The sequence below is a fragment of the Homo sapiens genome, chromosome 16 (genome assembly GCF_000001405.40).
Source record: "Homo sapiens chromosome 16, GRCh38.p14 Primary Assembly".
NCBI classification, from domain to species: domain Eukaryota; kingdom Metazoa; phylum Chordata; class Mammalia; order Primates; family Hominidae; genus Homo; species Homo sapiens.
The window spans coordinates 64,717,318-64,789,406 of NC_000016.10; the positions used below are offsets into that span (position 1 = coordinate 64,717,318).

At 37.4% G+C, this 72,089-nt stretch overlaps 2 long non-coding RNA genes and 1 pseudogene across 2 annotated transcripts; 1 reads left to right on the top strand and 2 right to left on the bottom strand.

Moving 5' to 3' along the window:
- Window positions 1-18,660: 18,660 nt before the first annotated feature.
- On the bottom strand, window positions 18,661-26,395 carry LOC107984894 (uncharacterized). The gene is made up of 3 exons (XR_001752238.2): window positions 26,215-26,395; window positions 23,959-24,092; window positions 18,661-19,909 (listed from the first exon to the last, which is right to left on the bottom strand). It is a non-coding gene; the product is annotated as an uncharacterized LOC107984894 (long non-coding RNA).
- On the top strand, window positions 19,471-19,963 carry PPIAP48 (peptidylprolyl isomerase A pseudogene 48; annotated as a pseudogene).
- A 6,078-nt stretch (window positions 26,396-32,473) lies between the features above and the next one.
- On the bottom strand, window positions 32,474-37,276 carry LOC107984822 (uncharacterized). Its single transcript, XR_001752333.1, has 3 exons — window positions 37,175-37,276; window positions 35,931-36,060; window positions 32,474-32,661 (listed from the first exon to the last, which is right to left on the bottom strand). It is a non-coding gene; the product is annotated as an uncharacterized LOC107984822 (long non-coding RNA).
- Between the last annotated feature and the right edge of the window lie 34,813 nt (window positions 37,277-72,089).

Consider the following 72,089-nt stretch of genomic DNA (forward strand, 5'->3'; position numbering starts at 1 on the left):
TCAGTGTAAGATAATAAAGTTTTTCATGGGATATGGTAGAAAGAAAAAACTGTTTAGTCTAGTTCATTTAATTTCCATGTGCTTTATTAATAAATGATTATACCCCAAAGATGATGTTCTTACTCACTTTCTTTCTTATTCAACTCTAGTTCCCCATAAAGTTTATTCTCCAGTGAGTCAAGCAATCTTTATTTTCGTTTTCCTTACTGATTTTTCTTCATTTAGCAGAAATTTCACTGGAGCAATAAGACACATATCCTTGGGAATTTGAGGACCAGAGGCTAATAAGGAGTCCATGGTTGATAGGATCTAGGAATACACAGACACTGCTGTCATCTAGCCCAAATTCCTTCCCATTGTTCCAAGAGTTATAGGCACAACTAAGGTAAAGACAGGCAAAATATCAATTTGCAAATTCATGACTCCAGCCTTAAACTTAGTATGCTGAGCTGGGTTAAATGGATAATTATTTTTGCTATGGTTTGAAATTTTTAATGATACCTCTCTTTAAACCCTAAGTTGCATCTTGGAATTTATCACTTTAGTAAGTCTAAAATAACAACGTGTTACTACAAGAGCAAAAAGTATATACAAAATAAAACAAAACAAAAAACATACGACCGAATAATCAAATCAAACAGAAATGTTTAACCCTGAAGGGAATAATACATATGTCTATAATTCTATCCACAAGTTTACCTAATATCCACACTGCCACCTGGTAAATGTCTGGGAATTGAAACAACAAGATCAGCATATATTTTCCTCCAAACTGAAACAGAAGAAAGCTTAGCAGAATATATCTATGACTTCAGGAGCAGAAAAAAGTTTTCTTACACAGGACACTAAAAGGTCTAATCATATTGAAAAAACAAAAAAGATAAACTAGGCAACAATAAAACTTAAACACTCTATCATAAAAAAACTCTATCTGTCTAAATGAAGCAGGGAGGAAGAAATATATATATATATATATACACACACACACACACATATATAGCATTATGTTAATATTGGGGGAATCTTGTAACCACCTGATGGGTTCTTCCTACCTGCTGCACAAACAAAATCAACTTACTAAGACCAAGCATTGCAGTAAAGAAAGAGTTTAATTGATGTGAGGCCAGCCACACCATGTGGGAGATGGGGTTATTACTCACATTAATCTCCCCAAGAACTTGGGGATCAGAGTTTTTAAGGATAATTTGGTTTATAGGGAGTAGGAAAATGGGGAGTGCTGATTGGTCTGGTCAGAGATGAAATTATAGGGAGTCGAAGCTGTCCTCTTGTGTTGAGTCAGTTCCTAGGCGGGGGCCGTGAGACCGGATGAGCCGGTTTATCAATCTGGGTGGTGATCCATCGAGTACAGGGTCTGGAAAATATCTCTACCACTGCTCTTAGGTTTTACGATAGTGATACTATCCCCAGGAGCAATTTGAGGAGGTTCAGAATCTTGGAGTCTCCAGCTGCAGGATTTCTAAACCATAATTGCTAATCTGGTGGCTAATTTGTTAGTTCTGCAAGGCAGCCTAGCCCTCCAGCAGGAGGGGAGTTTGTTACCATTTTTGCTTCAAAGTTAGACTGTGAACTCCAAGTTTCTTCCAAAGTTAGTTCAGCCTACACCAGGGAATGAGAAAGGACAGTGTGGAGATGAGAAGCAAGATGGAGGCAATTAGGTCAGATCTCTTTCACTGTTACAATTTTCTCAGTTATAATTTTTGCAAAGGTGATTTCAATCTGAGTAAGGGGTTGATGATATTTTCTTTAGTTCTTTGCAATGTATATATCTAACAAAGAACACTTATTCATAATATATAAAGAACTCTTTCAAATCAATAAGAAAAAGGCAAGGAATATTTTTTAGATGGGGAAAATACATAAATAAATGCTCAAATTCACTAGTAATCAGAGAAATTAACACAAAGGTATATATATCACAACCTACCCAAAACAATAGGAAAGGGAAAAGGAAGAAGAAAGGGCCTAAGGAAAGAAGGAAGAAAGAGATGAAAGGAGAATATGAAGGAATAGACAATAGCAAGTGTTGATGAGGATTTACAGTAACTGGAAATCTTCCACACTTCTGGTAGAAATATTATATAGTATAACCACTTTGAAAAACTGCTTATCAATAGCCTCTTCAGCTGAACTTCTATATCCCGTTACCCAGTAATTCTACTCCAAGCTCAAATGTACATACGCATAAGAATGTTCATATGTTCACTAAAAGACATGTACAAAATGTACATTTTCTAAAATGTTCAGAGCAACACGTTTTTATTTATATGTTACTTATTTTATTATATTATACTTATTTATTTATTATTAGAAATGTTCTTGCTCTGTTACTTAGGCTGGAGTACGGTGACAAGATCACAGCTCACTGAACCCTCAAATACCTGTACTCCAGCGATACTCTTACTTCAGCCTCTTGAGTAGCTAGAACTACAGGCGCACTTCACCAGGCCTGGCTATTTTTTTTTTTTTTTAATTTTTTTGTAGAGATGATGTCTCAGTATGTTGCCCAGACTCTCCTGGAACTTCTGGCCTCAAACCATCCTCCCACCTCAGACTCCCAAAGTGCTAGGATTACAGGCATGAACCACTACACCCAGCCAGCAACATGATTTTTTAGTAGTAAAAAGCTGTAAACAGTCTAAATGCCCATCAGTAGTGGAATAAATAAATTATGGCACTCTCACACAATGGACTACAATACAATATTGAGAATGAAGGAACACTAGCTACACAATGCAAGATGAATGAATCTTACAAAGATAAAATTAAGCAAAATCAATTCAACACAAAAGAGTAGATACACTGTGATGCTATTTATATAAAGCTTAAAAATCAGCAGAACTAATCTATGGTGCTAGAAGTCTGGGTAGAAGTGAGCAGGAAGGGTATTGATTGGAAGAGGTGGCAAAAGGGAAGTTTTAAGGAGAGGGAATGCTGGTAGTTTTGTATGATTATTATTGATGGTAATAACTAGGCTGGGCTCATTTTATAAACATTTATTGGCTTTTATGAGTTATGACATTTTCTGCATGTACTTTATATTCCATTAAAATTTATCTCAAAAATAAAATTAAATGTTGGTATAAAAGACCTTTGCACCAATAAGAGTATTTCTCAAATTTAAGTACATAGACGAATGATTTTATAAAAAGGAAAATGTTTCTATTTACATAAAGGTCAAAGGATTCAATTTATCAATAGACACCATTGTGAATGATAGTTAATTTAAGAAACTGCAATCTTAGTATTTAAACCTGTTTTCAATTAATGTAACCACAGCAAATGAGAAGTTTAATCATTCTAAATTATAAAATGTATTTCTTGAATTATGACTGTTTTAATCTTACTAGTTTTTTTTTCTTTTTTTTTTTGTCTACAGTTTAAAGAAGCACTTACTGTAGCAGTCTGGATAGGCTAGGATACACAATGGAAAACTAAATCTCAAGACCTCAAAATAACAAGGTTTGTTTCTTACTCAGAGCTTCATGTCCATCCTGGGTCATTGGGGGACTCAACTCTATATCATCCTATTGTAGGATCTAGGTTTTTGGAGAGGCTGGAGAGGCCACCAGTTTTGCTGGTCACTATGGGCAGATAGAGAGTGCAGTAAATGATTCACTGCTTTTTAATGTTTTGCCCTAAAAGTGACACCCATCAGCACCACTCACATTTTAGTACCCAAAACAAGTCCAATGGCCATACCCAACACCAGTGAGGAAGAGAACTACAGTTCTGTCCTCCATTTGAAAGTAAACTTCAGTTACCGAGAGACTCAGTGACTTAGAATCCATCAATTTGTTCTCACATCTACAAGCCTAATCAGAGTGCTTTAACAGTGGTGTGATCAAATAATACTGGGAACACATCCCAGATACATGCGGGGCAATTGCACTTGTTTCACCTACCACTGAAGTCTCAATGTTTGGCAGAATGCCTGACGCACGCCCCGTGCTCCCTGAATGCTTGCTGAATTTATGAAGACAGTTGACAAAATGAATTCAATGCAAAGGGTATAAATATCCCTTATACAAAGATACAAAAAAAAATAAGATTATGTTTCAAAAAGACTGAAAAAGCATCTATTAGAGAGGGGATAAAAGCAGAAAACAAAATGGAAGACCAAAGGGGTGTCATACATAAAGACAGAAAAGTAGAAAAGTACATAGTGGCCAAATGCAAATGACTACAATGGCCCAAATATGTATTGTAAATGAGCAAAATGGCCCAAAGATAAGATAATAGGGAGATGTAGGGACTGTGGAAAACAGAAGACCTTACTCTTCTCAGTTCAGTTATTTCTCATTTCCAGCGAATTATTGTCATCCAGGAACCCACTGTTCCAGATCTTTCAGGTTGTTGTTGTTGTTGTTGTTGTTGTTGTTGTTGTTTGGACGGAATCGCCCAGGCTGGAGTGCAGCGGGGTGACCTCGGCTCACTGCATGCTCCGCCTCCTGGGTTCACGCCATTCTCCTGCTTCAGGCCTCAGACTCCCGAGTAGCTGGGACTACAGGCGCCCGCCACCATGCCCGGCTAATTTTTTGTATTTTTAGTGGAGATGGGGTTTCACTGTATTAGCCAGGATGGTCTCAATCTCCTGACCTTGTAATTCACCCGCCTCGGCCTCCCAAAGTGCTGGTATTACAGGCGTGAGCCACCGCGCCCAGCCAGCCAGATCTTTCAGTTCTTTAGAGTGTTTACAAAGATTTTTAAGTAAAATATCTCAATTTTCAAACACGAAATAAGCCAAACGAAACAATTTTTCTCACCAGATTTACACTCTGGGCTGTTGATGGGTAATGACCTCACTCTCATTACAAGTGAAATAATAGGGAACAGTGATTGAAGAAAGTAGTGATCCCACTGACATTAAAGGCTGAAATCTGGTTGCAGAGGACTTTATTTTTTGAAAAATCTTCAACATTTTCATCTGAATTTTACAGAAAGGTCAATAAAATTCAATGCAACTTGAAAACTTACATAAAGTTATATTTTAATGGTTCTAAAATAAATCCTGGATTCAAAACCTCCCAAACAGTCATTGTTTCCTGCCTATAAGACAAAGACAAAGATTGTTTTCTCAGTTCACATTGCTGATTTTGCGGGATAATAGTTCACGGGCATTGACAATAAAAAATGGAACATGCACCATGAGTGTTTTGCTGTTCCTGCTGTTGTTGAAATACTCAAGACTATTTGGCTTTCATCATCATCAAACACTTATTGTGCAAATATAATGCAAAAGTTTCAGTCCAAATGAAGGAGATAGAGTAAGGTCAAAAATGTTCCCATAACCTAAACATTTTAGAACCAAGTTAAAAACATTCTCTCATTAAGTATTTAATTTAATTATTTTTCAGTGCTTAGGGCTAATAGAGCCTGAACACATAGTTCTCCTTAATTTCATTAGCAGGCATTTATGAGTCCCTGCTGTGGGTGGATATGGAAGAAATATAAACTTCAAGGTATTTTTCTTTCTTATTAAGATAAAATGCAAAACAATTCATCGTAAATTTCAGGGTCAAAATAGAGTAATCTTTTGAGGCTGCTTCTGGGAAGTATTCCTCACCTTCCCCGTTCAACAGAAGGAGGCATTAGTCCAAATTTCTGCAACTAAAATTCATCCAGGGGACACACTTTGATTTGAACACATACTAAAATATTTCTGGGATATTAACTCCTCAATTCTAAAGAGAGCTTCAAAGCAGTCACTTAAGCCTAAATTTAGAATTTATTTCCATTGTTTCCTATTCTTATCCATTATCCCTAATGGTTGAAGGTATTGAAAACATAAGGATTTAGTCAGAAAAGAGGAAAAGTTTGTAGTCTTCTTTTACAGAATTCATACAGCCATTATAAATTGTGCAATTCCTATTGAATTGCACACATCTAGGGTTTTGTTTGATTGAAAAGTTCATTGTGACTATGAATGGAGGGCTCCATCTTTGTTTTTTCATCCCCAACTTATAACACCCTCAAAAGCTTGCAAGGTATGTAGCTAGGGAGAGGTGAATTCCGTTTCCTGTGGGTTTTCTGTAGAAATCCCTTTTTGGATTGTACAGATGAACCTCACTCTGAAAAACAAGAAGAAATGATGGATACTTATCCCAAATGACATGGTAGACCCTGAAGTAATGAGCGTTTACTCAGTTCAATAGCTTATTCCCATCCAGATGTTCCAGGTGCAGGTTCAGTGGGTTTAGTGAGCATGAATAGATCTATTCCACACATAAGAAGTTAAAAAGAGAAGAGGCCACTGAAGAACGTACTTTTCCAAAAAATTCCTGCCTCTCCTGACCTTGCAGAGGGTAGAAATATGAGGACAATGTTCCTAACATTTGTCTTATTTTGTCCCCAGTTCATTTGGGCTCTGGCATTAGACTGAATGGGAGGAAAATCTAGCTTCATCATGTATTAATTTAAGTGACATTGTGTGAGTCACTTAATCTAACTGCACCTCAATTTCATCAGTAGAAAGGGGTTATAATAATAACTACCTTGTAGGACTGTGGTATGAACCAAGAAAATGTCTGTTAAGTGCATCATACAGTACTTTGTACAAAATAAGAATTTAATAACTGCTGTTATTATCAGTGTTTAATTGTTATTGTTATTATTAATATTTTGTTTTCAAATTAGGGGGTGGTTCACTATAACTGCAAATGAATTTAAACTTGAGAATTTCTTTGAACATTTGTCTTTTTTTTAGATTTATTCAAGAAATGTAAGCTTGTTTATCCCAAACTTCAAATATTCCCACAACTAAAGGTGGCTCTTGCAGGCCCTTCTGGTTTTGATAGGTCTTAGGACATTGCTTCACTAAGGTGTTTTGGGAAACACACACACACACGCACATGCACACACACACACAGCAGCAGCAGCAAGTTCATGGTTCTATTTCCACCCATTTATGCATTTATTATGCAAACGCGTATTGCATATGATGGCTCTGTACTTTATCTCAAGATTGCCTTGGCTATAATCTCTAAAAGGATAACTTTTGTGTGTCTTAGATGCATGTTATGCATGTGTGGAGGGAGGTGGTAAGGGCATATAATTTTTAAGATTGTTCACTTTCAGGGGGAATTACTTTAAAGCAAAGTTAAGGGGGTAGTGTGAAGGCTTTTGAAAGTGGTAGGCAGCCACTGCAAACAACCACCTTTCACAGACGTTACTCTCTCTACGGGAGCCAAAGTTCTGGCTGCCAGGTCACTGCCCCTGCTTTTGGCTACTAGCCTGGTCCAGCTTTGGCCAGTCATCTCTAGTAGCTTGATGGAATTGCCTTTTCCTGGGGCTTCACTCCTGCGACATTAATTGACATCTGATTTCTTCCTGAGATTTTGACTGGCAACCCATTCCCGAGTTTAGCTTCAAGTGCTTCTCTAGGAAGCAGGAGCGCTCACCCCAGCCCTACTTATCCACAAGGGATGTTTTCTCTTTACAGAATTAATTGCAATTCAGGGACCACGTTGCAGTTATTGATCTCCAGATCTGTGTGTCTGAAGTTTGATATCTCCTTTGTCTTTGCTTCTCTTTCCCTGTGTACATTTTCCTAGACCAATATAGGTTTCTAATTAAAGGAATCGTATTATTCCTTAGTTCCCGGCTTACTGGATGCAGCAGTCTCCTCTGGAGCTCATGCCTAGAAGGCGTTTAGCTGAGTCTAGTTAGTGTCTCCACAGTAAATTGATCACATTCTGCCAATGTTCATTTTCCATAACCCACTTGTATTCAGGGTTGATCTATTTTAAAAATGTGAAATGACGATCATTTAACAGCTGTTGTGAAAACCATTTACAAAGAACTGTTTTTAGTTATCTTCACTAAAGCAGAGCTCACTGATAGGATCCCTTCTAGTCATCTCTCTGAACCTTGATATATCAACAAGCCATGGTATTGATTAACCCACTTGCACATAACAGGCAGCATAGCATGAAACAAACAAATGCAAATAAACGTCATGGGATATGTGGGCAAACAGATCTGGATTCAAGTCCCTGTTTTCAGCTCCTTGAAAATTGTAGGAACTGAATCAAGTATCATAACCTCCGAGTGTCTCACGTTACTCATTCACACATTTGGTATTGTCTACATTGAGGAATTACATTGAATATTAAATTGTATCAAATACACACACATCATTAAATTATATTGTGTATGTGTGGGATCTTGTTCCTAGTAAATACCTGATCAAAAGAATAACTATCATCATTATTCTTCACTGTGAAAAAAGGAACATTTTCTTGGGACAAAAGTTAACGTGAACTAAGGTTTAAGGCTGGTGTTAAAAAATAAAAAGGCCAGGCACGGTGGCTCACACTTGTAATCCCAGCACTTCAGGAGGCCGAATCAGGTGGATCACCTGAGGTCAGGAGTTTGAGACCATCCTGGCCAACATGGTGAAACCCCATCTCTACTAAAACTACAAAAATTAATCTCAGCTACTCAGGAGGCTGAGGCAGAAGAATGGCTTGAACCTGGGATGTGGAGGTTGCAGTGAGCCAAGATCACGCCATTGCACTCCAGCCTGGGCAACAGAGCAAGACTCTGTCTCAAAAAAAAAAAAAAATATATATATATATATATATATATAATGGATATATAGAGGAAAATAACTTCAAAATTCTTTAGACTGATAAATATGAGATCAACTCCTAAAATGCCCACCAAACTCAAGACTGCCTGGGTGCATCAACTGGGATCTTTAGTGCCTATGAAATTGACTTAAAATCATGGTGCCTCTTGAAGCTATGCATCCAAATCAGAAAGAAATCAGCCCTAGACCTTAGCTTCCTCCTTATGCTCCCTTGCTGCTATTTATGTAAGAGTCTATGAGCTGCAGTGCTTGAAATTACAGCCCTGAAAATTTGGGCTAGATCTTGTTGTTCTCTGTAATGTTGCTTCCAATCTCCTGCCCCTGACCAGCTCCATGGAGCTATACCAAGGCTCCCACTTAAGTTTACCTCCAGCCCCACCAACGTCTTAAAGTACTCTATCATTCACTCTCAGACAGGGAACTAAAAGTAGCTGCTGGCTTCAACCGTTTGCTTGATAAGGAAAAACAAAATTGAGAGAGAGAACAGAAATGATGACAGTTCCCCCTTCCATCCAGGTCTATACCAAAGACCTTCTCCAAGGGTAATGCCTGATTCAATTAGGCTCACCTGATTACATCATCCAAGCTCCCGGAAGGGTCTGCACATGCTGATGTGTAGCCGGGCTCCTGCCCAGCTACTACTATCTCCTACTTGATGTCCCTCCATGCTCCAGAATCTTCTGTCAAATGTGAGAGTCCAATTCATTGTGTTTCAGGCAAGTGGCAAAAGAGGCTTTCTGACAAGAGCTTATTAGAGGCAGCTCTGGTGAGACTCTGCTGTTCAGAGAACCACAATAACTGACAGATTGGCTTTCAAGTTAGACACTTTGCACACAAATTCCAAAGCATCTGTACACTTCAGATTGTGTGTCACTCAGAGGGACTACCATGTAAAAGTCTCCATGTATCCTGATGTTTAAGGCCCAAAGTGACTGTGCCCAAAGCCATCTTAGTCTCTTTTTGTCCTTCCCTCACCTGCAGCCACATCAAATTTTCTTGCCTACCTAACCGAGGCATTGTTAACTCCACAAAAAAGTTACCATGGTTTTATTGTTTACAATTTCTGAAGTGTCCCAAAGTCTTTGCTCCCTTCATTTGTGCAGTTATCCAATACATAAAGATCAGTCTAAAATCGCATCTACTGCTAAAGATTTTCTGTAAATTTCGTATTTTTTTAAATTATTGTTATTTATTTATTTAGTGAAATGGAGTCTCGTTCTGTCGCCCATACTGGAGTGCTGTGGTGCAATCCAGACTCACTGCAACCCCCGCCTCCCAGGTTCAAACGATTCTCCTGTCTCATCCTCCTGAGTAGCTGGGATTACTGGTGCCCACCACCATGCCTGGCTAATTTTGTATTTTTAGTAGAGATGGGGTTTCACCATGTTGGCCAGGCTGGTCTGGATCTCCTGACCTCAGATGATCTGCCCACCTCAGTCTCCCAAAGTGCTGGGATGTATTTATTTATCTTTTTAATAAAACCTGTAGCCCTATATCTGTTCATTTCCTATGACATGACATATTTAAATATATATATTTAATATTTTATAATTATATAACATATAACTATATTACTCATGTTTAATATATTAATAAATATATGAAATATTATATGTGACTATATTAGATGACTGCAGAATATATTAATACATATATGAAATGCAGATTAACAAATATATAAAATAATATATTTAATATATATTTTGGTGATAATAAAAATGATGATGATGATGGTGACTATAATAATAATGGTCATTTAGGTGCTTGTTTTATTTTCAATATTAAAAGGTGAAGTTCTTGGAGGAGGAACTGAGTATATTTTAATGGTTTTTTTCTTCTTCGGCATGTAAAATGGCATATAATAGGTGCTCAACAATACTGATTGAATTGGATTGAGTAATGCATAGATAAAACTTGAAGCAATCCATGCTCTTGGTATATTTGGGTTTTGAAACTTTAGAGTTGTTTTCATTGCAAAGACTTTTCTTTAGACCTTCTCTTTATCTTTCAAAAATGATTGTATCTTTGGAAACTATCAAAGTAAGGGTAATTGAAGGCTTGCAAATGCAAAAGATATAGGCTTTACATTTTGAACAATTTCTTTACATCAATTTTCTTGTATTATTTTATGACTAAGATCTCTTATCTAAGCCCAAGCTAAGAGCGTATAAAGCGGAGATTATTCATAGGTATTCTGAATCCCATTTGGCATTCAGAATTCTGATTATTTCTATTGTATCTAGCACACTATTTCTTTCTTTAAAAAAGTAAAATAAATGTAGCAAGAAGCACTCCTAAAAAAAAAAAAGGATAGTGGATATCTAATAAAAATGATTGTGGCCATTAAGATGCTCATTGTGCTACCTCATTGGAACTTCCTTGAATTTTGATCCCTGGAAAATTAAAGTACAGGGAGGCAAGGAAAGTAGGTTATTATTTCCTGTGCACCACTGCATCTCATTTCCCCATGAAGACGGAATGAACTAGGAGCCAACCATGACATCACAGGGAAGTAGAGAAGGAAGAGTGGCTGTGGAAATAGTCATGATACGAATCACATGGTACACAATTTCAATAGCAGGAAAAAATGGTGCACCTGTAAATCTTCTCCAGCCCTCAAAGTAGAGCAGCGTTTTCATGTGTGTGTAAGTGAGTTTTGTTGTTGGTGGTGGTGTTTTCAGTCTACAGGACCTTGAAGTAAATATACTAAAAAATGCTTTCTGAGATCTCATATGCTGATGACTTAAAGTGATACATTTTTTTTTTAATTTTTGGAATAGACATTCAGAGATTTTGGGGAGGGAGGTAGATCTGCTTGTTTTGAAGCCATGGGAAAGGAATGGTTATTTTCACCTAGCCTCTCTTCTTCTACCATACTTCTCAGGGGTACCTACTGTAACTGGAGCCAAAATAGAGAAGTACCCACCAATCAGGTGCCATATTTTGTCATCTTAGTTAGAGGAAATAAATATCTAAGCAGCTCAACCAATCCAGATGTGGCATATCCAATTTGGCTTTTTCAGGCTAGATTGTGATATATGCATAACAGTGAAATAGCATACAATATTTGTATAACATTTGTTCTACTCAACTATTTGGTAATGTGACCCAGGATGCACTATGGTGTTCCTGTGTTTCTCAGTAATTTGGAAATGTGTCTATGAGATTTAGACAAACGATTCTCAACTAAGATCAATTTTCCACCCAAGAGACTTCAGAGTATGTCTGGAAATATTTCTGACTCTCACATGTTGGAGGATTCTTTGGCATCTAGTAGTTAGTGCCAGGGAGGCTGGTAAAAATATTTAAATGCATAGGACATGCCCCCACAACAAAATTATCTGATCCAAAATGTCAATAGTGCCCAGTAGGAAAACCTGTGCTACTGCCCTTCTTCCCAAGTGATGGTCTGTCTACCAGCAGCATCAGCATCACCTGGAGGCTTATTAGAAATGCACTGTCTCATCTTGCCCCCCAAACTGAATCAGAATCTTGGAGTAAGGCTTCAGTGGATTCATAAGCTCATTACAGTTTCAGAAGCAGTAGTTTGGAGTGGTTGTTATCTACTCTTACTAAATCACAAAGTTGCCTGAGTACCTCTCAAATAAAAATAAAAATTAACCACATGTTGCCATAACCTTGGAGATTATGCTTCACTCATCTGGGATGGTGATCCTAGCAGCAATAGTTTCTAAAAGCTTTTTAAGTTATCTTAATATGACACCAGGGTCTAGACCCATTGGTCTGAAGTAGCTCAGAGTGGGGTGAATGTGTTTAGAATGAACAGATGTCTTGAGGAGACTCTGGCTTATGCCTTTTGTACTGGTATATTATAGCACCACTTTTTACCCTCAAATGTGTTCTGATCTTGGAGTAAGCAACAAGTTCTTTAAAAAATGCTAATTACAAAAGATTAAGATAAGTTGAAATTTATTAAAACTAAGAACTTCTGTTTCTCAAAAGATACCATTAAAATTTTGACAAGGCACTCCATAGAATGGAAATAAGGTATTTTAATGCATATATATAACAAATAATTTGTGTACACTAAATACACAAGTATTCACAAACTCATAAAACTTATTTTAAAAGTATAAAAAGAAAATAACAAATCAAGAAGAAAAAGACAAGACGATCTATTAGGCAAAAGACCTGGACATTCATTTCATAAAAGACACTCTGCAAATGGCTAGCCAACACATGAAAAGAAAAATTCAACTTTATATTTGAGGAAATGAAAATTTATACCACAAGAAGCTATTAATAAAAATCAATTGCAGTTGCTAAATGCTAAAGACTGGTAATACCAAGTACTGGTGAGGTAAGTGAAATTCTCCTCTTGCCTCGCAAATGGTAGAACAAATTGATACAACAACTTTGAAAATATTAGGGGTAGTTTTGTTCCAAATTTCAAACATATACATGAGCATGCCCATGATCAATACTGCTACTTAGGCATACACCCAAAAGAAACACTCACTTATGTTCATCAAAATGCATGTATTAAATTTCCCATAGTAACATTAGTCATCATAGTCCAATGTTGGAAACTATCCAGATGCCCAACAGTAGACTGAATAAATAAATTAACTGGGATACATTCATGACATAAAATATTACACGGCAACAAGTGTGAATGATCTTCAATTAAGCACATGATACAGATGCATCTCTCAAACATAATACTGAATGAGAGTAGCCACATACAATAGCAGGAACAATGATTAAATTTCTGTAAAATATAAAAATCTGTAAAACTATCACATGCTACTAAAAATTTGAACAGTGGTCACCCTTGAAGAAGACCAAGCTGAAACAGAGTGTGAAGCAGAGTCTTGTTGTTCTTAACATTCTTTCTGCAGCTGGACTTTGGTATCATTAATGTGTTTGTTTGGTTACATGCATTGAATTGTATACTTAGGTGCATTCTTGAATATGTATAGTATACCTGATTTATATTTTAAGTATCCCATTTTGGATAATGACATTCATAATCACCCTATTCTGATGAAATGATCTCAAGTCAATAGTACATGGCCTAAAGAGCAATCATCCAAAGTCTACGAGGGCAGCACTCCCTCTATTAAGCCTGAAGAATTCAGAAAGAACTGTAGGACAATTTCACAATGACGCTTTTTAGTATAGCCATTCTTAACCTTGACTGCTCATTGGCATCATGTGGAGAGTCTTTAAAACTCCTGACAATTAAATCAGTAACTTTTAAAGCTCTCCAAGTGAAGCCCATGTGCGAAGGGCTGGGAACCACTATGTTCACCCCACCTCCCTGAGACTATATGGACTTGCCACGTCACACTGTTATTATGACGGTGTTTGCTGCAATTATCTGGACATTCTTAGTTTCCTTAGAACAGTCATTAACTTATTTGCTGTCTCAATAAGCATGCATTATTTACTAGGTCCTGTGTTAGGTGCTAGGTGCTAGGCTATATAAAAATAGATTGTAAACCTCAGGGAGCAAAGACCATGTCTTTTTAGTTCTATGCTATGCTATCAGTGTTAAGCACTGGTATATATAACAGTCTTGAGAGAAACTCTGAAAAACATTCAGGAAAAACAAGAATGAAGGAAGTATTTTAGATAAAAGAAACAACAACGTGAAGGTATGGAGCCATTTCTCACCATTAAAGTGAAATGACCATCTCCTAATCCCAGGCCTTTAGGAAACTCAGCAATTTCAGAAACAGAAGATGCAACTCCAATAATAATAATAAGTGTTGTTGTAAAGACAGTTGGATTTTGCTTTTCTTCTTTCTCTCATCATTTTATCATTAGTGCTCTAAACAGTGCCTATAGATGGTCAGTAAATATTTTTGAATAAATTAATAATTGAACAAGTGAAAGAAAATATTCTTTCAATAAAGAAAGGATGAATTAACGTTTATTGAATAGGAAATATACTCCATCCACATCCTAGGTACCTCATGTATTTATGCTACTTAATAGTCATGGCACAATATAAATGGTAGGCATCATTATCCTCATCTCAAAGCTTACATAAAATACAAGGCACAGAGAATGCAAGAAATGTGCAAGGTCACAAGGCTATTTGAAAGAACCCAGATTCACAGTCTGATCAGTTGCAATTTGGTGTCCCTGCTCTGGGCATCCCACTCCACAGAAAAGTGGGACCATGGTGAGCCTGGCACGTAATCCATCCAGGTCCATCTGGCCATGCTCTCCTCTGGGCCAAGTGCCTTCCCCATGTACCTACTTCCCTAACACCAAGCCTTGCTTTCCTCTTGTCATTCATATTTATAATTCAGCATCAAATTATCTTATTAACACCATGGTGATTAAGATATGATAGATAGAGGGGCCACTATGGAATCAGAGGTGTTTACAGGCCAACTAAGTGGCAATCTCCCTTTTCCCAACCCTAAAGTTTTATTTGGGTCTCCTGAGGAGGAAAAAATAAATTTTGAGAATAACCATTTGTTTTGGAAAAGTAAGCTAAGAAACTGACAGGAGAAAAATGAGCAGGAAACTGCCTGGCCTTTGCTGGATTGTCCTGCTCCCTCCCTTCACCTTCTCCATCTTCATTCTCTTCCCCTTCTTCCTCTTCTTCTTGCCCATTCCCTGAGCCCTTTCCTATCTCATTAGCATTTCTCCTCTGACCAGAATCTAGATAATATTGAAAGAACCATGGCACTCAGAAATCACTTCTGTCTGGAATGAGAAGTGATGGGCTACAGGGCTACAGAGTATTTATGGGGATTTTCAACTTTTCACTGGATAGAGATTTAAAATTCTCACTTAGAGTTGTGGATTCAATCCATTGTGAGGTTGCCTTTTGCTCTATTTTCTCCTTTTCTTAATTTCTGTATTAGTGTGGGTTTCTCAGAGAAATGGAAATAATAGGAAAGAGAGAGAGAGACAGAGACAGAGAGAGAGAGAGATTCACATACATCCATAAGCGTGCACACACACACACACACACACACGAGGGGACTTCAAAAATTCATGGAAAATGTATATTATGAAAAAACTGTGCATAAATTTCAATATTTTTGCACCTAAATAAACTCGTACTAGTTTGTTATAACATACGTGAACAAGATCTACTTTGAGGCACTCAGAAGGACAGGACAGCAGTTTGAGAAGAGCCCCTATCAAAGCGATATGTATTCTGCTAATACTGAAGCAAGAACAATCATCAAATTCATGGCGAAACTTGGCGGTGGAAGTATGGTGAAATCTTGATGCTTTACAAAATGTTTATGGGAACAATGCCCAAAATAAATTAGCAATTTCAGTTTACAAATCAATAACTCATTTTATAAAGGAATAAGATTATGTTGATGATGAAGCCTGCAATGGCAGACTATGCACATCAATTTGCAAAAAAAAAAATGGTCTTGTTTATGCCCTAATTGAAAAGAACTGATGATTAACATCAAAAACAGCAGCCAACACCATAGACATCTCAACTGATTCAGCATACATAATTCTGATGGAAAAATTAAAGTTGAGCAAACTTTCCACTTGAGTGCCCAAACTACTGTACCCACATCAGCTGCAGACAAGAGCAAAGCTTTCAATGTAAATTTTCAGTAAGTTCAATCAAGATCTTAAAGGATTTCTTGGGAGAATTTTAACAGATGAAACACCGCTTTAACAGTATCATCAGAAAGACCAAGCACAGTCAAAACAATGGCTACAGAGAGGCAGAAGTGGTTTGGTCAAGAGCAAAGGTCATGGCAACAGATTTTAGGATGCTCAAGTCATTTTGCTTGTTGACTTTCTGGAGGGCCAAAGAATGATATCATCTGCTTATGAAGAAAGTGTTTTGAAAAATTTAGCCAAATGTTTAGCAGGAAAATGACCATAAAATTCTCAACCAGGGTGTCCTGCTCCACCACAATAAAGCTCCGGCTTTGTCCTCTTATCAAACAATGGCAATTTTGCAAAAGTGTCAATGGAAAATTACTAGGCATTCATTTTACAGTCCTGATTTTTCTCCTTCTAACGTCTTTTTTTCTTAATCTTAAATTATCTGTAAAGGACACTTATTTTTCTTCAGTTAATAATATAAAAAAGATTACATTAATGTGATCAAATTCCTAGGACTCTCAGTTCTTTAGGGATGGACTACACGGCTGGTGTCATTGCTTACAAAAGTGTCTTGAACTTGATGGAGCTTAGGTTGAGAAATAAAGTTTATACTTTTTATCTTTATGTTTTAACTCCATTTCCCATGAACCTTTTTAAAGTCCTCATGTATGTCTGCATGTGTGTGTATATACATACATACATATATAGAGAGAGAGCGTGGGGGATTTAGTTATAAGGAATTGGCTCATGCATTACAGAGGCTGAGAAATCCTAAGATCTGGAATCAGCAAGTTGGAGACCCAGAAGAACCAATGGTAAAATTCTAGTCCAAGTCCAAATGCAAAGGCAGAGGAGCACTGATGTCCCAACTCAAAGACAATCAGGCAGAGAGGAAGAAGTTTTTCTTACTCAGCCTTCTTTTCTATTAGGCCTTCAACATATTAGTTAAGGCCCACTCACCCTGGGGAGGAAAATCAGCTTTGCTTAGTCTACCAACCCAAAGTTAGTCTAACCTAAAAATATCTGCAGACACATCCAAGAATAATTTATTGTTAGAAAATGTCTTTAATTTATCCTTGATTTGGTAGGTTATTTTGATTTTTTAAATTGACAAGTAATAATTGTGCATATTCATGGGGTACATAGTGATATATCAGTACATATAATATACAGTGACCGGATCAGAGTAATTAGCATATCGATCATCTCAAACATTTCTCATCTCTGTGTTGGAACCAGAAATAATTTTCAACGAAATATCTGTGCATTCGATGGCCCCGTCAAGTTGACATATAAAATTAACTATCACAATTTGCATTTTAGCAGTTTAAGCATTGTTTTCTATAATAATCTAATCTTTTTTCTGATGAGTTTGTTCAGTGACTTCAGCCATATTTTTCTGTTTTTTTTTTCCTGTAGATCTCAGAGCCCAGAGTCCCCTCTTCATGCAAGTGCGCACACACACACACACCCCCACAATTTTGGACTATCATTGAGATAGATCTGCACACCACTTTTACTCCTTTTAGCTCTGACTTATTTCAGGCCTGAAAGTAAATATAGTTCCCTTCCCTTGGTATCTGTTAGAACAGCAGTTTCCAAAGTGTGTTCAGAGCATGATAGGTTCCGTGGTAGGCAGATAATAACATTATAGGTAAATGGTTGCTAAAGAGAGGGATAAATGGGAAATAATCTGCAAAAGAGCTGCATGTCTAAATTGTTGAGAAGCACTGAATATTATGCCTTTCTCTTGAATTTTTATGATTTATTTTGATAATGCATATTACATAGTAAGGGCTCTGAAAAGTATTTGTTCATTTCTTCAATGTATATCTATTGAGTGTCTACCATGTTTAAGGCACTGTTTTTAAGCACAGGGAATAGTTATTTATGAAATATTTCTCACTCTCATGAAGCTTGCATTTTAGTTAGAGGAAACAAAATAAATGAATGAAGATAAGTAAAGCAGGCAAGGAACTAAAGCATTGAGAAGCATGCTATTTCATAAGGGCATTCGGAGAAACAATCTTTGAAAAAAGGATATTTTGAGCAAAGCCTAAATGAAGAGAGGGTGCAGGACACATGGATATATAGAAGAGCAATGCAACAGTCCTGAAAGGGGAGTATGGTTCAGACATTTCAAAATGATCACAGGCTGTGTGACTAGAGCTACCTAGGAAGAGAGGTGGGAGATGAGACCAGTGCGTTAGTAAGGGGCCAGGTCATCTATTTTAGAAGCCAGGGTGAGGACATCAGAATTAATTATGTGCAAGAGAGCAAGTGGTTGGAAGGTTCTGAAAAGGAGAGTTACATAATCTGGCTAACGTTCTAGAAGGATCGCTCAATGAGGCTTACACATTGTGAGGCCAGGCGAGAGTGTAAGCAAGTCACCAGCTAGGAAGTGACCCCAAGGGTCCAGACACCACAAGACTGGGGACTGGGATAGCTTTGTAACAAATAGAGGATGTCTGGAAAAGTGAAGAGATTATAAAAGTATGTCATTCTCCAGTCAGACATTTTTTTAATTTTATCTAATCCCGAGGCTCTTGGATTTCTTTGCTCATTGCCTTCTCTCCAATTGGCTCTCCCCTCCATTATTTTTCAGAGTTAACAGTTTAAATTTAAATTAGTGTTTTAGCTTTTTACTAGTAAATATCATGCAGTTAATCCTTATGTCTAATATATTTCTATTTCAGATTATCCTTCTGTGTGTCCTGTTTGTATGCAAGCATCCATAGGAGTGGTCACATAAATCAACCACTCATAGTTTTAAGTGGGTTTGTTTATTTCTTTTTTGTATGTGAAAATCTGTCAGTGTGTTCACTTCCCAATAGGGATTTAAGGCCTCAGGGTCAGGGACGACACTACCCTTCTGTCTTCTGTCCAGTGTAAGCCTCAGTGTGTGTTCAACTTTCAGATACCTGAATATGTTTGTCACTTCCTTTATGAAGACCTTCTTGAACACACATGAAGTCGAAGATGCTCCATTCTGGGTCCCTTCAGAAAGGCCTCAGTGTATCTCTGTTCTGGCACCAACACTCTCCATCACTATGCCATGAATGTGGGTACAAACCTCTCCTGCTGCACCATAGGCTTCTGGAAGCAGGGATTGTTCATAGCTATCATTGTGTCAGCAAAATCTCTCACCATGAATGACACCAAGCAGTTATGAACAAATGCCTGATGAGTGGCTGGAAAGTTTTCATTCTTTACTGGTTTAAGAAATATTAATTTATTGGTTTGTTTGTTTAAAATATTTGTTGGCACTTTGCAGATGCCACTTCCACTGATGTCACCACTGCCACCTTGTTCTTTAACTTTGTAGTCAACGGTGAGCACTTGGGCCATGTCTCCTTCCAGCTGTTTGCAAAGTTCCAAAGACAACAGAAAATGTTCATTTTGTGAGCACTGGAGAGAAAGGATTTGGCTATAAGTGTTCCTGTTTTCACAGAATTATTCCAGGGTTTATATGCCAGAGTGGTGACTTCACATGTCATGATGACACTGGCACAAGTCCAACTACTGGGAGAAGTCTGATGATGATAACTCCATCCTGAAGCATACAAGACCTGGCACCTTGTCCATGGCAAATACTGGACGCTACACAAATGGTTTCCAGTTTTTCATCTGCACTGCCAAAACTGTGTGGTTGGGTGGCAAGAGTGCAGTCTTTGGCAAGACAAAAGAGGGCTTGAATATCTTGGAAGCCATGGCGCACTTTGCTTTCTGGAATGGCAAAACCAGAAAGAAGACCACGATTGACAACTGTGGACAACTCCAATAAATTTAACTTATGTTTTGTTTTAACTACCAGACTAATTTTTTTATAGGCAAGAGAACATTCCTCCACTCCATTTGCTCAAAATATCCTATAATCTTTGTGTTCTTGCTGAAGTTCTTTTGGTTCCACATTTTCCTTAGTCTGCTCCACCTCTAGCAGATTGCAGAGTTAAGTTTATGATTATGAAATAAAAACTATATAACAACAAAAGTAATATTTACTGAATGCTTACTAATCCAAGGAAAATGATGCTAAATACACACACACACACACACAGATGCACGCACACTCTTACATTCTTAGATTTATATAGGAAGATATAAATTAGATATAGATATATATAAATATAGATATAGATACAAATGGCTATGGTTTGGATATGATTCGTTTGACCCCATTAAGCCTCATGTGGAAATTTGATCCCTGATATTGGAGATGGGGACTAGTATGAGGTGTTTGGATCATGAGGGTAGGTTTCTCATGGATGGGTTGGTGTCATTCTCCTAAGTGTGAGTCAGTTGTCACTCTTAGTTTTAATAACACGTTGTTGAAAAGACCCTGGCACCTCCTATGCTTTCTGTCCTGCTTCCTTCCTCTTACCATATGATGCCTGCTCCCCTTCTCCTTCCACCATTAGTAGAACTTTGAGTGCAGCCCTCCCTAGGTGCAGACACTAGCACCATGCAATTTGTACAGGCTGCAGAACCATGAGCCAAATAAAATCTCTTTTTTTATAAACTATTCAGCCTCAAGTATTCTTTTATAGCAACACAAACAAACTAAGGCACAGATACATACATACATACATATATATATACATATATATATATATATATATATATATATATATATATATGTTCATCTGTTGGAAGAGATGGTTAAGTCTATAGAGTTTTACAATGTATGATAGAAACCATTATCTGATTGATCATGACGCCATGCTTTTCATTTAATTCCTTCAAGCAAATATAGTTCTGCCAATTACCTTATTTTTTCTCATGGCTTTTTTCCCCACAGACACTGCTGTATTTAGAAGTTTCTATTTTACTTCATTAAAAACTACAAAACCAATCTATGTCATATACCAAAATATTTGAAATAACTCTATATATTTATTGAAAAATAAAGGAGGGGAATGATTGTCATGAGAGCAGAGCTCAGACATGTCTTCATCAGCCTGGGAAAGAAAATGATGGAGGAGGAGGTGTAGACTGTTCTGGCAGGAAGTGAGGACAGCAATTGCTGTAGCAACTCAGAGGCATTTCTGAAGCACACCCCAAGCATCCGAGCTCAGCAGATCCAGGGGGCTATGGCAGGCAGAAGCATGTTCCTGTGCTAGGGGGCCTCCTATTCTTTCAAAATAAAGAGACAATTTCTTTCTTGGGAGGGTGAGGAAAACAATAAATGTATGTGAAAAATAAAGTATTGCTTAAGCATAGAATGTTTTTGGAGAACAATGATTCATTCAATGGGAATTTTTTCAAAAGTGAGCAGGAGGAAAATCTAGAAGGCAAGGAATGTTGTGGGTATTCAGATAGCAAGTAGTTCAGAATAATTGGTCCTCAAGTGCTACTGAGGATGGTAATAAATAAATGGAAGGGGTGGACCAGAGTTTGGACACTGTCCAATGAGTGCAGTGGGTAGAAATTGGTGGAGCTTAAATATCTGTTTGGGCTTGGCACAAGGCTGTAATCTCAGCACTTTGGGAGGCTGAGGCAGGAGGATTCCTTGACACCAGGAGTTGGAAGCTACAGTGAGCTATGATTGGGCCACTGCACTTCAGTCTGGGTGAGGGTAAAATCTTGTCTCAAAAAAAAAAAAATCCCATTTAGTGAAATGGTTGAGTTTGATTTATCTAGGATTGTCTCCCCAGTTTTTCCTACAGATGCTGTTGACTCTGATACCAACATTTTTCTCAACCAGTGCAGAGAAAAGTATCAGAAGATAAATATATTGAAAAACAGATCAGGGCATTCATCAGAGAACACTGAGACCCATGTGATTAGAGAACATAAGATATGTCTCATAAAGATAATACACACAAAGGGCTTGATGAATCGGTACCATGATGTCTTTCAGTTGGTAGATGGGAATGAACTGAATTAAATGCTGGGAAATGTTATTTGTGCTTCCAAATTTCTTGCACTTGCTTTATCTGAAGTTCTTGTGTCATTGTGAGGAAAAAATTAATACTGATGCAAGTGACAAAAAGGGCAGCTAAAATTTGTAAGAGAGTAAATCATAATTATCTTTATCATAATTATCATCGACATTCCTGTGCTCAAACAATTAAACATATCTCACATATTTTCTCTTCAGACCTAAAAGTCAATACAACAATAGCAGTGAGCCTATGCATTTAAGGAATACATTAAATATAATAAAATGATGTGTATGCAAGTTAATATCTAACAGTGATAGCTAAGCTGCTTCTGTCTTATAAGCAATATCTTTTGTGAATGGTGTTTTCAGGTTATAGTTCTCTCTCTTTTTAAAAGAAGTCCTGTAAAGAAAATCTCTGTTTCTTTTCTGTGGCCAATAATTTTGGAGGACACTGTATGTTCTATTGTTTGTATCCACCTGAAACATTCATTAAATAATTGAGGAATGGGAAAAATGCTTATCTCCATATTAACTGACATGGTTTCTCTTTCTATAGGCTATGCATTAATCAAAAATTGACTGCTGCTTTTGGCCTTAATATCGAGAATGCCAAGAGATAGATTTACTGCTAAAGTCACAATATTAATTTTCGAGGATATTTTTTCCTTCCATTTCAATGCTATTTTTCTTTATGCCTACTATTTTATCATATGCCACTTCAAATCAGCCTTGGAAATGGATGGAATATAAATGAATATATTAGCAAGCAACAGCATAAATAAATGGGAGATGAGAGAGAGTAATATGGAAATTGTAAGATCCAAAAGGGTAATTCTTCCTGTGTAAATTATAATCAGCAAATATAACTGGTGCCTCAGAAGTAATGCATTGTCCTAAAACAATGATTTGAAAATAGAAGCAGAAATTTTTGACAACTATTAAGAGGTGAGGGAAAGGGGAATGCATCAATAATGTATGTGAAGAAACCCTAGAAATTGTTAAGATGCCATAATTTACTAATATCACTATGTCAAAAAAAATAGCTGGTAATGCTGCATTTTGACCAAGTGGGAAACAGACAATGCTCAACATGGTTAAATGCAGTGAAAATTGATGCAACCATTTTGTAAGGCAATTTAGCAATATCTGTCAACATTTCACACACGTATATTTTTGACCCAGCAACTTTTTGAATGTGCACAATACATTCACTTACCCAGCGGTACAAAGGTATTCATACAAAGATGTTTGTTAGTAATAGCAAAATTCTAAAAAATGTTTTAAGTATCCATCAATAGTGGGTCAAATAAATGATGGCATTATATATAGCAGAATTTTATGCAACCAATAAAAAGAATGAAGCAGATCTTTTTGTGTAAGGATGGGAATTTTTTAAAGTATTTAACTTAAAATGTTGGAGAATATATATTTACTTACTAATATATTTGTTTATAAAAAACCATCATTTTTAGTCAGACGTGTAGACTATGATGATAAAGAAGAAATAGGTCGATCAAATAGACACATAGATAGATTGGCTTATATACACAAGATACTCTTAATAGTCATGCTTCTAGGGAATGAAACTGGTGAAAAGATTCATAGAGTGACTTTTATTGTTTAATTCATTTCCATTCTGAAGTGTTTAATTTTTTTCCACAAATATATATAATTATTATGATAATTGTAATGAAAACTAGCTTTAGAAAAGAGCTTATGGAAAGCAAATAACTGTAAATCACCAAGGGGAACTACACTGTATAATATCTTCAGCAAAGTCCGTGATAGAGAGTGCGCATTCATTATGAAATTAACCAACATATAGATGTATATGTCTAGTATTGCTATGGCAAAATATAGGAGGAAAGTATGCTTACTGTGGTCCACATACCAGGCTTAGTATCATAAGGTAGAAAACATTTTCAAAGACTGACTCCATTTCTGTTTTTCAGAGTAAATGCCGTTTTGTCAATGAAAGAGGGATGCTTGCGATGATGTGAAGGATGTCTGAGAAGAGGTGTATTTCTGAAGGAAAGAAAGAACACAGCATACTCCTTGGATAAATCTCATTTTCTTCCTTGTTAAGCCTTTTTTTCCCATTGCATTCTCTACAAACCCCTGGCCCACTCTTTCCTCCTCTTTCTACTTCCTTCCTTTCTCACCTGTACCCCAAACTATATTTGTAAACTCTTGCAGTGTTACTTTTGCACAGGGCTTGAAATATTTAACACCTTTGTTTTTAATACATGAGAAAAATAAGATCTATAGGAAAGGAAACAACTTAACCAGTTTGAACAGGTAATTGATAGACTACAGTCCTCTCTCAAATGTTTACTAATGACACATATGCATGGAGATGGGAATGTATACATACACACACACACATACACACACACACAAACACACGTATTGACTGGTTGAAACATGACAGTTCTCCAGTACCTGGGAATTAAAGGAGGGTGCATTAGCCATCCCTACCTTTACCTCAATATCCATTTTAGGAAGGATTAGAAATTAATTTACATGATTGAACATACCAAGGGCTTTGAAAGCAGAAAAATATGAAATTCAGATTTTTCACTTCTTCATCCTGGAGGTTCAGTTTTCCCAACACTAAAATGAGGATAGTAACACCAAACATGGGAATTGTTGAAGTGATCAGTGAAATAGATGCTGTATTATAGGCCTAGCTCAGTTTATGCTCTTATCTTAAGATTCTCTCTCTGGAAACCAAACCACCCCTGGAATGGGCTCTGGTGGTCCTTACATGAACATAAGGCATGCATAACCCCTTTGATATTGTGAGTGTTTCTCTGCATATGAGCATTCTTTTCTTCAGGGAAAAGTTCCTAACTTTTATTAGATTCTCAAAGTTGTCTGTATTTCCTATTATTTTAAGAAAACTGACTTAAATAGAAGGTGTAATTGCGAATGTTAACAATAATAATTACAAACACCATAACATTACTAATATTTCACTACAAACAAATAATAATAGTATTATTATTAATATTCAATTATCTGAACATGAGCCAAAATTGGTGGATGAATCACATTTAAATCATCGGGTGCTTTGCTTTCACCAGGTAAAAAGTTCCAATTTCTTCTTATTACATTAAATCTTAAGAACCTATTTCACTCTTATCCACAAAAAGGAACTCATTTCCCCTAGAAAGGCAGGCTAATGAGGTCTGCTTAATTTATAGCTGGGTCCATTTATGTGGTGGTTTCATTAACAAAGACATCTATTTAATTCAATAGATTCCTACACGTGGTACACATAGAAGACACTACTACCCCCATTCACTCCCCATCCATTCATTACCCTAATGCTTCTGACACACACAAACAAACCTTGTTTTACAAATTGCTTAGAGATTTGATTATTGCATCATGCATTTTGTTGTAACAAGAAAGGTGATTTAAAATCATTAGTCCTAAAATTTAGTCCTGTGTGTGCTTTGAAGTCAAGGGGAACAATTTGTCAGCTGGTTGATCTTTTGCTTCTAAAGCTAGTTAACTGATCAATCTAATGTCAAAGGAACAGAGATAAATGGGAGACATTTTACTATGTAGAAAACGGTACATGAAGATAAATCCAACACTGTGCTTTATTTCATCTGCAGTTATCTTTGTAGTAATTGCTTTGGAAGACTCAAGGTGCTCTTTGCACATAGGGAGTGTTAGAAGCCTTTAAATCATCTGCATAGACTAGTAGCTTCTTGCTGCGAATCTTGCTTTGCTCCATTTTTGGGTAGAGAGGACAATAATCTCCTACTATAAATGCAAATTTGGCAAGGACCAAAGGTTGGGATTCTTGACTAGTTGTTTATTGAACAATCAATTCATACATTTCTGAAATTTCTTGACATGCTTGCAAAGTAGATCCATTCCTTATTGAATTCATTTGATTTTCACTATGACCATAATGATTAAACTAGTTCTGGAGTAAACGTTTCCTAATGAACAGATTTGGATGTACCAGCTGTTCCAGTTATCTCTGTACAAAACAACCCCCCCAACTATCTGGCTTAAAACAAAAGACATATATTTCATAATTTTGTAAATCAAAAATTGAAATTGAGTGACAACAGCAAAGGAAACTTAAAAATATTTAGCCATCAATGAACTGTAGGGTCCAATATACCTTCATTTACATGTCTGGTACCTTGGATGCAGGGAATGATTGGAAGGCTTGTCTAGTAGACTCAGCTGTGACTGCCAATCAGAGTACCTCCATTTGGCTTCTCCAACAAGAAGTATCAGATAAACTTCTTACTTGACATCTCAGGGCTCTCAGAGAGTTCTAAAAGGCCATACTGGAAGCTGCAACAGTTCTTATCAGAGTATCAGTTGCTACTAGGTCAATTTATGGACAAATCACTCAGGTCATCTCAGACTCAAGGTAAGAGAAACTAGACTCTACCTCATAGAGAAGAGAAAAACACGGTATCCATATCCTTCTTTAATCTACCACTCCAGAACATTTTGATTCTATACAAGACCCATTATCAAATCATTCTGCTGCCATCACCTCAAGGTTTTATATGTTTTAGAATGTTCAGCAAGACAGATCATGGTCAGGGTAAAAGAGCAGTAATTGGTTAAGTAGCTATTATTCTGACAAGCTACAAAAGGGACTTGCATTTTCTTAACTCTCAGAAATTTTTTGTATTTTTAGTAGAGACGGGGTTTCACCGAGAAACATCTTCTTACTGAAAGTTATGTGAACACCCATTAGAAACCAGGGAGAGAGATTTCATTTCTTCCAGAGTAGGTTCAATGCCTAGTTTTACCCTATCAGAATTTTGTCCGGGGCACTTATCCAGTGACAATTTTTTTTTCATAAGAGCTATTTTTCGTAAGACTGCCCAAAATCTTAGGAATGATCCAATTTTCCAGTAATGACTAATATATTAAGATGCATATGAAGGCTCCTCTTTCATTATGATAGTCACCCTCTCACCATTGCCTACCGAATACTGTCTCAACTCATCGAACTGCCTGACTTTTCACAACGAAGCCTTTAAAGTTTATTCAAAACTTCTCTCCTCACATTCACCCTGTCCACCAGCGAGACCACCCCTCCCATTGTCTCCAGAATAAATATGGTGTTCCCACCTCTGGGAAAGTTAACAATGACAATTATATCAATTGCTAATATTTGTTGAACACTTACATCACTTGTTTGCTCTTTAGGCTACGTTGATTGATGTGAATTGCAATGGACACTCCGATGCCGTTGGGAAGCACTTCTTGTCTGTTGTACTCAACACAAAGAACTGTCCACTCTTGATATTTTTTTTGTAAAAGCCTGTATCATGTCTTCCCAGACAAATGTTCCAGGAAAGTATGAGATTTTGTCTCGTACTACTTGTTTTCACACACAATGTCTCACACAGAGCAGGCACTCCACAAATAAATTACTAGTCCAGCAACCCTTTATTACACAACTGTTACATACTCCATGCAAACAAGGAAAGCAAGTTAGAACAAATGAAACACAACTTCAGGAATAGTTTGTTGTTCATTTGAATTTGCTGATATTTTTATGTTTGACTTTAGAGGAATTTGAATGATTTAGGTCGGAATTGCATTTCTACAGCTGGCTGGCAGGACAACTTTGAACAGTCTACAGAGCTCCTATTTTCCTCTCTCTGAAGTGAGGGTAACAACTGGTAAAAGTGTTGTATGTCTAAAATCACAAAAGTGATGTAAAGCTTTACTTTTCAAATTTTCTTGTGCTTAAAAATCATCTGGAATCTTGTAAAAAGGGCTGTGGTCTAAAAGAAAGAGCCTGAGATTCTGCATTTCAGACAAGCTCCCAGAGAAGGTAAATGATGGCCCATCGGCTACAGCTTGAGTAGCAATGCTATAAAGCACCTAATATTAATACTCACTCTGAAATGTTGTCCTCCCCTTCCTCCCTCCATCTTCCTATTTGAAAATTCCAGGAGACAGAAATGGATTTTTATTTACTCCAAACGTCCAGTCTGATGGTCTCTCAATTGTGTTCCTCGTTTAAAATAGTGCGGCTCCTGCACTTTGTTTAACTCTGCTTGACAATCAGTGATTTGTGATTCTGCTCTTTCCTGAGCATGTTTATAAAATGACGACCTTGGGATTGGAGTCTCTGCTGCCCAAATGCAGGGAGCAGACTTTCTATGGAAGAATTGTGAAAGGTCATTTTACCACTGTTTTTTTCTTTCTTCTTGTCTTTCTTTTTGTTTTTTTGCCTTGGCTTCATATGCTAATGGAATCAACATCCCCATTTGCTATTTTAATGTTTCTTAGAAAGCTTTATCTCAGAATTTCCTATGGTTTGTATGTGCATTAGTCTTCTAGGTGAATCAGAGGTTTCCTGCTATAACACCATGAGGTTTCTCAATAGACCCTCTTGGCTCCTTGTTGAGTCTTTTGAATGACTTTATTATAATAAAGTTGACTTGGAGCCAGAGGAGGCAGAGCTCCAGTGTTGGGCTTTCTGTAGAATTTTATGGGTTTTTCTCAGAAGTTTAATGCCAGTTTAATGGAGTTTTATAACTATTAATACTCTACCACTCCAGCTGCGCTAAGAAATATGTAACTAAACAATAACTTGAAATAGGTAAATTCATGATTAAGTTGCACTAAAAACTAATGCCTCTTGGCCATAGTTCATAATTTCCAAAGGCACATCATTTAGAATGATTGGTAACTTTAGCCTTGTAACTCTTTCAAGGAGAAAGGCTGTGAGCTTAAATCACTACATTAAGCTGACAGTGAGGCTCATATTTTCTGAGCTAAAGATATATTTTTATGGCCACACAGTGGACTCTGTTTATCACTCATCATAAACCATAGGAAACCATTTTTGTTTTAAATTAGGTGCTTAGGCTTTTGTCCTGTAATCTGTTTCTTTATTTCCCCTTTTCACTTTTGTTGGTCCATTTTCAACAACTCCCAATCGTCTTCCGTTTCCTGAAAACAGCTCATATTTTATATCTCAGCTTCTTTAAAGGTATTTCATCCTAGTTGAGGTCACCTTAATTTACACCTCAAATTACAGTTCCAGAGCCAACTTCTTTGCTGCTGATATTGAGTAGTAATCCTACTAAAGAGTCCAATTTTAAAATGAGGAACAGTCTTATCCTACAATGCCAGGCATAAGAAGCCCATGAATTTTGCATATATCTTTAGTACTTTAATTTATTGAATTACATTTCTCCACTTCTTTGAGCCACTTAGTCAATTACACTTCATTCTGCTGCCTCGTCTGGTTCTAGAAGCTGTCTGTTCACAAAGACCATAACTAAGTCAGTTTTTCCCAGACGAGGCAACAGCCGCAAATCATCTGAAAGTGAAATGACTGTGGAATTTGAGGTTTAATTGTTTTTAAGCCATCTTGATTATGTTTATTAAAATAGAAGGTCTTGTCAAGTTAGACCTCTCTCTATTTCTGTCTGTCTTTCTCCTCACCTCCCTCACTGACTTTTCAGCTCACTGAGGCCCATCCTTTTATTGCCTGATTTTATACAGTTGGATGAGAAACACATACTGGGCAGTGGCCACAGCCCCATCAACTGAAAGGAATATGATGGGATCAGAAGTCCTCTTAATGAAAAACTGTATCTTTAATTCCTGTGGAATTTTAAAACATGTGCAGTGCAATCTATAAATGGCCAAATAAAAAAAGAGCAAATAAACATAAGATGTTACTGTGATCTGGTATAAAGCCTATATGGCATAGCTGAGTTTCTACCCTGCCCTAACTCCACTTATCTTGAAGAAAAAGGATGCCTGTGATCAAAATTTTTCTTTGCAAACCAGACTAGCTGAATTTCTACCCTGCTCTGACTCCACTTATCTTGAAGAGAAAGGATGCCTGTGATCAAAAGTTTCCTTTGTAACCAGACCAGTTGAAACTGGTTAAAACCAAGATAGCAGACCAAACGATGTCAAAAGACTTTAGGCTTCATTACGATCTCATTTCCATGCTAAATGACACTTCCAACAGTGCCATGACAGTTGATATGTGCCATGACAGCAACCAGAATAAGCCAGAAAAGGACAAAAAGGAAGGCAGCACTCTGGTTCCAGGAAGTTCATCACCTGTATTAGTCTGTTTTCATGCTGCTGATAAAGACACACCAGAGACTGGGTAATTTATAAAGTAAAAGAGGTTTAATGAACTTACAGTTCCATGTGGCTGAGAAGGCTTCACAATCATGGTGGAGGGCGAGGGCGAAAGGCACTTCTTACATGACAGCAGCTAGATGGAGTTAAAGAGCCAAACAAAAGGGCTTTACCTTTATAAACCCATTACAGACTTAATCACTACCATGAGAACAGCATGGGGAAAACTGCTCCCATGATTCAATTATCTCCCACTGGGTCCCTCCCACAACACGTGGGAATTATGGGAGCTACAATTCAAGATGAGATTTGGGTGGGGACACAGCCAAACAATATCACCACCCATTTCTGGAAAAAGACATAGACATTCTTCCTCTCATGTTTAATGTCCAACACCTTCATCAGAAAACCCTATATTTTAACCCATTCACTCCTCACTAGTCCAGGAGGAGTCATGCTCCTGTTTCTCAGTTCCATGGTGATTGAGTAAAGCCTGCACTGCTTGACACTCACTTTCAGTTTTGTATATTGGCTTTCTGACACCAAACAGAGAGACCCCATCCTTGGGGAGACCAGCTTTGTGGGTAACAGTTTATCATGTTTACAGTGATTTTTTTTTTCGTAATTTCTAGAACTGTTAAAAGAAAGCTTTAACACAATATCTTCTTACACAATTGAATAAGGAAAGTGGGCCTGCTCCTGAGCATTGTAGGAGGTAAAACTCTATGTTTTGCTCCTGATTACTTTGGAGCTTTTTCTCACTCAGCTCTGTCTGCCTTTCTATTGCCTTTATTTGTTTACATGCCTAACTTTATCTTTCCAGACTTGAACTCTTCAATTGTGTAGCTATTACCCATATGAGGCCATTGAGCATCCAAACTACAGCTAGTCCAAATTGAGCTGTGAATACCAAATTTCAAAGACTTAGCACAAAACTAGAATGCAAAGTAGCTCAGTGACTCATATTAATTATGTGTTGAGAGGCTAATATGGTGGGTTATTTTTTCATTCATTGTGTGATATTGGGTTACTTAAACATTTGGGGTATAATAAATAGGTTAATTTAAATATATTGTTAGAATTGATTTCATCTGTTTCTTTTTATATGGCTACATTATTTATACATAACTTTTTACATTATGTTTATAAATTACATATATGACTTTCATCTAAAGCTTGAATTATATTTCTATTGGAGAGGGCTATTCTAGACTGTAAGCCCATAGAGCAGAAACAAGTTCTTATTTCTTTTCATATAATGGGTGAGAAGTTTAGGAGGCAGTGAATGATTGGCTAAATCAGTAGATATACTGATTAATTGATTTACTATTTATTCTAATTTAAACTCCATTTCCAAATAGAGTAACATGCTTCATATTCCATACATGCATGATACTGTTTTCTGTGTCCTAGTTCAGAGAGTACCAACTTCCAACCACTGGTATTTCTGGATAGGTTACAGGTAGGCCAAAAGATTGGTTCTGTCATCCCTAGAGATTGACAGATGGGAAATGAGGCTGACTGGGCCCCCAAGTCCACTTCTTTCCGCTACAAGCAGCCTCATCCATTTAATCCAGGGTATTGTACAAATACTATCATGTCCTCTGTTTATCATGATATAAAAATGAGAAATAATGTCAAAATCTTGTATGATGGAGTGGAATTGGAATTTTCTCTATGTTTTGCAGAAACAGCTTAGGAAATTAATTTAGTCATGAAATCCGTACTGGAAACTTTCTTTTCTTTTTTTCTTTTCTCTTTAAACTATTAGAATTGGTGGGTATAAATCTGAGGGGTAATCTCACTTTAGAGTTTCATAGGTTGAGGATTATTTGAAATTGGTGTAAAGCTTCCTTCCAAAATTCTCTGAATGTTGTAGATATAAATTGTGTTATTTATCTGGAGTATATAATTCCTCCAGTGAAATACATCCTAGACAACATAAATACAAGTTACTGGGAATTATGAGCCACTGAAGCATTTAGAACTTTTGGCATAATTTGCATGCCAAACTGATGGGGTATTATTATACTTATTTTGCAGTAGATGCAACTGAGCTTTGAGTAACATACCAAAATTCACATGACTATTCTGTTACAGATCTGGACTTTGAATTTTGGCTTGTTTGCTCCCCTAAAGCTTTACCATATGTTGAAAATGTGTTTCTTGGAGAGGGAAATAATCAAGAAAATTAATCACAGTTATAAATTATTGAGATACAAATTTGTCTTGCCTGTATTTCACTCCCATTGCACTTCCATGCCTCGGGAGCTTTTCTAAGACAGAAGACATTGTTGAATCCAAAGTCTATACCTAAACACTGAAGAGAAAATACTGTATGTATAAAAGGGGAGAGAGGAAAGAAAACAGAGATTACCAAAATCACAAGGAGAAAGAACCAGCCCTTGACCCATTGCATCTTGGGCTTGCATGGGTTTTCTTGCTTCACTGTTGACAAGGAAGCAGCAGAGTGCCAGACCTAAAAACCAAACAATTACAACAACAGTGGTTCATTATTATTATTATTATTATTATTATTATTATTATTATTATTATTATTATTTTGAGATGGAGTTTCACTCTTATTGCCCAGGCTAGACTGCAATGGCGTGATCTTGGCTCACTGCAACCTCCGCCTCCTGGGTTCAAGTGATTCTCCTGCCTCAGCCTCCTGAGTAGCTGGGATTACAGGCGTGCACCACCACGCCCGGCTAATTTTGTATTTTTGGTAGAGTCGGTGTTTCTCCATGTTGGTCAGGCTGGTCTCAAACTCCCGACCTCAGGTGATCCGCCCACCTCTGCCTCCCAAAGTGCTGGGATTATAGGCATGAGCCACTGTGCCCGGCCAACAACACTGTTCTTCTAGGCAAGGACAAGAGTAAGGGACTATCTCCAGTGTTGGGAAATACAACTCAGCATGAATAGAAGTGAAGATAAGACAGCTAATAAGACAGCTCTGACAAAAGGACGTTTTGTATCCCTCAAAAGTTTGCATGCGTTCTTTTTTTTGTTTTTTGTTTGTTTGTTTGTTTGTTTTGAGATGGAGTTTCGCTCTTGTTGCCCAGGCTGGATTGCAGTGGTGCGATCTTGGGTCATGGGAACATCCGCCACCTGGATTCAAGCCATTCTTCTGCCTCAGCGTCCTGAGTAGCTGGGATTACAGGCATGCACCACCATGCCCAGCTAGTTTTGTATTTTTAGTAGAGATAGGGTTTCTCTGTGTTGGTCAGGCAGGTCTCAAACTCCTGACCTCAGATAATCCGCCCCCTTTGGCCTCCCAAAGTGCTGCAATTATAGGCGTGAGCCACTGCGCCCGGCACCTGTCTTTTTTTAAATTTTCTTTTTCTTTTTGAGACAGGTTCTCACTCTGTCACCCAGGCAGGAGTGCAGTGGTGAGATCTTGGCTCACTGTAGCCTCGACCTCCTGAGCTCAAGCGATCCTCCCAAATCAGCCTCCTGAGTAGCTAGGACTACAGGTGCATGCCACAATGACTTGCTAATTTTTCTATTTTTTATATAGATGGAGTTTTGCCACATTGCCCAGGCTGTTCTAGAACTCCTGCGCTCAAGGATCCACCTGCCTCAGCCTCCCAAAATGCTGAGATTACAGGCATGAGCCACCTCATGCAGCCCCAGTTGTCTTATTTTTAAGTTGACAAATAACAATTATATACATTTATAATGTACTACACATTTTGAAATATGCATGTATTGTGGAATGGCTCAATCAAGCTAATAAACGTATGTATTATTTCATGTATTTATTTTTAGTGAGAATACTTAAGGTTTACTTTCTTAGCAATTTTCCAAGTGTAGAGTGCATTGTTACTAGCTATCATGCAATAGCTCCCTTGGACTTATTTCTCCTCATTAAAATTTTGTATTTTTTGACCAGCATCTCTTCAATCTCTCCAACCCTTAGCCCCTGGTAACCGCCCTTCTATTCTCTACTTCTATGAGTTTGAATTTTTAAAAGCCCATGCATAAATGAAGTGAAATCAATCTAAGTACCCATTCATGGATAAATGGATAAAGAAAATGTGGTATATACACACAATGGAATATTATTCAAACTGAAAAAAGAAAGAAATGTCATTTGCAACAACATGGATTAACCTGGAGAGCATTCTGTTATGTGAAATAATCCCCTTCTGTACTAACTTCAAAGCCAATCTAAAAGCAGTCTGAGAGGATGGAATGGGGATCACAGTGGGAGCCAGATGATTCCCACAGCAGTGACTCTTCCACGCAGTAGGTTCCATAGCCTGGGTAACTAACTGTTCCCCCCCAGATGACATTCTAGCAGAATTCTGGGAGATGACTGCTTTGTCTCTGAAAGAACAATGATTTCTTCCTTGGAAGCAAAGACACAGAGAGTGAATGGCCTTTTCTATTCTCAGGAAATGTGGTCCTTTTTAAGTGAACTACATCTCTCTTTGTGCCCTCTGGCCTACTCCAAGTGCTTTGCACTGTTTATCACCCTTAATCACCATGAGTGACAGAAAACCTGATAATAGACCAGGGATGACACTGCTGGTGGGGTGACCTCTTTTGAAATGTCAGACCTGAATAAGCTATATTTACATTTCTTTGGGCTCCAGCTTTTAAAAGATTTGTATCTTCCATACCAAAAGGATGAAAGTAAAAGTTATTTTGGTATCCATCCAAAATTGCATCTTAGAATTGGAATGTGTCTACATTCTCCTCCCAGCTGAGAACTCCTGTGTGAGGATCCACAGTCAACAGTAATGCAGCTGCTAGAAGCATTGCACACACTCCATCTTGGAAATATTAAAATCCATTAAAAATAAAGAAGATCATCAAGGTGCGTATTAATCACTTTAAAGATGCTTTCTTTCTTTCTTTTTTTTTTTTTTTTTTTTTGAGATGGAGTCTTAATCTGTTGCCCAGGCTGGAGTGCAGTGGCACAATCTCAGCTCACTGCAGGCTCCATCTCCTGGGTTCAAACAATTCTTCTACCTCAGACTCCCAAGTAGCTGGGATTATAGGCATGCGCCACCACACCCAGCTAAGCTACTTTTCGTATTTTAGTAGAGATGGGGTTTCACCATGTTGACCAGGCTGGTCTTGAACTCCTGACCACAGGTGATCCGCCTGCCTCAGCATGCCACATCCCAAAGTGCTGGGATTACCCATGAGCCACTGTGCCCGGCAAAGACAATTTCTTTATTATGTTGTAATATATACCGCAGGTAGGATTCTAAGTCAGAAAAACTGGGTTGGATCCCTGCTCTGTTGCTTGGATTGGCTATCTTGGGGAAGCCCCGTATTATCTCCAAGGATATTTCTTGGTGGATATAAAGGAGACAATAATACATTACTTTAGTGAGAATTAAGTGATGTAATGGATGAACGGATGTCTGTCACAGCACTTGGCATGTATTAACTACTTCAGAAACCTTAACTTTCTACCATTCCTTTGTTTTCTCCTCACCTTAATTGGGACCCTCTCACCAGAGGAAAACAAAATTATCCTGGAAAAAACTAGATCACCTCAGCATGTTCAGCCCAAAGTATGATTAAGTAATGTGCTCTGGCTAGCTACTGTGATTTAATACTTAGCTTCTCAAAGCGTGATGCATGGACCAGCAGCATCAGAGCTTATTAGAGATATAGAATCTCAGGTCTCACTCCAGACCGGCTTCACCAGAATTGGCACTCAAAGAAGACTCCAGTGTTATTTCTATACATATTGAGCACTGTTTAATGGAAAGAATACCAACTTACCAGTCAGGAGATTGGTCTTCCGGTTTGTCTTTCAGGCAAATAGTAAAGACTCTAAATTCTGTGGTTTTGTTGCCTATTCTTTAAAGCAGGGATGTTTTCACCTGCTTTCTCTGGAAAGGTCAGATATGATCTGGAATAACAAAAGTAAACCCTGTCCTTGACTGTGTATTACGTATAATATGCATGGAATGCTATTTGGATATAAATGCATTTAGGTGAACCTGGAAAAACAAAACCAAACACAGAAATACACACACACACACACACACACACACACACACACACACACACACACACGCACACACTCTTCTAATTGTCAGGAGCTGTCTCATGCCCAAGCAAGAGAAAAAGAAAGAGAAAGCAGAGAAAGCAGCAAACCTCACTCCCTTGGACACTTCCTGTAACATTTATGACTTTAAAGATGTGTTTCTCCTGTTTTCCTGCCCAAGAGAAAATTACTTGCAATTCTGCGGAGCTGCCCTTTATCCAACACTGCAAGGGCATAGAGGTATAAAAAGGGTATTGAGTCTCACTGGTACATAAGACCCTGGGTTGAATCTGTAATCAAGGCATGTAATTGGTACTTATTTGCAAACACCACTGCTGTTTGGGAAAGGGTGTTATTGTAGAGGACACTTTCAAAAACGGGTCCCCAGAGGACAGACTTTTATCATCTTAGAAGTTGAGATGCTATTTTGCTTCTCATCTTTCCTTATTCAATTCACTTTCATTCTTCATTCTTTCAGGGGTTTGCATTATATATTTTCCTCTGTGGTCAAAATAGCTGCATTCCTAATTTAAAGATGTTTCATCATTAAAAATTATATTAAACTGTCGACCATCCTCAGGAAAGACTTAATTTCCACTTTCTGCTGCAGTCAGCATGGTTGAGATTCAGTCCTTCCATAAACTTGGAATCTATTTAAAGCTATTTCCATAAACCTGGAGTTATCTGATACCTTTTCATAGTCTTGCTAACCAACTAACTACCTATTTTTAAGGGCCAATAAAATTGACCTGATTTCGGCTAAAAGGGAGAAACACACTTTAAATTCTGCAGAACTAAGAAATTATAGAAACAGAGTTTATAGAGAGAAAGCAATAAAATTGCAAAGTGCAAATATTTGGGAGAGTTAGACTATTGCTGTTGGATTTTGGGAAGAAACTTGGGGGAGAGGGGTGAGCAGACATTCCCCCAGGGCAATCTTCACAGTTGATTTTAAGCCAAACCCACTGTGACTCACATCAGCACTTTTTTCTGAGGGAAAATGTTATCTTGCTCTTTGTTAAAGTAGCATGTGCTCAGTAGATGCAGATTGGTGTGCTCCTCATATCATGGGGTTTTGACCCAGTTTGCTTCTATTTTGCAAAGAATATTCGGAAAAAACTGAAAGAAAATGGGTAAAAAATTCACAATATTACCCCCCAACAATTCTCTCACTTTATCCTGTGAGTGGTTTTTTATCTTTTTATCATTTGAGCTATTCTCTGTATTTGTGAATATTTTGCATATTTGTATTCATAATACGGGTATAATTGTTATTTCTTCCTTGCCTAAAATACTTTACAAATATTTTCATTCTTTCCATATAATTTGCTATGGCAGCCATAGGGAACTAATATACCCATGAAGAGTTTTGCACCTTATCTGAATGCATTAAGCAGCCATTGACACACTTAAATTTAGAGATAGCATTGTCCTGTACAAAAGATGACCCTACGTCGAAAGTCAGGGTGGGAAGGTGACAGTACTGGAGGCAGAGGTATTTCATTCATTCATACATTTAATAATTCATTCATTTATCCATTCTCCAAATAGTTATCACATGCCAATTCACTATGCACATGGCTATGCAAGATTCTAAGCATAGAGTGGAGAACAGAATAGATTTTGCATTCATGAAACTGAGAATTTAGGGAAGAGATGACCAAGAAAGGAAGAGCAACTAAATAATCACAAATTGTGTGAATGACAAAAAGGAAAAGAAATGGTGAAGGATGAGAGTGGGATAGAGGTGGGCAGTAGGTGATTTGATTTAGGTATGGTGTTAGAGCTATCCCTGTGAAGTCCTCCCTAAAGTCCAGGAAAGAATGTACACCATCCCTGGCAAAGGGAACAGCATATGCAAAGGAGATCTGGAAGCTGGGAAGAGACTGGAAAGAACAGAGTGGCCAGGACATTGCAGGGGAGAAAAGAACCACAGAAAATGAAGTTGAGGACCAGTAAAGGCCACGTGGTGCTGTAGCTCCCGGGCCGCAATTAACAGTGTAGATTTTGTTTCATATGTAACAAGAAGCCAAGGGAGACTTCTAAACAGGAGGAAAACTTAGTGTAATTTCTGTTTTATAAGGATCTCTCTGGGCCAGGCACGGTGGCTCACGCCTGTAATCCCAGCACTTCGAGAGGCTGAGGTGGGTGGATCACCTGAGGTCAGGAGTTTGAGACCAGCCCGACCAATATGGTAAAACCCCATCTCTACTAAAAATACAAAAATTAGCCAAGCGTGGTGACACATGCCTGTAATCCCAGCTACTCAGGAGGCTGAGGCAGGAGAATTGCTTGAACCCGGGAGGCAGAGGTTGCAGTGAGCCGAGATCTTGCCACTGCACTCCCTGGGCGACAGAGCGAAACTCCAAGTCAAAAACAAACACACACACACACACACACACACACACACACACAAAGGATCCCTCTGTCTTCTGGGTACAGAATAAGAAAGGAAGAATCAAAACCCCATCTCCACTAAAAATACAAAAATTAGTCGGGAGTTGTGCCGTGCACCTGCATTCCCAACTACTTGAGAGGCTGAGGCAGGAGAATCACTTGAACCCAGAGGAGGGGTTGCAGTGAGCCAAGTTCAGGTCACTGCACTCCAGCCTGGGCGACAGAGAGAGACTAGGTCTCAAAACAAAAACAAAAATAACAACAGAAGAAAAACCTTTATTACAAATTGTGTCAGTTATATTTGGTGTCATTGTTATTCTTGGTTTGTATTTTTAAATGTTTATCTTAATTTTCCACACATGAGTGTTTAAAATTTGTGCATCATTAAATTCACCTATTTCTTTCTGATTTTCTCTAATCATTTAAAACTTAGCCATTGTCATACTTCATATGATCTAAGTCTATTTTATACTTTTCTGTGTGTGTGGATACTTCATTAATCCATTTATTGTTTGTTTTGGCATATGCTATAAGGTGTGGGTATTAATTAATTTTTACTCCTAAATTATGAGAAAGCATTTCCAACTTCATTTGTTAAATGACCATCCTTGTCCTGATCATTATGAAATCCTAATTCATCATATATTAAATTCCATATATGTCATCGATATTCTCCTTGGACTTCTATCGTGTTCCTTTGATCTATATTCTGTGTGTATGTTGAAGGGAACAGCATATCTCTACTATTTATTATTCTCTGCAAATAATTTCTGCTTGATATTTCATCAAAATAATATTTACTAGACATACTTGATCCTTATAAGAAAACAAGTCTCTTATATTTTTAGCTATTATTTAAGTGCATCCGTATTTGAAAATAGACTGTATATATTTATTTTGTAACTTTTATATTTAAGATTACAAATGTTAAACTATATGGGGATCCATCTGGTTTTCTTCCATGAAATTGTCAGTACTCAGCATAGAATAGTATACCTATTAGTGGCTCAAAAATATTTTATGAATAAGTAAGTAAATGAATACAGTTTAATCAACTACATTGACAATAACATTTCAAAATTAACCTGAGAAAGCCATCTTTATATTGTTCGGTTTGCTCATGCAGAAACAAAGATTGTTTCCCTTTTATGCAAGCCCTCTTTTATACACTTTATTTGCCAATATAGGTCACAAATACTTTGTTATTTTTAGTATACAATTATTTTTTTCTACATGATTGAAAATGAAAATTGACCTTTTGTTTTTATCATCTAACATATTACTGCTCTTTACAAAAAAGCAGTTGATTTTCCTTATTTTGTTGTCAGTCACTATAATAGACATTTACTGATTCTAGTGACATTTTAATAAAACCTGATATTCCTTTGATTTTAAGCTACACCATTAATTTAATGACAACTGAAAATATAACCACATTAAATAGCACATGATAATAAGTCCCATTTCAGTTTCATATTTTTTTAAATGAGTCCTAATATTGATGCTATTCTATAGTTTCTATACCATTGTTTGGACTGTGCCCAAATAATCTGTAAGGCATAACTTTTTTTTTTAACTGTACATTTTGTCGTACATTATGATATAGACCAAAATTTCAAAAAATTATGATAATGAATACTTTTTCCATTAGGAATGAAAAAAAGTATAATTTTTTACTCAGCAAATATTTACTGAGTTTCCACCACGGAGACACAGTTGACAAGATGTACTGAAGGATGCTGGACACTGAGCACACAGAACAGGGACATGTGAAGAGCCAGCACTGAGAACAGAGCTGCCCGTATTGTTACTTCTTTGTGAATTTAACAGAGGGGTAATTCCAGTGTCAAATTCGGTAAACATTAAGAAGAGTGTTCTTAACTCTGGCTGCATATGAGAATCATACCTGGGCTCCTCTCAGCGATTCAGACTTCTTTATTCTGAGAATGGCTCACATGCAGGCACATTAGCCAGCTCCCCGGTTGTCTGAAAATGCAATCAGAGCTGAGTTCTTTCTTCATGATGGATATACATAAGAAATACCTGCAACCTAGGGATGCTCGGGGCCTTCAGAGGGCTCAAGTGCACATGAAAACCTTAAAGTCATTACAGAATTGCTAGTCCACATCTAGCCTCACAGTTAAATTTAATAGTTCATTTGTGAAATTAACAGACGAATTTGTCTCGCCTGCTAGATTCTAAGCACCATGCAGGTAAGGATGATGTCTACATTTACTCTGTTACTACCCCAGGGGCTACAGTTTCCCAAACATTATTGACTATGTTTTTTGGCTGTTGTTGTTTGATTTTGTTTTTGTTTGTTTGTTGTTTAGTATCTCATGTAGCAGTAGTTCTAAGGAACACATTTCTGAAAAAGGCTGCCGTAAAATAAGTACTTTCCAGGATTATCCTCCCATGTGTATTTCCCAGGGTTTTCTTACTAAATGGAGGTGCTCAGCTTCTCAAAGAGGCAAGCAAACAACAAGAAGGGAAACTACACCCGTATTCAGAATTGAGCTTTCTCAAGCAGCTGATTAATATGTAATTGCCAGTAGACAATTTTCAGTTCTTAAAAGTATTGACTACATTTTCATTTCATGAACAATGAAAAGCATCTGTTATATGTCAGGCACAGCTCTAGATATTATACAAGGTATGTAATATAAATCAATACACATTTACTGAGTGCTGATCACATGTAAGAAGGGGGTGCTAGCAAGCAGTGCGTGGTTGGTCCTGATCTGGAGCTTGCAAGCCTGTGAGGAGCTCACATTCATATCAAAAAGACAAAATCCAGTACTTGGCATGGTTGACCATTCCCTCTCCATTCAATCTCTTCCCTGCCTTTCATTATCTTAAATTTCTTACCACTATGATATACTTTTTCGAGATACTACTCTTTAAAATGGTATTCCCAGGCTCTATTTTCTTGCTTTGCTTCATTTTCTCTCCTTACACCATCCTGTATTTTCTCTCACTAGATAATTGTATCCATTCCTCCGACTAGCACATGTATGCTAATGATGCTAAAATCCTTTTTTATTATATGCTTAAGAAGTCCTTATAGTTCATTAACTCACGTCAAGTATTTACTGAGTTTTCCTGTTGCCTACCAATAGGGCTGAAACATAGCAGATTCTTAATGTTTTGTAAGAAGTTAGTTTATTAAATTATTAAATGCTCACTTCCTGAATTATTATTATTATTTTTATTATTATTATTTTAGACAGAGTCTTGCTCTGTCACCCCCAGGCTGGAGTGCAATGCTGTGATCTTGGCTCACTGCAACCTCCACCTCCCGGGTTGAAGGGATTCTCCTGCCTTAGTCTCCTGAGTAGCTGGTATTATACAAGTGCCCCACCTTGCCTGGAAATTTTTTTGTGTGTGTATTTTTAGTAGAGATGAGGTTTCACCATCTCTATGGTTTCACCATTTGGCCAGGCTGGTCTCAAACTCCTGACCTCCTCACCTCGGCCTCCCGAAGTGCTGGGATTACAGGCATGAGCCACCTTTGCCTGGCCTACTGAAATATTCCTAATGCCAGAGTTGTGTTCTAGATTTATGAAGAGTGGGTTTTGCTATTCTTCAAAATGGTAGGAGACGGGGTTATCAACACAAAATTGGAATAGATATTATGACTTTAAAGCATAGGTTGTCGAAATCCATTGATGTTGTTGCAAATGACAGAATTTTCATTTCTTTAAGGCTGGATAGTATTTCACTGTGTATATATGCCACATTTTCTTTATCTAGTCATCCACTTTTGGATACTTGGCTTGATTTCATATCTTGGCTATTGTGGATAATGCCACAGTCAACATTGGAGTGCAGATGTCCCTTCGACCTACTGATTTTAGGTCCTTTGGATATATACAAAGAAGTGGAATTTCTGTATCATGTAGTAGTGATATTTTTAGTATTTTGGTTTTCTTTTTTATGTTTATTTTTAGAAAAAAAGATCTTGCTCTGTTGCCCAGGCTGGAGTGTGGTGGCACTATCCTAGCTCACTGCAGCCTCAGACCTCAGACTCCTGGGCCCAGGTGATCCTCCCACCTCAGCCTCCTGACTAGCTGAGACCACAGGTGCAAGTCAATACACCTGGCTAATTTTTGTATTTTTGTAGAGATAGTGTCTTGCTATCTTGCCCAAACTGGTCTTGAGCTCCTGGGCTCAAGCAATCCTCCCACCCTGGCCTCCCAGTGCTGCTGGGATCACTGGCATGAGCCACCATGCTCAGCCCTATTTTTAGTTTATTAAGGAACTTGCATAATAATTTTCCATAATGGTTGTACTAACTTACATTCCCATCGACAGTATACAAGAGTTATGTTTTCTCCAGTATTTGTTTAAATAGTCCATGTAAAGAAGTAGATGAACAATGTATGATTGTATTAAAATGTGATATATATATATATATAGAGAGAGAGAGAGAGAGAGAGAGAGAGACCATAGAATGTCACTCAGTCGCAAAAAAGAATGAAATCATATCTTTTGCAGAAACATAAATGGAACTGGAGGCCACTAACCTAAGTGAAATGCCTCAGAAAAAGAAAGTAAAAAATTGCATGTTCTCACTTATAAGTGAGAGCTAAACAATGGCTACACATGGACACACAGAGTAGAATAATAAACATTGGAGAGTTCAATAGGTGGGAGGGTAGGAGAGAGGTGAGAGATGAATTACCACCTATTGGGTACAATATACACTATTTGAGTGGTGGTACATGGAAAGCCCAGATTTCACCACTACACAATGTATCCATGTAACGTAACTGCACCTGTACCCTGTAAATCTATTTTATAAAAAGAAAAAAAAAGAGAATGTTTGTATAGCAAACATCACTCTGAAAAGAAGTTCAGGTTTCTTACTGTCCAGTATAATAATGATAATGTCTACCTTCAGCGTAAAAAGCAGGCATGCACAATGCCAATTATAAAAGTCTTAGGTTCCCTATACTTAGTGTTAACCTCCTATAATGCAGGTTATTGCATGTTCAGGAGTCATCCTGAGGGGACTGAGGATATGGGAACTGGAAATAAAAATGTTACTCTATCTAGGGCTATTGCTGTAATAGTCTTTTGTCTCTGAACCAGGAGATGCATGTCTTTTGCTAGCATTCATGAGGCTATGGCAGGATAACTTGCAGGATAAAATCTATCCCATTTAATTTCTTAGCATCTAGATTTCTCCCAACATCTGGAAATGCCAGGAGAAAGTGCAGTAGAGAGAACATCACATCGGGAGTCAGTATAGCTGGCTGTGATAGTTACTAGCATTGTGGCCTTGGACAAGTCACATAAGCTTGCTAAACTTCAGTTACTTTACCATGAATGTGAGGACAATAAAACATGCCCTACCTGGCAAGAGAAGGAAGAAGAAGGAGAGGGAGAGGGTGACAGAGAGGGAGAAAGACAAGGAGAAGGAAGAGGAAGTGAAGGAGGAAGATGAAGTGGAAGAGGAGGAGGGGGAGAAGGAGGAGGAGAAGGAAGTGAAAAGAAAGAAGAAGAAAAAGGAGGAGGAAGAGGAGGAGATGAAATTTAAATGCACGTTTGAGAAGAGATTTTGAAAAGCATTGGAAACTCACCCACTTCAATATGCACCCGTATCTCCATCCACAAAAAAATTAGAAAATTTATGAGTCTTTCCCTGTAGTTCAGTTTCATTTGGCTGATTTCTTCTGGAGGTGGGGAAAATAAAGAGCCTGAAATAACCAGACCCTCCCTTCCCCAACCCTAAGGTCCCATCAGGCAGACTCATTTTCTGGAGAGGAGAGAGTGAGGGGCTCCCTATCCAGGAATGAGGAAATCTCTAGTCAGGATCAGCAGGCAAATTTTATTTCCAGAGTTTATTTCCCATTAACAAGACTTGACAGCAGTTCTATTTTTTTTCACAGTAAATATGTGCCCCTGTTAATTAATATCATTTTCAATAACAACAAATATTAATCAAAACTTCTCTATAGCCAGTAGTACCCCAAATACTCAAACACACAGGCTCTATTAAGCAAATGTATGGACTGGGTGTGGTGGCTCATGCCAGTACTCACATCACTTTGTGCGGCTGAGGCAGGAGGATCATTTTAGCCCAGGATTTTGAGACCTCATCTCTACAAAAAAAAGGTTTTCTTAGTTAGCCAGGCATGTTGGCACAACCTGTAATCCCAGCTACTCGAGATGCTGAGGTGAGAGAGTGACTCAAGCCTGGGAGACTGAGGATCCAGGGAGCCATCACCTCCCCAATGCACTCTAGCCTAGGCAACAGAAGAGGACCCTGTCTCAAAAAAGAAATAAAATAAAAATTTATGCACAACTTTTATTTTTTCCATCAAGATTTCACATATTGCTACCCAATTACATTCAAAACCCCTCTTCAAACCAACCCTCCCTCAAAGTGGAACAAGCCAGACCTCGAATGGCTTCCCTTCTGTTGTAGTTTCCTTCAGTTATATCTGGCTTTCTTATCATCATATCATTAACATAATGAGGGAGGGTGGTTGTTGCCAGGGCAACCAGCTGGGGTTAGTTTTTGTTGAAAATTCAGTGCCTCATGGATAAACACCAACCATGTTGAGCTTTAGTCTCATCTTTTGCTTATGGTGGCAAGTATGCAAATACTAATACGTTCTCATCTTCTCTTTCTTCTTGCTTTCTCCACCCTCCCTTCCTCTTGTCTTGCTGTTGCTTTTCCTCCTACTACTCCTGGAAATCCTTTCTTGTTTGTGTGTTTGATTGTTATTACTCCCCAAGCTCTCTTTGAACTGTACACTTAATAACAACTCATTTTGTATCTAACCAACACTGATTGCATTGCCTCCTTCAACACAATGAATTATACTTTAGAGAAACACAATTTGGATTGCCTACCTAATAGCTTTCATAATTTTATTTCCATCAACTCTTATTCTTACTTTAATGATTTTAGCCTTGTTCTGAAGACATTTATAAAATAACAGGGTTTGTGCTGCTTTATGTTGTTCTAATATGTATTTAAAGAAGTATGTTAAAATTAAGACTCAATCATCCAGTGCCCCCTAAATTTATCCTGTATGTGTCTGTAGGTACTCTTGAAGCATTGCCTGCTTTAAATGCATGTGTTTTCTTCCTCACTTTTAAGAGCTTTCTGTATATAAAAAAATTCCTCTTCTCATGTTATCTCTTTTTTTCACACATTAATGAAGTTGGAGAATTTCCTTATATTTCTTTAGGGAACAGAAATTCTAGATCTTATACAAGCCACTCGAGTCATAATGAACTACCTATAGGTCCCTGAACACAAAAGACTACTTCATTCGATAGGGTCCTTATTTATTCTCTTCCCTCTTCCTGTTAATACCCTTCCCAATTTTGTACTTTATTTGAAAATTTTCAAAATTCCTCTAAGATAATGTCACCTTTTTTGGGGAGCCATCCAGTCTCTGGTTTGGTTTGACGACTCACTTTTTGCTCTCAGTGCACCTTAAGGTACACGTAAGATAGTAATTATGAAATCATATTTTTATGTGTGTAAATACAACATCAGATGAATTCATCAAAGAGTGCCTGAGGAATCCAAAGCTTGCCTTAAATTATCTCTGTGTCCTCAGGGCCTATTATCACATCTGGCACAGAGAAGTGGCCCAACAAATGGATGGAAACTGAATCAGTTGCATTTTCTTTCTCATCCTTACAGTGTCTTCCCAGATGTAAATTGAAGGCATCACCCTTAATTGTTTTAAAACCAATTCCAAGCAGTCGTCGGATTCCCAACAGCACAATTTCTCCTGCCTCCTCTTTCTATTTTCATGAGTCCTTAACATTTAACTCTTTGGACTTGGATACTGGGAGGATTTATATATTGAAGAAAGTGGAAGACCCACAGAAATGTGTCTGGTATTTATGTTTTGTTTTCCAAACAGATGGCAAATTGGGAAGATCCACATTCGATATACTAGGAAACACTTTCTCCTCATTCAGGACTTAGGTTTCCCAATGTTCACTATATATTTGTGCTGTCAAGAGGAAAGAAACCCATCTTCGATTTCTCATGGATTTACTGACAGTGAAAGTGGGATGCCCTGAGGAGGAGTAGGGTGGAGCTGTGAGCTTCCCATGGGACCCTCCAGGGAGTGAGTTTCTGGCATCAGAAGTTTGAGTTGCCGAAGGTCTCCATTGGCTCTGATCATTGTAATTATCTGCCAAAACAGCCAGCTTAGAGTAGTCTCTTCCCATCTTCTGCTTGCAACAATCTCTATACCATACATCTGGACAAGCACCACCAATTACCTTAACCATTTTAGCCTTTCTTAGACACACACTAGCAACACAGGCACTATAGCCTGAACCACCATTCCCTGCCCTCTCTCCACTTGAAACTCATTGGTCCCAAACTCTTCGCTTAATCCAACAGCAGGAGTACAACCCTGGGATTATGTGCTTGCACCTGACTACAGAGTGAGACATCCTGAATGCAAACCCCAACTCGGCCACTTTTAGCTGTTATTTAACTTCTCCATGACTTGGTTTCCATATGCCTCAAATAGAGCAACAATATCTAATTCAAGATACCTATTTGAAAAGTAAAATATGCTAGTTCATAAATCATGCTCAGTTACAATTTTTATATATTCTATCTTCATTTATGTTGGTTAAAAAAAAGATAAGGAAAATCTTGGCATTTATTCTGTTAGCTACTTTCAGGATTATGGGAGCCTCATGATATGAGGCCACTAAGAGGTAAATTTATTTTTAATCTACAAAAGAAGAAATTGAGGCTCAGAGAAGTTAAGAATTTTGCCAGAGTTCATACTTTTAGTGAAAACCACAAGTCATGATTAAAACCCAGGTTTCTCTGAATTCAAAGCTGTGTTAGTTATTTTCTTCACTCTTATCAAGCTATGTGTGTGACTCTCTTGCAGCATTCTTTATATGGCTCTGAAGTTGTCTATCTGTTTGTATAGCAAGACCTTGAGTCCTGGAGGACAGGGATCCCTGATCACCTTCCTCAGCTTAGTCTTTCCCAGTGCCTGACATGGAAGGAGTAGGGGTACCATAAATATCAATCAAAAAGTAAGGCAATAAATTCTTCTTCTCACACACTCCTCCATGATGTATTGCAGTGCTTTCTGTTTTCAGGAGTTTCCCCAGACTGATTCCCAAGCCTTCTAATGGAAAACACTACTTTCCCAGTGAGAAATTGGGAAGTGAGCTAAACAAAAGTAAAACTATCATCAAACATGCTGACTTTTCCTTTGGCTTCGATATGACCTGCCCTTTCCAAAGGGAAGATCAGCGGTGGGGACTGAGCTCACTTGAAACAGGTGTTCCCACCAGGCAGACCTGTGTTGAAACTCTGTCTTGCCATTTACAGGCTCTATGCTCCTGGGTGAGCCACTGACCTCCCATGAGTCACACTTTTCTCATCTGTAACATGTGATATTAATCCTCATATCAGCTTAATTATGAACATGAGTGATTCCAGCACACACCAGGCACTGCATAATATCTGTGCCTTCAATGACACTTTCTCTACCACTGTATCACCAATCCCATAAATTGGTTTAAGCTGGGTGAGTTATCACAATTGAATGAGTGCCCCAAGATGAGCATTATTACTCGGTACAGGCCTCCAACATAGGCCCTGCCAATAACCCCTGGGACCACCTCCCACTCCCCAGGGTGCATTCCACTGACCCATGCATTCCACAATGCCAAGTCCCCTTCATGCCCCACTGTTTTGTGGGTTGCAGTCATAACCTAAAAAGAGAGACTGGGGGCTACATGAGCCATTCACATTTTTCCTAAAGGAAAATGTGCCTTGTTGATAAGATTGAACTAACATTTGCTCACCATTTAAGGTATACCTAGCCCTCTATTAATGTTTTACACTGACATGAACTCATTTAATGCTCATAATGACCACAGCAGTTGGGATTATTATCTCCATTTTATAAATGAGACCCTCAAGATTCAGGGAAGTTCTGAATTTGTGCATTTATTTTATACATATTTACTGAAGACCTTTCATACAGCCAGGAGTCATATAACTTGAAGGGACCATAAAGATCAACTGGTAAGGAAGCATGTTACTTGAGTTCACAAGCTAGTCCTGTAACCCTGAGCAATGTGCTCCAAGTCACTGTACCTCTGTTTTTTCACCTCTACAGTGGAGGTTGAGTTTGGATGAGATTTCAGTACATGAGATGCAGAATGAAAAACATTTAGCAAGTGTCTGGCATACAGAAATGTTCAAACTGTGTTCGCTATAGTTAAGAAGAGACGGTAAGAAACAGTACAGAAATTCAAAGATTGAAAACAAGTAAACAAATGGTTGGTTTATGTTTCACAGTGGAGAAATTAACAAGAGTCAGTGCATATGTAAAGGTGGAGATAATCAACCCTGCTAGAGAAAAGGAAGACTCCAAGTTCACGTGACTCCTAGGTTAGCAGATGTGCAAATTTACTAGAGTCCTAGGCCAATATTCAAGGACACATGCTGCCTTCAAGATGGACACGACTTTCCTCACAGCTCTACTGTTAAGGAGTGCTCAGTACATGTCGCTAATAACTCTCTGCAGAATTAAATAAAAATACACTCTGGGTCCAAAATTGTCTCCGGCAAGGATGTAGAAATGCATTCAATAAATGCATAATGATTCCATAAAAGCTCTGGAAACCGCTTCCTAGAGAAAAAAATTTAAAAGTGCATGCATATTAGTACATTTCACAGGTAATGAGGGAGACAGCCATTTCAGGCCCACAGGTCCAGAAAAACCTAGCTAGTCTGAAAATCTCACCCAAAATTATATAAAGAGAGGGAAGGCAAATCTAATCGTCAGAAATATCATCTCAAAACTCTGAATTCATTCATCAGTTGTTTTTCTCCTCAAATAATGTTCTTTTGGAGGGTATTTTCAAGGATAGTTTCTCCTGAGAAAATATCACTGACTGACATTTAGAAATAATACAATTTCCAGTTATGAGCCATCCTTTGCATTGTGTCCGTTTTAACAAGAAAGAGAAAGAGAGGTGATAGGAAAGGGAGTGATAAGTGGTGTTCATATCCAAGGGGGAGAGGACACAGGAGAGTTTACTTTTGAAAAATAAAATGGGCTTACCCATTGTACGAGGACATTCTTGGATTGCTATAAATAGCTTTGTACCTTTAGCTACAAGGAAATGCTAGAGACTGGGTGATTTATAAAGCAAAGAGTTCTAATTGGTTCATGGTTCTGCAGGCTTTACAGGAAGCATGGTGCTGGCATCTATTCAGCTTCTAGAGAGGTCTCGGAAAGCTTACCATCATGGTGGAAGGAAAAGGGGGAGCAGGCATGTGATGTTGCAAAAGCAGGAGCAACAGAGAGAGAGGTGCCACACACCTTTAAATAACCAGATTTCATGAGAACTCACTCACAGTGATATCATGAGGACAGCATCAAGGGGACAGCGTTAAGCCCTTCATGAGAAATTCACCCCCATGAGCCAGTCACCTCCCACCAGGCCCCACCAACAATACTAGAGATTATAATTCAACATGTGATTTGGGTGGGGACACATATAAAAACTATATTCATTTATTACTGATAGGAAGAGATGCTTACAACATGACGACACAGTGCTGAGTACCTTAGGGAGTTTTTTCACTAACTCCTCACCCCAGGTAAGAGGGATATAATTTTCCGTATTTTTGAAATGTGGAAACTGGGGCAAAAAGTAACGTACCCAAGATCACTTGGAAAGTCAGAATTCAGATCCAGGACTCTAGATTTTTTAAACCACATTTAAAATCATGATAGTGTTTCTAGTTTACTCAGATTCCGTTGAAAGGTGTCAGGGCTAAGGATAGACAAGCACATACCTTAGAAAGCCCGCAAAGAAAGTGTCAGATCCACAGGCTCCTCATGTGACATAAACCTTGTTGCAATTTAGTATTTGCTGGTGTCTAGGTTCTAATGTGTCTTCCTCTCACTTATAGGAAAAGGTTGAGTAGGGGGATGGAGGGTAATGTTTGATTTGGTTTGGATGGAAGTTTTCTCTTCTCTGTGTTGAACAGAAAATTGCCCCTGTCCTGGCATGCAAAGTGCGATTCTGTTATTGTCAGATGTCTTAAGTGGGTTTATATTATTGTTCTCTGTTAATCATTTTCAGAGAGGAAAAAGGGCATGGAACTTAAAGTCTGAGAACTTGACATAGAAGTAGAATACATAAAAGGAATGATGACATTTAACCCACAGGCCTGTTCTGGGAATAGGACACACACAGGTTTGTGTTTGCAAAGATTCTGGGAGGGCCCCTGGCACATAGTAAGCACTTCATGAATTCTCATCTCCTTCTTCTGTGTCAAAGCAGGATAAGGACTTTTAGAGGAATTAGTAAAGAATAAAAATGAAATAGACTGTGCTGTTGAGCACTGTATTCAATTTTAAAAAAAAAATCTTGTTAGGAAATGAATGGAAAATGTTTCTGCATTTGCAGTAGAGCAGAAAACAAGGCAATTATGGATATCAAGAATTGACTGTAATCACAAGTCACAGATAAAGAATTACAGCATTGGCTCCTAAAGAGAAGGGAGGAGATGAAGTTTGGATTAGAGTTCAAATAGATTTGAGGAGATGAGAGAGAACATGACAGCTATTCTGGGGTTACTTTAGTAGGAAAACTTAATATGGAATAGTGGAAAGAACATAGACTTGACCTAAAGTTTCCTGAAACAGACTGTTGAAAAAGTTAATAAATAATTTCAGAAAATACTTTATTGTCAATGTCATCATCAGCATAAACCATCTATTGATTTTTTCCCAAATACATATGACTGTTTAAATAACAATTAGCAAGTGATTACTATGTGTTAGACACTACTAACGTGTTATTCTATTTAATCTTCTTAGGAACCTTTTACGGTAGATATTATTCAGATGTTATGGTTCAACAAGATGAATCTCAGAATTGAGTGCTCCTCTTCAAGTATAATTAATTTAAACATGGAAGTATAGAGATTACTTGATATACATTGAAAAGCTAATATATGCTGGTTATTTTGCACATATTGACTCATTTGATCATCAAAACGACACATGACTTAAATGTTATCACATCCTTTTTACACATTTGGAAATGGAGTTTCACAGAGTTACAGAAATTTGGCCCAAATCACATGGTTATAAATGGCAGAGGCACAAATGGAGTCCTAGTTTGTTTGATTCTGCCAAGACACAACCCAAGAAACCTGGTACATCTCTCGTGATCATAACATATATTCTTAGTTTAAGACTCTCAGTCTCAGAGGAAAATCAATGATGAAAGTCATGCCTAATGGCCCAGTCCTTTTTCTTTCAACAAAGTGTGAATGTATTCATGTATGGTCATTTGTTGTACGTAATCATCATCAACCTGCCAGATAAACAGCTAATTATTTTGGTTGTGTTATAAGCAAATAAACTTGCCCATGTGCAATTTGACAAATAGGGCCCAATCAACAGAGAAACAATTGTTCCAAGCTTGCAAACTCCCAGGAGTCTAATGAGCAATGGCTTACTGAATGAGCAATTGAAAAACAAAGAAATTACATTAGTGTGGTTTCTTTAGGAATAAAGAGCAATCCATTGGCTTTCATGCCTTTGTAATAAAGAAATTTGTTAGCTGTGGATTGGGCAGTAGAAAAAGCACACAGAGAATGCATATACCTTTAACCTGACTGTTTCTGACACTACAACACTTCCGGGGCACATCCTCTCTCATTGCCCTCTGGGACTACATAAATACCAGAACTTTTACCCTCAACCTGCTTGCCTAGCCAAAGATAACACCCTCAGCACCTAGCCAAAGGCTTTCTTTGGGAGCAGATGCTTGTGTTTTTGAATGACTGGAGCACTCAGGTTATGTTTGAGCCTGTTAAAATAGGATGTATGGTGCTTAATGTGTGAAGAGATGAGCTTTGGTCTTGATCACATCTGAATTTGAACCCAGTCTCTCTTACTTACTAGGCATGTGCTTTTGGACAAGTGGCTCAACTCTTTTCAGCAAATGTGTCTCATCTATGGATAGATAGAGTAAAATTTTTTCATTTCTCTCAAGATCTTTGAAAGTATTAACTAAAATAAAAGTAAAAATTCAAACTAGAACACTGTGTTAGGCCATTCATGCATTGCTATTGATGGCAGCAATGGGCCACCTGAAATGGCCACTGCCAAGACACTGGCTGCAGCAGGGGAGGTGTGGCTGGGCCGGACACTCCATGGAACCAGCAGGAGCCAGAAACAAGTGGGAGTCCCACCCTCCTGGCCACAGCTGCAGCCTCCCAGTTGTGGCTGTGGACCCAGGACTCCCTGTGCTCCTGTGGGCTGGGAGGAGACTGTAGCCCCGCTCTCCTGAGTGCAGCTGCAGCCACCCAAACTGCACCTGTGGACCCAGGCATCTCTGCACTCTCAGGGGCCTGGGAAGGCCCCCCTAACCCCTGCAAGCTCAGACGTGTCTGTTCCCGCTGCCTGGTCTCTTCCTGCTCCTGCATCTGTTCCAATCTCAGAGTGAGGTTGGGGCCAAGCCTGGGTGTTGTAGCAGCACGGTGAGGTATGTGCATGTTTTGGGAAGCGCTGACACACCAGCCCCCTGCTGCCTCAGCCCCCTCCAGACTTTGAGCACCAACAAGCATGGGAGGAAGGTCAAGGTGGTGCTGAGGGCAGCTTGGTGCTGGCCTGCAGCTGCCTAGCAGCATGAACAGCCTGGGTGCCATGAATAGCAGCAGGAGGCAGACAGGCTCCTGGGTAGAAGAGGGTGGGTCACCACTGAAGCTCCACCTTCAAGCTGGGGAAGGCTTGAAGCCTGGGGGCCCGGCTGCCAGTCCTGCAGACTGGAGTGGGAACTTGTGGTGCATTTTCCAGGACCACCTATGGCCTCCCATGGACCAATTGGTGCCCACTTCCTCCCCTCTGAGGCCCATGAAAGCCCTGGACTCAGCCAGACTTGAGGAGACAATGACTAGGTATGGACAGCAACTACCTACCCCCGTGTCTCGTCTCTACTTAGAGCTGAACACTAGACAAGACAACCTGCTTGTGGGGAGAAGCTACCCAATGCAGGCCTCCTCTGAACCCTTCTGTCACTCAATAAAGCTCCTTTTTGCCTTGCTCACCTTCCACTTGTCTGTGGACCTCATTCTTCATAGACACAGGACAAAAATCCAGGACCCACAAAATGGTGGGGCTAAAAGATCTGTAACACAAACAGGGCTGAAACATCCCCCTGGCTCACCACATTGCAGAAGGACAGAAGAAAGAAAGAGAGAATAGCTGCAGCCCTTCGGGGAGTCCACACCTAGGAGCTCCCTAAGCTAGGGCTATGACACCCTCTTTGGGACTCTGGTTCCTGGCATCTCTAAGCTTCTGAATGTCACTGCATTCCCTGGTGCCAGCCATGGAAGCTGCTTGTGGTGTGCTTGGTCCAGCCACAGGCTGACAGGAAGCCTCGCAGGGAGCTGGCACCTGTGCCGGCACCTGAAACTGCTTGCCCTACTGAAGTCAGCGTGCCTGTCTGTACGCAGTGTCTGGACGCCATGCTCAGTCATTCACACGCCCCTCACCGCTCCACTCGCTCTTGGCAGGCATGGGATCTAGGCCGGTAGGATAAGCCGAGTGCTGCCTGCCACACCGAGTGGGTGGAACGAGCCCAGCAAGTCTGAGCAAAACTCAAGCAAAGGCATCGCTGGCAACAGAGGTTTCCAGCCAGAAAAGCATCAACCCAAGAATCCCATGACACTATAGAGAAATACCTGAGGCTGTATAATTTGTAAGAAATGAATTTTAATTGGCTCACAGTGCAGCAGGCTGTACAAGCATGGTGCCTGCATCTGCCTGGCTTCTGAGGAGGCCTCAGGGAGCTTTTACCCATACTGGAAAGTGAAGCAGGAAGGGGTACATCATATGGCAAAAGCAGGAGGAAGAGGCAGCGGGAGGGATATGCCACACACTTAAACAACCAGATCTTGTGAGTATTCACTCACTATTGCAAGGACAGTACCAAACCATGAGGGATCCACCTCCGTGACCCAAGCACCTCCTACCACGCTCTACCTCCAACATTGGAGCTTACATTTTAGCATTAGGTTTGCAGGGGGAGAAATATCCAAACTATATCAAACACCATGCTGATAATTTGGGTGTGTGTATATACATGTGTGTGTGCATGTATGTGTGTATGTGCATGTACTTGTGTGTGTGTGTGTGTGTGTGTGTATGTATGTACGTGTTTGTGTGTATGCCTGATGTTGATATTTAGGGAAGACAAATCAAGTTGATTGGCAATGAGAAGTATGTCCCAGCAAAGTCACATCCCAATCTCGGCTATGTTTATCCATTTTGTAATTTCCCTGAAATTTTTACAAGATGAGGAACTAGGGAAGCAGGATCAACCACAGAGCAGAGTAAATACAGCTAAACGGCTTTGAACAGATTCGGCTTATGCTCTTGTAAGTAGCTTATTCACTCCAGTTTTAGGAAAACAGGAAGTAATAAGATTAAAGTTCCAAAGCTCAAATGAAAACATAATGTCAAATCTGGTCCAAGTAGGATTTAGGTTCAGAAAAGAGATTGAAATACTCCATAAAATTAAAAGAAAATGAATAAGCTTATAATAAGTCTGAGGTACACAGTCTCCTTATATTTTGTAAATTCTTAGTGGAGCACTACATGGAAAATAATAAACTGAGAGGGTTTATTTAGGAAGCCCTGTGCTGAGCAGAAGATATGGGCCAGGCATTTTCAGGATATGTACACTAAAGTGTCATGCACAGTATCTGCCATTAGGGACTCAGTAAGGAATAGAGCAGTGGCTTGCAAACTTTTTGATCATAGTGCACTCAGTAGGGCCAAAAAACCTCTAGACCTGCATATTTATCTCATTCTCATTTGGAAGTATTCAATTATACCACAGAATTGGAGAGAAATGTCCATACGTTGCTCATTATTTGTTTCCTCAGATACTTTACATATACATAACTACAAAACAAAGTAATTCAAACTTTCAAATGAACAATTACCTTTATCAATTGTGTAACACAAGTTATTTAAGTGGTAAAATTTCAGATGGAGTCTCTTACCAATCAAAAACTAGTGTATAAGCACATTTGGACTAATTATTGACATCTGTTACAGAAATGGGTATAGGTACTATTATATTTAAACATATTTAAGCTGCAGTTTATACTAATATTAAAGTTCAATAATAAGAATGTTTTAAAAATATACATTACTCTCCCTCTAAGGACAATTGAAACAGCACACAGTAAACTAAATTGCTAATGAGGAAATTAAACTAATAGTGATTTGCAACATAAAGTAAAACTGGCATAAATTCCTCCACCAGTTCAAGGCAAAACTGGGGTTACGTCAGAGATGAATTTTTTTTCAAGTTATGAAATTCTCAAAATCTACTTGTAGGTGTGCACATTAGGAGGTGTAAAACTTTCAAAGAATTACATGAGTCAAACTTCTCAGAAAATTACTGACTAGTCCTCAGGGAATTCTAACTTTTATGAGGCATTCTTACTTTTAGAAGCCATTATGAACACACTGAGTGGATTACTAGCAAATAACATTCAGCTGTCTATTTACAATAAAAACAAAATAAAGCACAGATCATTTATCAGCACGTTAGGTGCATGTACTCATAGACGCAGGACAATAAAAATAAATAATAGCTTATACTTACCACTGAGTATGCGCTACACACTGTTCTAAGTGCTTTGCAGGCATTTATTTATTTTAAAATTATATTTTATTGTGGTAAGAAAGTTAAGCATGAGACCTACCCTTTAACAAAATTTTAAGTGTGTAGTACATTGTTGTTAGTAATAGGCACAATTTTGTACAGCAGACCTTTATAAGTTATTCATCTTTCTTAACTGAAAACGTATGCCCTTGATTAGTAACTCTTCATTCCAGGCTCCGGCAGCCACTTCTCTCCAGGCCCTGGCAGCCATCATTCCACTCTTTTATCCTATAAATCTGACTATTTCAGATAACTCTTTTAAGTGGAACCATGCAGTATTTTTCCTTCTGTAACTGACTTATTTCACTTAGCATAATTGTCCTCAAAGTTTATTCAAGTTGCCACATATTGCAGAATTTCCTTCTTTTTAAAGTCTGAATAATATCCCATTACATGTATATAACACAATTCTTTATTCATTCATCTTTCTATGAAAATTTAAGTTGTTTCCACATCTTTGTTATTGTGAATAGTGATGCAATGAATACAAGAGGGCTAATAACTATTGGAGATCTTGATTTTAATTTGTTTGGGTAAATACTCAGAAGTAGGATTGTGGGATCATACGGTAACTCAATTTTTAATTGTTTTAGGAACCTCCATACTGTTTTCCATAGAGGTTACACTATTTTGCATTCCTACTAATGGAAAAGGGTTGCAATTTCTCCACATCCTTGCCAATGCTTGTTCTCTTTTATCTTTGCTATCCTAACAGTTGTGAGTTGATATCATTGTGGTTTCGATTTTCATTTTCCTCATGATTTGTTACATTGAGCATCTTTTTGATACCTGTTGCCAATTAGGCTGTGTTCTTTAGAGAAGAATTGTGTATTCAAATTATGAGCTCGTTTTAAAAATTCAGATTATTCGTTATTTTGCTGTTGAGTGGTAGGAGTATCTTACGTATTTGAAAATTATCCCCTTGACAAATATATGTTTTGAAAATATTTTCTCACACTCCATAGGTTATCTTTTCACTCTCAAATGTTTCATTAGCTTTGCAGAAGCTTTTTTGTTTGATGTCATCACAATGATTATTTTTGCTTTTTTTTTATTATGCTTTTGGTGTCAGATCAATAAAAATGATTGCCTAGGCCAATGCCATAAACCTTTTCTCCTGTGTTTTCTTCTAGGAGTTTTACAATTTTAGGTTTTATATGTAAACATTTAATCCATTTTGAGTTGATTTTTGTGTACAGCCTAGTAGTTCAATTTCATTCTTTTGTGTATGTATATCCAATTTTTCCAAAACCATTTATTGAAGATACCATTCTTTCCCTATTGTGTATTTGTGACACCCTTATCTAAGGTCAGTTGACTATACATACATGCATTTATTTTTGGGCTCTCTCTTTGGTTCCATTCATCTATATGTCTGTTTTATACCATTACAATACTGTCTTAAATACTACAGCTTTGTAATATATTTTGAAATCAGGAAGGGTGATCTCTAGCTTTGTTTTTTCTCAAGATGGATAGGAAGAATCAATATCGTGAAAATGGCCATACTGCCCAAGGTAATTTATAGATTCAATGCCATCCCCATTAAGCTACCAATGACTTTCTTCACAGAATTGGAAAAAACTACTTTAAAGTTCATATGGAACCAAAAAAGAGCCTGCATTGCCAAGTCAATCCCAAGCCAAAAGAACAAAGCTGGAGGCATCATGCTACCTGACTTCAGACTATACTACAAGGCTACAGTAACCAAAACAGCATGGTACTGGTACCAAAACAGAGATATAGACCAATGGAACAGAACAGAGCCCTCAGAAATAATACCACACATCTACAACCATCTGATCTTTGACAAACCTGACAAAAACAAGAAATGGGGAAATGATTCCCTATTTAATAAATGGTGCTGGGAAAACTGGCTAGTCATATGTAGAAAGCTGAAACTGGATCCCTTCCTTACACCTTATACAAAAATTAATTCAAGATGGATTAAAGACTTAAATGTTATACCTAAAGCCATAAAAACCCTAGAAGAAAACCTAGGCAATACCATTCAGGACATAGGCATGGGCAAAGACTTCATGTCTAAAACACCAAAAACAGTGGCAACAAAAGCCAAAATTGACAAATGGGATATAATTAAACTCAACAGCTTCTGCACAGCAAAAGAAACTACCATCAGAGTGAACAGGCAGCCTACAGAATGGGAGAAAATTTTTGCAATCTACTCATCTGACAAAGGGCTAATATCCAGAATCTACAAAGAACTCAAACAAATTTACAAGAAAAAAACAAACAATGCCATCAGAAAGTGAGAAAGGATATGAACAGACACTTCTCAAAAGAAGACATTTATGCAGCCAAAAAACACATGAAAAAATGCTCATCATCACTGGCCATCAGAGAAATACAAATCAAAACCACAATGAGACACCATCTCACACCAGTTAGAATGGCAATCATTAAAAAGTCAGGAAACATCAGGTGCTGGAGAGGATGTGGAGAAATAGGAACACTTTTACACTGTTGGTGGGACTGTAAACTAGTTCAACCATTGTGAAAGTCAGTGTGGCAATTCCTCAGGGATATAGAACTAGAAATACCATTTGACCCAGCCATCCCATTACTGGGTACATACCCAAAGGATTATAAATCATGCTGCTATAAAGACACATGCACACGTATATTCATTGTGGCACTATTCACAATAGCAAAGACTTGGAACCAACTCAAATGTCCAACAATGATAGACTGGATTAAGAAAATGTGGCACATACACACCATGGAATACTATGCAGCCCTAAAAAATGATGAGTTCATGTCCTTTGTAGGGACATGGATGAAGCTGGAAACCATCATTCTCAGCAAACTATCACAAGGACAAAAAACCAAACACCACGTGTTCTCACTCATAGGTGGGAATTGAACAATGAGAACACATGGACACAGGAAGGGGAACATCACACACTGGTGCCTGTTATGGGGTGAAGGGATGGGGGGGGATAGCATTAGAAGGTATACCTAATGTAAATGACGAGTTAATGGGTGCAGCACACCAACATGGCACATGTATACATATGTAACAAACCTGCACATGGTGCACATGTACCCTAGAACTTAAAGTATAATAAATAAATAAATAAATAAACAAATAAATAATTTGGTTATTTGGGTTTCTGTGTGATTCCATAGAAGTTTTATTGTTCTTTTTTACTTTCTGTGAAAATACCATTGGAATTTTAATACGAATGGCACTGAATCTGTAGATTCTTTTGGGTAGTATATAACTACCAATATTGTCTTTCAGTTCATGAACAAGAGACACCTTTCCATTTGTCTTGTTTAATATTTTGCATCAGTGTTTTGTAGTTTCCAGTTTATGTCTTTTACCTCCTCAGTTAAGTTTATTTCTAAGTACATTATTTATTTTAGTCCTATTGTAAATAGAATTGTCTTTCTAATTTCCTTTCCAGATAGTTTAATATTAGCATATAAAATTTACAACTGATTTTGTATGTTGATTTTGTATCCTGCAGCTTTACAGAATTTGTCTACAGTTCTAACAGGTTTTTTAATAATGGAGTTTCTAAAGTTTCTACATAATATCATATCATTTACAGACAGGGACAAATTTACTGCTTTCTTTCTGATTCGTGTATATATATATTTAATTTGTCTTGCCTAATTGCTCTGGCTAGGACTTCCAGTACTACACTGAATAGAAGTGGTGAGAGTGGGCATTCTTGCCTTGTTCCAGATCTTTGAGAAAAAGCTTTCAGTTTATCACTAATATAGTTGGGACATGTGTCCCTACCCAAATCTCATGTTGAATTGTAATGCCTAATATTGGAGGTGGAGCCTGGTAGGAGGTGACTGATTCATGGTGGTGAATTTCTCATGAATGATTTAGCACCATCACTTTGGTGTGATTCTCATGATAGTGAGTGAGTTCTCACAAGATCTGGCTGTTTAAAAGTGTGTGGCACCTACCTCCCTCTCTCTCTTGCCCATGCTCTGGTCATATGATATGTCTGCTCTACCTTCACCTTCTGTCATGATTGTTAAGTTTCCTGAAGCATCCCTAGAAGCTGAGCAGATGCCAGCATCATGCTTCCTGTACAGCCTGCAGAACTGTGAGCCAATTACACTTTTTTCCTTTATAAATTACCCCATCTCAGAAATTCTTCATAGCAATGCAGGAATGGCTTAATACAATCACCATTGAGAGTGATGTCATAACTCCTCAATACTATAAATGAAGTAGGTAGTAATATCAACTCATTTAAGGCAAGGAAAAAAGAGATTGCATATTCTTACCTGGACTGAGAGATTTCTGTTTAAATCCTGTCACTCTGCTCATTTTCTGACATTCACAAGTTTGAAACAAAGTAACACTTGTAAAATTCTTTCACTTAGAGCCAGATGCATAGTAGGTACTATTAGCTAATCTGAATCTGAAATTGAATTTGGCAAGAAAGAAAAAGAATATTAAAATTCTTTACCCTATGACTTTCATATCTAACTAAATCAAAATACACTTTCCTCATGTGTGTTTTTGAGACATTTTCCATTATGCTTTGCAATATCTTTGTGTTATGAGCAAGTGCTTAATATATAGATGTAGATATAGATGCAGCTCTATTAACGTACATACTTTAAATGTAGAAAAAGTGTTTCTTCTTACTAGATCATACAAATTAACTGGATAGTGGATAGAATTCAGTATTGATTCACTTAAAGTGAAAAGTATTGAAGCATTGTATACTTAATTTTGCATTCACCATGGGAAATACATGGGAGATATTTATGGATGTCTGCATGTGATTTGAGTAAGAGCTGCCATTCTGAAAGGTGGATATTATTCATCATATTGCCTTTATAGTAATGGAAAATAGAAAACCATCAGGAGCAGGTTGGTCACTAAACAGGCCCCCAGATAGGAATATTGGTAAAGTCAACATAAGTTCAATGTCAGCTCAAGCTGAAGTCAAAAAACCTCATCGTGCATCCACATATCAGACTCAGGGCCACTATCTGTCATTAATCAAGTCCCCCAAACATTGAAGAATACAGTGTTCCAGATTATTAAGTAAAAATAAGAATTATGACTGACAAAGGGCATTAAATGCAAATGCAAGCATTTGAGTCAGTAAATCCTCTGATTATGGAAACTCTTTCAAATAATGAACAATAGGTCTATTAATTAATTCATTTATTCATTCACTCAAGAGGTTGAGCTACATACTTGAGATGCAATGTTTAGCAAAAGTGGAAACTCTCTGTCATCTGGAACTTTATAAATTAGCTGAAGTGTTAGATGTACAGTAAAAATGCGCAAATAACTGTAAAATTACATCTGTGTAAATAGACATAAAGAAGTACATGTCATAAAGCTGTGTGAGCCTCAGGCAGTATAAAGGTGGTTTATTTACTTGTCCTCAACTACAAAAGCCTGTTGAACTCATGCCTCCATTTTCATAGATAAAAAAATTCCTATAGTCAGGACTTCACTTAACTTGGAAAAGGAACACTTACAATTCTCCATATAATAAGCCCATGTTTCTGTATTTTCTTTCTTTTTTATAAAGGTATACGTGTGCCATTTTTAATAATCCTTATTTTATGGAATTTTTTCCAGCCAATTGCTTAATTACCTGTGTGGATGACGTATAATTATACCTTGAACTTAATATATAACTTGAAAATATATTTGAATTATTCTCTGGCTATCTAAGATTATTGATTAAATTTTCTGTCTATATTCCCTGAACTGACTATACCTCTTCACTTGTCATGTTCCTAATTGAGATGTTAATAAAATCAATTCGATTAGAAATAAGTCACACCTGTGCTGTTCCTGCTACCATTGTTGATCAAAAAATCATAATAAAAATCATGAATACTATTCACTTTTTAGAATGGCAGATACCTTTGCTGTTTCTGACTGTGTTTTCGATATATTTTCTGCAAATAACTGAATTCATCTATCAGGTGATGGCTCTACCAGAGTTGGAACGGTCATGATCTTTCAGCTAAATTCACCAATGGTTTATGTCCGAATATAATGCTGTGTCTTACCTGGAGGTGGAGCAGGCTGACTAACTTCCCTTCCATTTCCTTTAACTATGTGTTGAGGAGGGTGGTCACAATGAGTTTCCAAGGACTATTTCACAGAAACCTACACACAAGTGTTCACATGTTGATTCCCAGAACTGTCTGTGTAGTGCATTACCTAAACAGTCAAGGGCAGAAGGAACAATAACACATGAATTATTTCCCTTGGAAAAATCAGATAGTTAAAATTCATTTGAATTCTCAGAAAATAACACCTGATTTCCTTACCTCATTTTCTAACTGCTGCCAATAAGGTTTGGTCTGAAAAGTGGGTGGAGTGAAATCAAGAATGACATGGGTTGATGTTCATGGATGTATTCTTCTACCAGTGGAAATGTTTATAAAACTAAACAAAATGTTCAAAGAGGAGTGTGCATAATTTATTTGTCTATAATACAGTCCGGCAACTCTCACAGTAGAGCCGACTGAGGAACTTCTATTGATTTCCATTGTTGTGAAGACATTTTAGACCTCAAAATTAAAGAGATGGAGCAAGTTGCAGCCTTTTGGGGAAATGAGTTCATCATTTGGAGGCTGCTTGGCTACGTGGCATATGCAAGAGAGTAAGAAAAATATACGTCTTCTATTTCAAGTATCTAGATATTTGAAAATCACCCCATACTGAAATTTGCCATGGAACCAGCCATGCCATTCTCATTAAGTTTACAATGCCTATTGTTAAAAGAAATAGTTCTTACTGTGGGGAGAAAATTATACCCAGCAATTCCAGCCTGTAATAGTCTGCAAAAATAACTCCTAATTGACTGTTGAGAGTAATGATAACATGATTTAAAACATAACGTTGGCACCAGAAAATTTATTGCAGAAGACCAATCTGAGGGTTGAGCTGTCAGTAAAGCAACCCATTGAATTTTTCCAAGCGAATTCAAATAAAAACAGTAAGATTAAAAGTGATAACACAGTGCCAATGAGATAAGAATTTCTGCAAAATTAGATTACAGCCTTTTTGTGACCATAAAAACCATATTATCCTTGACATTGCTAAATCAATCACTGCAAGAATATTATCTTTACAAGTTAAACTACTGCTTCTTAGATTGAACCTGAAGAGTCCGGTCTGTTTTTCTGCTATTTGAGAAACAGAAGTGATGCTTCTTTTACATATATTTTGTCTGAAGAGGGATGAATGCTTTGCAAGCAGCTTTGTGACAAAGAAATCACACCATTTACCCATAACGTCACCAAAGGTATCATTTAGATTCAAAGGAAAAAAAAAAGAAACATTTGCAGAGTATTAAATTGTGAAATGCAATAACATCTACAACTTGTCATTTGGTCACTTATTGACATCCCATCACAATTTGTTAAAACCTAAGTTTATTTTTGTCTTTGTGCAACATAGGTAAGCATTTCCAGAAAACTCTGTTCATTCCTCAGCAATTCAGGCATCTTTGATGAATAGTTTTTATTTAGGATACTGTTTTCCCTGTGGAGTGAGGAATTATCTTTATGTCCCTGTTCTGATTGTTCAGTAGGACAAAAAAGAACAAGAGAATAATCTTCTGTTTATGCAAACATGAAATTCTAGACAATAGGTTTAAGACCATAACATCTTGACCACTGACTTCTCTGAAGCAAAATGCACATGATAAGAACATAGACTCTTATGGGACCTGAAGTTGAATTCTGTCTACATTTCAGGGTAGCAATATGAGTTTGGCGAAGCCAGGTAACTGCTCTTCCCTGAGTTTCTTATCAGTAAAAAGTGTATAATAATTTTGATAGGGTTGGTGTGAGAATTAAATTAAATACAAATCATGAAGCTTGACACATAGAAAGCACTTGGCACATTGAATTATCATTATTAACATTATCATCTTCATCCATATCATTTGTGCTTCAAAACTATATTAACTAAATTACTATGTATTAAAATATGATGTCTTGTTTAAAATACCAAATTTTTGAGCATGCTGTTTTTTCTATCTGAAAGACCTCCAGATGTAAAGATGGCCTGGAAAATATTCATCAACATACAAGATTTACTTTTAAATATTTAAAAAGTAATAGATAGGTGGAGATAATTGATTCATCTTTGATTATCCTGGCAGATGAATTGATGCTATTTTCTTTCGATCTACTTCACAGGGCTTATGGGAACACTAACTTTGGACTTTCACTTGGCATGTAAGCATTCTCTAGCTTCTCTTTCTACCTAATAGAGTTTGAATTCCTTGGAGATAACTCCAGAATCCAACATGTAGAAGGTGTTGAAGTATGCTTCTTAAAGAAGAGGCTGTTTTTATGATATTTTGTTAGCTTTTAAAATCGACTTTATTTTTTTAGAACAGTTTTAGGTTCAGAACAAAATTGAGTGGAAAGTATAGCGTTCCCACATACCTTCTGCCCCGTACACATACAGAGTTCTTCAATATGAACAAGTAACACTAGAGTGGTCCATTTGTTACAATCAATGAACATAAATTAACACATTGTTGTCACAAAAAGTCCACAGTTTGCATTAAGATTCACTCTTGGTGTTGTATATTGTATGTGTTTGGAAAAATACACAATGATACAGGCCTACAATTACAGAATCGTACAGAATTAGTTTGATGAAAATCTTAGCTTGCACTGAAATTCCTCTGTGCTCTGCCGAATCCATAGTTCCTTTCCTTCTAAATCCTTATGACCACTGATTTTATTACTGCCTCCATAATTTTCCCTTTTTCAGAATGTCATGTACTTAGAATCATATAGCCTGTAGCCTGTGAAGATTGGCTTCTTTCATTAATAAAACGCATTTAAGTTTCTTCCATATCTTTTCGTGTTTTGATAGCTTATTTCTTCTTTGCACTGAATAATATTCCATTGTCTGGAAGAACCATGGTTTATTTATCTATTCACCTACTGAAGGACATCTTGGTTGCTTCCAAGTTTTCACAATTACAAATAAAGCTGTTATAAACATTGTGGGCAGGTTTCTGTGTGGACATAAGTTTTTAATTTATTTGGATAAATACCAAGGATCATGATTGTTGGATCATGTTGTAAGAGTATGTTTAGTTTTGTATATGTCTAGTTTTATAAGAAGCTGCCAGCCTGTCTTTTAAAATAGCTGTTCCACTTTGCATCTACACCAGCAATGAATTCAGGTTTCCGTTGTTTCACATGCTGGCTAGCATTTGGTGTGGTCAGTGTTTTAGCTTTTGGACATTCTAATAGGTATGCACTACTATCTTATTGTAGCTTTAATTTACAATTTTCTAATGACATACGATGTTGAGCAACTTTTGATAAGTTATTTGCCATCTAAATATCTTTTTTAGTGTAGTGTCTTCTCAGGGCTTTGGCCTGGTTTTTAATTGATTCTTTTGTTTGTTTGTTTCCTTAATGCTGATTTTTAAGGGTTTTTTACATAGTTTTGTTCCTTATTAGGTATGTATTTTTCAAGTAATGCTCCTCATCTGTGTCTTATTGTTTTATTCCCTTGACAAGTCTTTTGCAGAGTGGAAGTTTGGGTTGTTAAAATTTTAGTAAAGCCTAGTTTATCAATTATTTTTATCATAGAACATATCTTTGGTCTTTCATCAAAAAAGTTATTACAATACCCGAAGTCATCTAGATTTTCTGTTATGTTATCTTCCAGGAGTTTTATGATTTTGTATTATATATAGTTCTGTGATCTATTTTGAATTAATTTTTTGAAGAGTGTATTACAGAATGAATTATAGTCCCCCTAAAAAATTCATGAGATGAAACTCTAACCATCAACGAGACTCTATTTGGAGAAAGAGCCTTGAAGGAGGTAATTACATTTAAATGAGGTCATGAGGGTGCATCTCGAATCAAACTGCACTAGTGTCTTTATAAGAAGAGGAAGAGATACAAAGAGTGTACGCACAGATAAAAAAGCCTTGTGAAATCCACAGCAAAAAGGCAGATGTCTAAAAGCCAAGAAGAAAGGCCTCTAGAGAAACCAAACCTACTGACACCTTGATCTTGGACTTCCAGGCTCCAGATCTGTAAGAATACAAATTTCTGTAGTTTAAACTACCCAATCAGTTATATTCAGTTATAGAGGCCCTCAGTTGACTACTACCAGTTATAACCATTCTGTTTAGGTATTTTTTTTTGTATGTAAATGTCCAATTGTTCTAGCACAATTTTTGGAAAATGCTATCATTTCTCAATTGCATTATTTTAGCTCCTTTGCTAAAGATCAGGTGGCTATATTTCTGTGGGTCTATTGCTAGTATTTATTTTGTTTCTTTGATTTGTTTGTCTATTCTTTCATAAATACCATCTTGTCTTGATTACTGTAGCTTTATAGTAAATCTTGAAACTGGAGAGTGTCAGTTCTACTTTAATATTGTGTTGGCTCTTCTAGGTCCTTTGCCTTTCCATATAAGCTATGAAATCAGTTTGTCAATATTCATAAAATAATTTGCTGAGATTTTAATTGAGACTTCAATGAATAGTTCAAATTAGAAAGAACTGACATCTTGAAAATATTGAGTCTTCCTATTTACAAACATGAAATATCCCTCTATTTATTTAGTTTACCTTTGATTTCTTTCAGCAGCGTTTCAATGTTCTCTTCATATAGATATTACACATATTTTGTTGGATTTATACCTAAGTATTTTTATTTTGGGGGATGCTAACGTAAACAGTATTGTGTTTTTAATTTCAAATTCTACTTGTTCGTTGCTGGTTTATAGAAATGTGATTGGCTTTTGCATGTACATCTTGTATCCTTCAACCTTGCTACAATTGTTTATTAGTTGCAAGAGTGTTGTTGTTGATTATTTAAGCCCCTCCCACAAAAATTCATGAAATGAAACCCTAACCTTCAATGTGATTGTATATGCAGATTTTATGCATAAAAATGTTATCTGTAAATAGTTTTATTTATTTCATCCTATCTGTATACATTTTATTTCCTTTTCTTCTCATTGCATTAGCTAGTATTTTTAGTATGAGTATTAAAAGGAGTGATGTTGTCTTGTTCTTAATCTGAGTGGAAAAGCTAGTTCCTCGACACATTTTGTTCTTTTTTTGTAATGATTTCATATGCGATAGTCATACTTGGCCAAAAAAAATATACTTCAAATTGAGTTCATTGGGTGTATTTTCAAGGGCCTATTTTCAGCCACAAATTACCTCACAGTCTTACTTATGAATCACTTAGAAAGAAGCATGTCTTTGGTAGGGTCTATTTGTTAGTCCAATTAAAATTCACTTCAGGAATGGAATATACCACATTTCTCTTCACCACTTAGTATTATAGCATCTTGACTTTAAGAATTTGATCACTGTATTTATATTTTTACTTCATATTTTACTTCAGATTTTGTATTCTTTAACAAGAATGATAAAACATATAATCTAACAAAATCCCACCCCCTTTTATTCTGCCTTTCTTGTAATGTAAATGCTAATTAATTAGATTGTAAATTAAAAGGTAAAGAAAGTATAACAATGATTATTCAATATGTCCCTCTTTTAGACAAGTGAATGGCTTGGTTGAAAATTAAGCACACAAATTTAGTATGAAGTACTTAGGAAAGAGTACTCTAAGTTTAGGCGACAAAAATAAAAACAACAACTACTTCATATACATATAAAATATATTGAGATACAAATTGTTTTGATTTAAATTCTAAGGTAGTAAAAGTAATCTAATAATTCATAAATTGTTGTTGAGCTCCATATATCAGGTTTCTCATTTATTGTAATTTTGTTGTATGAAGGTCACAATTAAGAAAATGTTCTTCTTGCTGTGCATTTTCAATTCCTTTATGGGCAGAAGTAGTATGTATTACTTATAGCCAGAAAGAAATTGGTCATTTATTCTATCTGTGATAACTAAAAGATTCTGAAAGCTGTTTCAAGATTTTTTTATTTTTAAAGTACAATTAATGATATTTCCAGATAGTAACTTTGGTGCATTATTAAAAGCATGAAACCTAAATAAGCTATTTTATATTCATCTTGCAACTCAGGTAAATATACTAAATTAGGAACTTAAAAATATATTTCATGGCTCTAATTTGGTTGGTTATATAAGAAAGAGAAAGTGCATGAAGCTGCAAAATATGAGCATATTCTCTGACTTTCCTTTTATTAACAAATAGAGTATAAAAGTCAATGTATTTTATTTTAGTTTTTCATTCCATTTCTAAAGTATGGTTTTAAACCTCCTTAATCTTTAAAATGATGCTATTTATTTCTGATTTGTGGCAGTGTCAGGGAAACATAAGAAAGTAGACCCACAATGGTTAATATATTGAAGACATTGTTTGCGTTGAGTGTTTCCTTATATGCAGTAAATTCTACCAGATATCGTAACCTTGAGCATCACCTGTATTTGATTGCTTAGAATTCCAAATCTGATTCATAAAATCACCTCCAGTGTGTGAATGGGTTTACTACGTAATTTTTCTTTTCAAATAGGCCATTATTGTAGTCTCCCACCTAAACCCTAAGTATGCTGTTATTAACTTGCTTTTAAGTTCTTCAATAAAGCAACATTTAGGATGTATATAAAAACGCTGCATTTTTATTAAACAGCCCTAGAGGAAGGAAAGGCTATTTTAATGTGGCATCAACAGTGTGGTTCTGTGGTTCTATTCAATTAGCATTGGCTTGCCAACCTCTTTAAGTACTGGCACCATGTCCAAGTGTGCTTATTAGCAGCTTTTCTCTTTTCTATATATTTCCCCCCATATCTTTAAGCTCCGGTAATAATATATCATAGATTTTTTTCAAGTTAAGTAAAACCTGTCTCCATCTTTCTCTGTCCTTGTCTTTCATACACACACAGTCCTTGCCTTCTAAGGATATATAACATTCAGATAGAGAGAGATAGATGATAGATAGATAGATAGATAGATAGATAGATAGATAGATAGATACACAGACAGACAGAGGTATATATAGAAGCATAAACAGACATGAACTAGGGCAATATAAATGGTGACATAGAAAAGATAATACATTTTAAAACTTTTTTAAAATTTCAAATTAATAGTATTCAATGATTAATTGATGTGTAGGTGAGCCAACATTAGACGTCAAAAATAATTATCTAATTTCTGATTTGGATGGCAGCAAGTTTAAGATCCATATATAAAATAATTAGCAAGTTAAATTGGAATATGTATAAATATAGCTAAATTTTATTTATTTAGGGCTTAGTGTGCCTAAACACTTTACATGCACTGTCCTATTTAATCCTCAAAACATTAGAATAAGGAAAGTGAAACCCAGGGAGTTAAGAAACATGACAATGGTCATATCTATAATACATACTTAGCAGGATTCATGGCCAGACATTCTGATGCCAGACACCATTCTATTAGTAACCATCACCTTATGGCATGCTGAGTTTGAGATTCTCATGCCAAGATAGACAGAAGTGCCCCAAAATATGTTGGATATGGCATTGTAAAACTCATAAAGAATGGGTTTTGGCACTTGGTAGAGTTACCCAAGGGGGCAAGTGCATGTTAAAATAGTGGTCCTACAGACAGAGTGCTAGGCAATGCCAACATTCATGGGAAGAGCTGAGGAGAGACTGAAGTGATGAGACCAAAAAGTAGCATTAATAGAAGGGGGAGAAGACTCAAAGAATGCAGAATAACCAATGTCAAGATGGCCGATAATTTTGAGAAAGAGAATAGTCCAAATTAACACCGATGTCAACATCAAGCAGAGAAGCGAATCATAGGACAAGAACATCATGGTTATTGGGCAGAAACCCTTAAGAGACCATTTCCAACCTTTGCCAAGGGTAACTGCAGCTTAGGAGCAGGGAAGGACCAGGCTGCAGTAAGTGAGAATAGGTTAGCAGGGAAGGGGTCTAAGTGAGCTAAGATTATAAGAATGCTCAGAAGATGCCCTTGCCCATGGTGTGGTCATCATAGGCATTATTATGTTTACCTGTATTGTCTTTTGCAGTGGAACCTGTGCATAGTGTATCATACAGAAATTTCATGCATAGATCCTGCTAGAAATAACTTAGACTATGACCTCTGAATTTTTAGCAGTGTGGGAAGATTTTAATAAAATGATATTTTGAAGATTTTTTTATTTAAGCCCAGAATATGCAGGAGATATATTTAAGTCCACCAAAAGAGCTTCATTTGGTAAAGCAAAAATGCCACAATCTTTTAAAATTGGTATTTTTTCTAAAACTGAAAATTTCACACATTTTACATTTCATTTGCTAACTTTCACAGCAGGTCTCCAAAAACCCAACTTCCTACTGAAATGTGTTTCCAAGCAATTTCATTTGGAAACAGAGAACTGTCTTGACCTTTTCATGGGTGTTAACTCTGCATCCTAAAAGACTTCAGAGGCAACACTCAACAGGTGTCCAAATATTCCAGGATAATATGATTCCTATTTTTAGATAGCATTTTTCCATAGCTAAAAAAAAAAATAGATTAGTCAATCAGTTCTCTTTTAAAAGGCCTTCTGGAAAAGCAGTTTTCTACCTTTGAGTTTGCATTGCATTTACCCCTTTGTGTGTTCCATTAAGTATCATTACATGGCCTTTTACATCTAGCAATATATGGCTCTAAAATGGAAAACTCCAGTTGTTTCTGTCTCAAGGCTTTGAATCAAGAATCACAAAGCCTGTTGATCGACATTTAGCTTGCTTCCAAATCTTGTCTATTGTAAACAGTACTGCAAAAAATATAGGAATACTGATTTTCTTTCTATTGTGTATATACCCAGGAGTGGGATTGCTGGATCATAACATCATACGGTAGCTCAATATTTAGATTTTCAGGACCCTCCAAACTGTCCCCCATAGAGGTTGTACCAATTTACATTCTTACTAACAGTGTACAAGGATTCCCTTTTCTCCACATTTGTTGCTGCCTGTCTTTTGGATATAAACCATTTTAACTGAAGTGAAATGATATCTCATTGTAGCTTTGATTTGCATTTCTCTGATGGTCAATGATGTTGAGCACCTTTTCAGATGCCTGTTTGCCATTTGTATGTCTTCTTTTGAGAGATGTCTATTCAAATACTTTGCCCATTTTTTGATTGGATTATTAGATTTTTACCCACAAAAATATTTAAAAATAATAAGAATAATAAAAAATAGAGCAATAAAAAAGAAACACAAAACTATGGAAAGAGAACTCTTTATCATCATCTGTTCTCCAAGGGAACAGCTCTACTAAGAGGATTCTTCAGGCCTCTGCTCAGAGTGAAATAAGTTTTGTCAAACAGTAAAGAAAGATTTGAGGTGGGAAAATCAATCATCATTTTCCTTCATTTTATTTATTCAAGTTTCATGCAGCTCATTTTTTTAAAGAATGAGTGTCATTTTATAAGTGGTTAAGAAATGTGGATATACATCACTAGCTTCATTGTACAGCTGAAGGAAATGGAGGTCTAGAAATGTAAGATGACTTGCCCAGGGTTTCACCATCAATTCGTGGCAGAGTGTGTTCATTAAAGTCTTCTGGGCTGCAAGCTAAAGAAACCAACTTCAACTTTTTCAAAAAAAAGTAAGAACTCATTGGAAAAGCACTAGGGTAGCTCACAGAATAAAAACAAAAGGTTAACAACCAAGCCTCAGGTGGAGAGAAACCAGTGTAGTATAGGGACAGTCACTGTAAGGCCTCCTTTCTAGAACATGGCCAACGGAGACTCTACTCGGACACCATCTGGTGATGTGGTCAATTCCATGCTCAGCG